The 72,089-nt window shown below is 40.9% G+C and overlaps 2 protein-coding genes across 3 annotated transcripts in view; both read right to left on the bottom strand.

The window, feature by feature from the left end:
• LOC103723934 (kinesin-like protein KIN-12C) overlaps positions 1-4,200 on the bottom strand; it is an 11,162-nt gene extending 6,962 nt beyond the window's left edge. The window contains exons 1-9 of one of the 2 annotated variants that reach the window (XM_039118821.2): positions 3,833-4,200; positions 3,224-3,355; positions 3,036-3,119; positions 2,795-2,920; positions 2,583-2,642; positions 2,440-2,493; positions 2,237-2,329; positions 648-743; positions 263-411 (exon numbers count right to left, since the gene is read on the bottom strand). In XM_039118821.2, the coding sequence (XP_038974749.1) occupies positions 263-411; positions 648-743; positions 2,237-2,329; positions 2,440-2,493; positions 2,583-2,642; positions 2,795-2,920; positions 3,036-3,119; positions 3,224-3,355; positions 3,833-4,033 (995 nt within the window). In that variant the 5' untranslated portion in view covers positions 4,034-4,200. Of the gene's footprint in view, positions 1-262; positions 412-647; positions 744-2,236; positions 2,330-2,439; positions 2,494-2,582; positions 2,643-2,794; positions 2,921-3,035; positions 3,120-3,223; positions 3,356-3,757 lie in introns of both variants that reach the window. The other variant, XM_008815029.6, reaches the window with a different exon arrangement.
• Positions 4,201-51,445: 47,245 nt separating this feature from the next.
• On the bottom strand, positions 51,446-57,162 carry TRN1 (tornado 1). Its single transcript, XM_008780585.5, has 3 exons — positions 55,495-57,162; positions 54,015-55,258; positions 51,446-53,049 (listed from the first exon to the last, which is right to left on the bottom strand). The coding sequence occupies exons 1-3, from the start codon at positions 57,113-57,115 to the stop codon at positions 51,655-51,657; spliced, it is 4,260 nt and encodes a 1,419-aa protein (XP_008778807.4). The 5' UTR covers positions 57,116-57,162; the 3' UTR covers positions 51,446-51,654.
• Positions 57,163-72,089: the final 14,927 nt, after the last annotated feature.

Below are 72,089 nucleotides of genomic sequence, written 5' to 3'. Positions count from 1 at the left end.
TGTCAACTGTATCTCTAAGAGCTATGGTCCCTAGGTCTTATCTAGAACTTAAGTCTCTAAAACGCATTCATTCAAAATAAATTGTTTCCAATTGGCATACTTATCAATCTGTGAAGATTATTTCATCAGCTGGAAATTGATAAAAATTCAGTGTGCAATACTATTAATAAGCATGAAGCAAAAGAAGAAAGCTAAGTAATTGTTTTCTTCTCCAGCATTCTTAGTTACCAGCTTAACCGTTATGACAGCAAGAGAATCTTACCCTAGCCTTGAAAGAGACCGTTTAACATGTCTTCCTTCACCTATACGATGTTTGCCAACACCTTCAAGTTCATCCCTATCCAATCCTGCAAGATCAACAAGGCTGATCCTGCTAGTCCTTGAACTACTAAAGCAATTTGATGATGATCCCTGAAACACAAGTACAATGCTCTATAATATTTACAACCAAGCAGAGGTGACATGTATTCCAGATAATCTCTTCTAGAGAGATCAAATGAAAGAAAAACATACCCAAATTCAAAGAAAAATACATTTTAGGAAAATTGATATCATCTTCAGTGTCATCATAACCAGAAATTACTTTGATGGTCATTCTTAGGCATAAAAAAAATCAATTCAACTCCAATAATTTAAAAAAAAAATACCTTATACCAGGACTCAATAATGCAAGTAAATATTATATGAGAACGCGAACTCTTAGAGTTTATAGCTGTCGCACCAAGTTTTCTGTTTGAGAGCCCCTGTAGCATAAAGAAAATTTTAGAAAAGGGAGATAATTCCAATAACAGAGCATGCAAACTGCAAAAAAAAAATGAAATTCCAAGCTACAAAATAGTACATAATACAAATCAATGTTTTTCTTTTTTCATTGATATCTAGATGGCACTAGGGGGAAAACTGGTATATAAGACAAGCTAAAGAAATGAGATATATGTTCATAATATGACAGGATAAACTCAAGCTACAGCAGAAATAATTCAGATAAGGGACAGATATAAAATTTTGATTTTTTTTACAGAACTGCATGAACAACACATATTGACAAAGTAATCTTCCAATGTTTGCATAATAGATGATGTATTATCATGAGTTTATTGATGATAAACAATGCTACTTTTGGCTTTGAAGTTCAAAGAATCAGGTTAATCAATTATGGCTCACATACCAATGATGACAAAAAATTATATTTCTGATGTCATATCATGCAAGAATACTGGAAATGAAAACATGCCAACTATTCTACGATTACTGGCACTGTCATGAGTTTTAGGCATGGCAAAGTTCCAAAAGAAAGATCCATCGATAAAAAGGCTCATGTGGTACATTAATAATATGCATGCAGAGACACTGGCATATTTACAAATATGTACACTACATTAAAAATTAAGAATTTAAAAGCTCCACCTTTCAATTTTTGATTTCCAAAAAATACTGGGCTTTGAAAACTTTATTGTACATATTGGATATTATAGTGGCATGTAATGGGAATATATGAAGATGAATAGATTTTCTTTTGTTCCCATCTTTTTATGCCTCTCTTGACCATGTTCTCTCTCAAACCACCAATCCCATCCATCTCTTCACCTCTCTCAGGCATATACACACACTCAACAAAAAACACCATCTACCTGCCTTTATCTCTCATGTCTCTGGATTCTCTCTGATCTTTACCCTAGATAGAAATTTCCTGCTACTGAGTTTAAAGCCAAAAACAACATGTAATGCACATGCCCGAATATAAAATGCATGTATGTATGTAACGTTTACTTACATATGTACGTACTACCTTTGTATGCATATGAATATATGCATGTAGTACTATTATGGTAAAGAAATTAATGAGATGTATTGAAGTCCAAAGAAACTCATCGTGCCTCCGAGGAAAGTAAAATAAATAAATAAATATTAAAGCATATGAATTAATTGCTTGCAAGGTAGGGTTTAGGGTTTAGGGTTTTGGGTTCAGGGTTCAGGAGTTAAGGTTTAGGGTTTAGGGTTTAGGGTTTAGGGTTTTAGGGTTTAGGTTTAGGGTTTAGGGTTTAGGGTTTAGGGAGAAATATTTCATATTTCTTTGTGGGCTCAAAAAACACCTCCTTAACTACCAAGTGTCAGCTTAAAAGGTCAACTTGTAGCATATCAACCATCTTAACGACAGCTAAAAGATTACGTTTCATGTAGTCTTAATCCTATAATAATAGAAAGGACTCACAAGAAAAATATACCAGAAAAATACCTTGACTATAATCTGAGTAACATCCTCAACTGTGGTCACATAGTCATCAGTAAGATTCTCCACATGGAAACCATTTTTAGCATCATCTCTTTTCTGCCATCGATGAAGTTCATCCATATTGATATAATGATCACCCACTATATAAAATGACTTACAAGTAGCAAATACTAAAACACCAACATGAAGCATTAAAACCCATCTACCTGAAGGTTTCTCAGTGTTGGATCGAGTAAGTCATTTATCTGATCATTATATACCTATAAAACAGAACCTCAAAAATAATGGGATTAACAACTCATATACATGAAGCAGAGTAGCTCACTTTGTTCAAAAGCAAATAACTCACCTCGAGAAATGAACACCGACATTGATAATTTATTTGTTTTCCTTCTGAATTCTCTTGATTCTGTATGATAATATACGAAAATATAATGATCAGTCATCACAGAAATGAAAATTTATATTTAAATCAAGCTGAATTGTCACATGCAACGAAGGTGAAGTGACAGTGAGCTCTACCAAATTATAGAATAGTCTATAGAAAACATGGAGACCCACCCTTTCAATCTCTGAGAACAGCATATGGAAGATACGAGGCGCTATGCCCAAGGAGCTATTGGTGGAATGGCCATCAACCATGGCACTCGGTGGACCCCACATTGTGTAGGTTTTTCCACTTCCAGTCTGTCGAGATTTCACATTTAATAAGATATAAAAATTTCTGAGCTCTAGATCACATAGAATTGTTGCGAAAGACAAAGAGACACAATCCTAAACCTGCTTGCTATAAATATACTACCTGTCCATAAGATACTATTGAAGTGTTGAAACCAGTCAAAGAATTGTTTACCAAAGGAACACCAACCAACTTGAATACATCTTCCTGAGCAAAAGTGATTTAATATATCAACAACAGATCAACTCAGGTTCTTCGGAATCTAGATTTATATTATACTCCACCTTCCCGGAGATGGAAGGTGTTCATACCTGCGTGGAATGTGGACCAAGAACAGAATCGAACGTAAACATACGGTCTCCAACTGATAAGGAATCGGAGGAGATGTTCCGCACCACCTGACTGTCCTCTTGTTCATTTTCCGGCCTCACTCTCACAACAACCTACAAAAGAATGAAAAGATATATCAAAATCCAATTTAAAGAGCAAGTGTAAATCGTAACATCAAAATTGCCGGACTCAAACTTAGTATAACAAAATTTCTCCACCTAGAAACTGCTGGTATTAGCCCAATAAGTCAAATCTCTCAAGGGGGGAAACGGAGATCTAATGGAAATTTGACCAATTTCTATTTGCACGATCCAAGCTTCGATGAAATTTTGATCAAATTCAAAATTGAAACTAAAGATCAATTTGGAAAGTACCTTAAATTCCCGGAGCCAAAACCATTTTTAATTAGGGTTCTTAAAAAAGACACTTATATTCCTTTATTTACAAGAGAAATTCCACAAATATCACTACTAATTCACACATAAACAAGAAACTAGGGTATCAGCAGAGGGGACCTTGACCGAAGGATCAAAAGATCCGACAGCTGAAGCGTCCGATCTACGGCTCTCTTTTGAGAGGGAGCGATCCACCTGGGAAAGAGACTTATTGGGAACCGACGGCGAGGTCGGACGGTCGATCTGGACGTTGGGATGCACCGGTGGGTTGTTCTCCCGGCCGGATCTGGCAGCATGACGACCGAAATTCGCCTTCCGTCCGGCGGAGGATGGCGATGTGGGCAGAAGGGAAGTGATCGCTCTCGATGAGGGCTTCAGAATTCGTAGGGCTTCCATTTGGTCGTTCGAGGAAGCGAGTGAGGAGGAGAGAAATGGGAGCGGAAAGTTGGATGAGATGAAGGGGGCAGGGAGAGGCTCGAATTCAAATAAGCGGAAAAGTGGGAAGCGCCTGCTCCGGTGCTCCGCCAGAATCGTTTCTGAGTTCTTAGAAGCGCGTAATCGGCCCCTCAGGCTGAATGTAACGGCTGGCACATAGATGTATTTCATTAGTGTTACGTTGTTCGCTGGTGCAACCAGTTCCGCTCCGACAAATAGCCGTTGCGGGGTTTGAATTATCTGGGCTTGTCCAAATAAAAGTCTTTAATTAGAAGCGTGCCGCGTGCGCGACGCACATGCAATCGGTTGCAGTTCGCCACTCCATGTAGATTGGGCGAAAAGGCGATTCTTTTTCAACACAAGAAAAATCATTTAATTAGATGCGGTGACTTCAATAAAAAAAATGTAGCTATAACAACAATAAAATAATTACTAGTAAAATAAAAAAATGTTACTAGTAAAATACCCCCATGATGTAGGAAGAAATAAAGTAAATTAATATTGAAGTATTGCAATATAAAATAATTATTACATAAAAGTAAAATGTAGCTATAACAACAATGAAGTACTAATCGTTTTAGTAGTTAGAAATAAATTGAAAAATAAAAGAAGGCTTTGCATAAATAAGTGATATTTATTTTTTAAAAAAAATAATATTATGATATCAGTTTTTGGCTTAGTTATCGGCAAACTACAAGTTTTGAACTTTTATATAAGATGCAAATCATGTAGTGTTGGGAATTCGCCCATGCCGCAGAAAATTAAAAAAATTCAGATGGCAGCGGAAGTGGCATGCACGGGATCGACGTTCATCTCATAAATATTTTTCAAAAACCGTTCGTAGATAGATTAGGATTAAAAAACTTTTAAACCATTAGGAAGATTAGATCTTTACCTTGTGCGGATAGATGATCACCGCAAACTAAAGTTCGTGGTTTAGGATGAAGGTTCGCTTGAAGCCGCACACGCGTCCGGCCTCTGCGGGTATCCACACGAAGTAGAAAAAGGATGAAACTTGAAGAAGAATCAAAGCACCTTGCAGCCCTTTTCTTTTCCCTGCGTTGGATGAAGGAAGAGGTAGGAGGCTGCCAAGACCTTCTTTGCTTTCTCCTTGCTTGCGGCTGAAACCAAGAGGAGGAAGGGGCCACGACACAAGGGAGAGGAGAGGAAGAATTGCCCTAGGTACTGCCCCTTTGATCCTTTTAAATAGCATGTGGAGCTCCTACTTTTTAGGAGCTCCAAACAATTTTCCAAGAGGGGCGCCGGCCCCTCTTGTCTTGCCGCACCAAGGAAGAAAAGGCGGAGGGGGCGTACGCCCCTCCTCTTGGTTAGCCCTAGTCCTCCTCTAAGGAGGATTAGGGGGGCTCCTTGTGGCTAAGTCCTAATCTAATTAAGCTTAGTCTAAGGATGAACCAATTTTGGGTTTAATCCATGTAAGTCCTAATCCAATTAGAACTCAAATGAATTATGACTCAATTGAACTCTTCAATCCTAATCCAATTAGGAGTCATCTTAATTCATTAGATTAATAATTAATTAGGACTTAAGAAATCCTAATCCAATTAGAACTTATTTAATTTTAGTCCTAATCCAATTAGGACACTTATTTGAATTCGAAGTTCTAATCTAATTAGGACTTCTAGGAATTCTACTCTAAGTAGGAATCCAAGTTGAATTCAAAAATCCTAATTCAATTAGGATTGTAGGAATCTATTCCAAGTAGGACTCCCAGTCCTAATCTAAGTAGGATTTCCAGTCCTAATCCAATTAGGACTCCAGAAATCCTACTCCAAGTAGGATTCGTGTTTAAGTCCAATTAATCAATTCCTAGTGTTCCTTCTTCAACTGATTATCAATCGAATTGATTACTCATGATTCATAATCACATTTCCACCATCAGATCGGTCAATACTTCTAGTGTTTGTGACCCCATAGGTTCCATTCTGTCTGGTAGTGAGATATATTGCAATCTCTATCACAATATCATTGAAAACTTCTTTCAATGGGTTGGAACAGTTCCAACTCAACTCATCAGGATTTATCGATCATCAAATATTCCCTGTGAGTCTCACCATCCACTAGTGACACCTAGCAGCATGTAGTGGCTACCCAGCAGAATGGAATGATGAACCTCTAGTTACAGTTATCGTATGATACAGTCCTTCTATCGTGGATCCCTATAGGACGGAGGTCATGGACAACTCGTCAAACCCCATCGTCTGTCATATGTCAAGATTTATTCGACTTAAGTTCAAGAGTAGAAAACCTTTTCTCCACTGTGTATACTGCCCCATCCGAGGTCTTACGAACTCAGTCTTATAAATCACATAGGATCTCCTTATCTATTAAGGTCGATAGATTCCATATAGGTGCATACCCTACTCCTATAGTGAACCTACTGCAGCAAATCTACACTGCATGGATCCATATGTCTAGAGACTATGTATATGTGCAGTCAAATTACAATAATCTCACTGTGAGTAACCGAAGCACTGCAGGTTAAAGGACCAGTCACACTACTGTAACATCAAGCAAGTCACTGACTAGTAGATAGACATCCAAGTGACTTCTTGCCTTGGTCACGCTCAGTTTCCTTACTCTCTAACAAGCACCTGCACTATTACTTCAGTGTCGCCACACCGTGGACTCGAGTTTCGTCCATCCACAAGGAAAGCAATGTGTGCACTGATCTCATCGGATCGATCACCATCCTCGTGATGATCCATCGATCAGGAGCATTTAGAAATTAATCACCAATGATACAGGGCTCAAATTCTCAACTCTTGAGAATATGCATCATCATCTTATTAACTCCTTGGATGATTCATAGACACATAAACAATATGAATGAAAAAGATGCCTTTTATTTATTTGATAATAATAAAGTCCAGTACAAAATTATGTTCCAGAATTAATGATGTGTCAATCATATTGGCTTTTAGGGCATACATCTAACAATCTCCCACTTGCACTAAAGCCAATCAGTCATATAACTTAGTCCCATCTTTTCAAGGTGGGATTCAGTCTTTTGCTGACTCAGCTGCTTAGTGAACGGGTCCGCCATGTTGTCCACGGAGTCTACTCTCTGCACCTCGACATATTTCTTCTCAACATAGTCGCGTATGAGGTGAAAGCGCTGCTCTATATGCTTTGACTTCTGATAAGACCTTGGCTTCTTAGCAAGAGCTATGGCGCCATTATTATCGTAGTAGAGTGTTATGGCATCTGATAACATTGCATCCAATTCCGCAATGAATTTCTTGAACCAGAAGCCTTCCGTAGCAGTTTCAGAGGCAGCGATATATTCAGCTTCCATAGTAGAATCAGCAATGATCGGTTGTTTAGAACTTTTCCAATTCACCGTACCACCATTGCACAAGAACACATATCCATATGTAGACTTGTTATCATCGATATCAGTCATGAAGTCTGAATCTGTGTACCATTCTATCTTTAACTCTGATGCTCCTCCAAAGATCAAGAATAAATCTTTAATTCTTCTTAAGTACTTAAGAATATTCTTTACAGCTGTCCAGTGCTCTTCACCTGGATTCGACTGATATCTGCTAGTGACACTCACAGCAAGGGCTATATCAGGTCGTGTACATGATAAGTGTTAAATAAGGCGTAAATTAATCTATTTTTCATAGCACTTATCATTATTTTAATTCATTTATTTTGTAAATTTAACCATAAAAGATGTGTTACTCTTTATCATTGCATTTTAATAAATTATTAGAAATAATTCGAGTTTGCTTGATTTTATTGGTCGAGTCTAACGTGTGCAGGTCACGTCGAACTAATTAAGATGATGTCTGAACTAATGTGTGCAGATCGCGTTTGCAGCTGAACCCATGTCCACGTCACCCTTTAAATGCTTAGAGATCAAGCTTCCACGTCACTTTCCGGTTTCCGGGTCCCACGAACAAAACCAAGCCTATCATCCCGTTCAAGTCCCAAATTTCATGCGTCCGCCCCGCGTATATCCCAACACCTCTCCCCTGTTCCGCGTCACCAGATCATGTTTCATCATCCACTTCTTCCGAACATGCGATCGTTCCCAGTGAATCTCCAACGCCACGGATTAGCTTCCCAGCATCTTCCTTCAACCGTGAATATCATCTCCAACTAAAATCCTTTCTCCCAAACCAATCCAGCATCTTTACGGCTTGATCCCATGGAATCCTCTGCTCCGCGTCCGTATAGTCCGTGATCCATCTTCATCCAAATTTCCTCCCAGCATTCCACCTTTCACTTAATCCCTTCCACGTTCAAAGGCCCAGCTCATGAATTCATTCCCTCTTCTTCCGGACTGATCCCAGCCGGATTCCCAAATCTCTCAACATTCCAAAGCTTCCACGAACCATGCGCACCCAGCCAAATCCAAACTTCCCGTATTCTCTTTCCTCCCTCGTCACTCCATTTCTTCCGCACATCCCACACGGCCGTCCACGCCCAAGGAACAGAGCCGGATTCCCAGCTTACGTCGTCCCCCTAGCTTAATCCATCTTCCTAACCTCCCAACTCCACAACACTCCCAGTTCATTTCCTCTTACAAATCCAACCAAACTCCCAGCCGAGATCTTCTCAGCTCCCCTTCACGCCTGTGCCCATAAGCCACGTCTTCTTCCAGATTGATCTCACATTCGAGCTTATCCTCCCTCCCGTTTGCGGATCAAGCCAGCCTTCATCCCGTTCGTAAGATCCAGCTCCTCCCAACGTCTCTTCCAGGATATTCTCATCATCCATGCCATCCCTTGCATCCAAATAAATTCAATCTTCATTCCAACTGCATTGTTCTCTGTTCCCAAACCGATTCCCCTGTTTCGGGATTAATTTCAGCCGAATCCATCTGCCCATCCGCGGATTTGAAGACGTTTGGATCACCTCTCAGCCGTCCAGCCAGCCGCCTCCAAGCATCCGCAACAAATCTTCACACGATCATCTTCCATTCCCACGGATCAGACATCAACCGTATCCATCATTCCCAAGCCTCCCCTGCATCTCAGAACAAAGCTTATCTTCTCCGAAAATCAAGCATTTCATTCCGCGTTCATCTTCATCCATCCCAAGCATCCTTCCGATCCCAGCATCCATTTGTTCTTAGTCAAATCCTCTGCTCCGCATCCAAGATCTCCTCCCATGCATTGAAGAAGCTCGGTTCCTTCTCTCATTCTCGGGATTCATGTCAACAGATAAGCTCCAACTCCGAGAATCACTCAAGCTTCAACCACATCCCGCTTCCTTTCATCCTTATCCTCCATGGATAAGATCATATCCCCTGCGTGATAACAAGAGTGCGAAGGCTATAAAAAGGGAAAGTTCCACCGGGAAGGGGAAAAGATCTCTTCTCAGGTGAGTTCCCACAAGAATAAAAGGAGAGAGAGTAGTTTTGGGTATTTTGGGAATGATTTTCCAAAGGAAAAGATGATGATGTGCTGAGAGGGAGCCGATGGGAGGAAGGAGGAAGGAGCCAATTATCATGAAGTTCCCCTGCAGTGCAGTTGTTCAACTCTTCATGGAAGGCTGATCTTCTCTAGAGGTGGATGCAGCCCTAACAAAGGGACACGGGTTTTATGTATTTAATTTTATATTCTTGGAGTTGTATAAATCTTATTTTGTTCTTAATGAATATTTTATTTCATGTTTAATTTATGTGATTTTAAATGTGAAGTTTATACAACTGTTCTTCATGATCACTAAGTAAATATAAGATAGTCTATGCTTAGGGAAGATGCGATGTGCTGCCACCTTAGATTAGGGTAGACATTTCATGCCAACTGAAGATGGATTATGCCTAAATTACTTTTGTGAATTTCTATTCGAATGCTTATTAGGCTTGTAGCCAATTTGCATGTTAATCTAAGAATGAATTAAAATACAAATAACCCTTGTTCCGATGTTAGTGGTGAATTCCTTGTCCTAGGTTTCCTCCAACTGATATCCTTTTAGTTGCATTTTCTTTTATTAAATTTTTTAGTTTAATTTTTTTCACAAACTTTTTCTTTTAAATATTTTTATTTTTAAAGAAAACAACTGTACCTCAATCCCTGTGGATCGATATCCGTAATCACTATCCTACTAGATACGTGCTATTGCGTGGTCTTTAAAATTGACTATCAATTTTTGGCGCTGTTGCCGGGGATTGTTAGCATAGTCGTTTTTCTTTTAAAAAAAATTCAAAAAAAAATAATAAAAATAAAAAATAAAATAATAATATATATATCTAAAATAAAATAAAATATTTTCTATTTTTTGTTACTTTCCTTATCTCTTTTTTCTTTTACTAATTTTTGATTTTTCTCTAGATATTATTTGATCAGAAATCGAAGAGGAACTCTGGGACGATCAAAAAGGGAACTGCTGGAAAAGGAATGTTGTAGAGGTTTGCCTTAAAAAAAAAAATGCTGGAAAAATTTCCTTTGGTAACCTCTAAACCTTTCTTATTTAAATTAATTCCCTTTTGTGGTGATTATTTGATTTTAAATTCAGCAAAAAGTGTGAATGCATGCCTGATACACATACACCAATTAATCCGCACATAGTAAGGGCAATCATCCCAACAACATAAGAACTGGATTTCATCACCAGATTCTTGCGCAAATTAGGTGAATCAATTCTCACATAGCTATCACTTTAATTAAAATCAATTAGATGTTGGCCCCTAGGGACATTCGAGCTCAATAGGACGAAGATCACCGAAAGTTGTACCAATTTCGCTCTGTGGCTTAGTTGATGTCTAGGCAAGCTTTGTCCCAAGGGAGACAGTTCATCTATTTGAGGCAAGTGATTTTTAAGTGGGACCTTTGCAATGCATCGTGACCCCCCCACTTACCTGGGAGCTTACCTGGTCAACTCAGTTCATTAGACCGGATTGGAGGCTTAGGTGCCCTCTTCAAACCAGTTAGGAGCTGTCTAGTGATTTTAGGGCAAACATACGGATTTGAAGTATTTTTCTTTTAATGCATGCTTGACCGCACTTGATTGATTAGAAAAGTATTAGTGTATGCTAGGGTGTCGTTCTAGATTCCCTGAATTAGTACCTTTTGATTCTGAAATAGAGCGTTCTATTAGGGCCCTTCGAGCCGAAATCCGTACTTATAGAACCATAGGATCTGCCCCACCTGTCGAGATGGCTGAAGAACAACCCAAACTGTTAAAGGAGTACTTTACTCCTTCCATTTATACCTCCCCATCTTGTATTCGACTACCTGATACCTCTACGGCCGTACAATTTGAAATTAAGTCTAGTGTCATCCAAATGCTTCCCTCTTTTTATGGACTCAACAATGAAGACCCATACAAACATTTAGATGAGTTCCTTGAGATCTGCACCACTGTCAAAATTCAGAACTTCACTGATGATGCTCTGAAACTTAGGCTATTCCCTTTTTCCCTTAAGAATAGAGCTAAGCAATGGCTCCATTCATTAGAAGCCAATTCCATTATCTCTTGGGCTCAAATGCAACATGAATTTCTGAAAAAATATTTTTCCATAGGAAGAACGAACCAATTTAGGCGTGCGATCACGAGCTTCTCCCAATCTGACGGGGAAGAATTTCATGAAACCTGGAAAAAATTTAGAGACTTACTCTGAAAATGCCCGCATCATCAAATACCCAAATGGCAGCTAGTGCAATGTTTCTATGACGGATTGACTGAACGAAACCGTCAGATGATCGATGCCGCATGCGGGGGAACTTTCATGCTTAAAAGTGACCATGAAGCATGGCAATTGTTTGAGAACCTTAATGAAAATTTCCTCCACCATGCCTCCTCTGCTCGTTAAGCACCCCCCGAGTTCTCAAAGAAAAGGAACCATATATGAAGTTAGCCAGTCCATAGGTCTATCTGACAAAGTAGATGCACTATCCCGCAAGTTAGACCAGCTAATGTCTAGAGAACAGCTTCCAAACTTTCCCCAAGCACAAGTTTGTGCTCTTTGTTCTAGCCCGTCTCACCCTATTCATGATGCCCTTCGGCAGCTCAATTTTCTGAATTTGTGCAAGAACAAGTAAATGCCGCCCAAACACATTCCCGACCCGGTAATGATCCATATTCTACCACTTACAACCCGGGATGGCGCAACCATCCGAATTTCTCTTGGAAACAGCAGACTCCCAATACTTCCCAACCTTATTTCCAAAACTTTCAACCATTCCAGAATGTTCATCCGAACCGTCCTCCTACTCACGATTCACAATTTCAACATGTCCCTCCTCCAGCACCCCAAAGAGATATGGCTTTTGAGCAAAAAGTTTTGATTGCCCTTCAAGAACTCGAAGCCAATACACAATTGTTGCACTCCCATACCCAGTCTATTGCCAAATTAGAAACCCAGCTAGGGCAGCTAGCGAGTGCACTAAATAAAAGAGAGGAAGGCAAGCTTCCAAGCCAACCAGTGAGTAACCCAAGAGGGCAGTACATGGCTCAAGAGACTCACCCGAATGATGTTCACCATGAACAAGCTAATGCCATGACTACCTTAAGAAGCGGACGCGTAGTGGACAATAAGGTTGGAGAAAAAGAACACAAGGAAAATGAAGATAGGAGTATGACTATGCCTAAAGAGATCCCAAACTCCTCTAGGTCGTCATCGAACCCAGTATCGACCACACCTTTTACACCGAAGGCCCCTTTTCCTCAATGTCTGAAAGCACCTTCTCCCTTTGGCATGAAAGGAACTTCATTGGAAGAAATAATGGAGGTATTCAAACAAGTCAAAATCAACCTCCCTCTCCTTGATGCCATCAAACAAGTTCCATCGTATGCCAAATTTCTTAAAGACCTTTGTACCCAGAAACGAAAATCTAGGACACATGTGCCTAAAAAGGTCTTCCTAACTGAACAAGTGAGCTCCATCCTCCAGCACAAAATTCCTCCTAAGTTCAAGGATCCTGGTGCACCTACCATCTCTTGTGTGGTAGGAGACAATTCGATTGATTGTGCACTATTAGATTTAGGGGCAAGTGTTAATCTTCTTCCTTATTCAGTCTATGAGAAGTTCGGATTAGGTGAATTAAAGCCTACTTCGGTGTCCCTGCAATTGGCTGATCGATCTGTCAAAATACCACGAGGAACAATTGAAGATGTCCTAGTCAAGGTAGATAAATTTTATTTTCCAGTTGATTTCATCGTCCTTGATATGGAACCTGTGCCGAACCTTAAGAAACAGATCCCTATGATTCTCGATCGTCCCTTCCTAGCTACAGCCAATGCATGTATTAACTGTAGAACTGGGGTGATGGATATATCTTTTGGAAATATGAAAGTTAAACTAAATGTATTCCATGCCTCTGATCAACCTGCAAGGGAAGATGAGTGCTTCCTAGTTGACAAAATGGACGATCTTGTAGAAGAAGCCCTTCCCTATATTCTGGCAGATGACCCTTTCGAAGCATGTTTAGCCCATTTTGGCATTGATAATTTTGATTTAAACAAGGCCATAGAAGAAGTCAATGTCCTACTTGACAATCCGTCTTCCACAAATTCTCATCCTTGGCGTATCCGATATGAACCTCTTCCTACCCTTTCTAGTACGCCACAGTGCCCTTCCATCGAGTCCCCTCCCAAACTTGAGCTAAAGCCACTTTCGATAACCCTTAAGTATGCTTTTCTAGGATCCGAAGATACCCTACCTGTAATCATCGCGGCTGACCTATCTGACAAACAGGAGAGTCAACTTTTGAGTGTACTCGGAGAACACAAACATGCAATTGGATGGTCCGTAACTGATCTGAAGGGGATTGACCCATCCATTTGCATGCATCGCATTCACCTAGAAAAAGATGCAAAACCAACCCGTGAAATGCAAAGGAGACTCAACCCAAACATGAAAGAGGTAGTCAAGAAAGAAGTAGTAAAGTTGCTCGATGCCGGAATCATTTACCCTATCTCTAATAGCAACTGGGTGAGTCCGACTCAAGTAGTACCAAAGAAGTCGGGCATTACTGTGGTTGAAAATGCAGAAGGAGAGTTGATGCCCACACGCATGACCACTAGCTGGCGTATTTGCATTGACTACAGGAAGTTAAACTCCATGACTAGGAATGACCATTTTTCTTTGCCATTTATTGACCAAATATTGGAAAGGTTAGCCAGTCAGGGTTTCTACTGTTTCCTAGATGGTTATTCTAGATATAACCAAGTGGCCGTGTATCCCGATGATCAAGAGAAAACCACTTTTACATGTCCATTTGGGACATTTGCTTATAGGAGAATGCCATTTGGATTATGCAATGCACCCACGATATTTCAACGATGCATGATGGCAATTTTTTCTGACATGGTAGAAAAATTTCTAGAAGTATTCATGGATGATTTTTCAGTTTTTGGCCCCTCATTTGATGATTGTCTCAGTAATTTAGCTCTGGTTCTGAAAAGATGTAAGGAGACCAATCTAGTACTGAGTTGGGAAAAGAGCCATTTCATGGTTCAAGAGGGTATAGTTTTGGGACACATTGTGTCCAAAAGGGGGATTGAGGTAGATAAAGCTAAAGTTGATCTTATTTCTAATCTTCCTCCACCCAAATATGTGAAACAAATTCGTTCTTTTCTTGGCCATGTTGGATTTTACCGTCACTTCATTAAAGACTTCAGCAAAATCTCGAGGCCCTTGTGCAATCTCCTTGCCAAGGATACACCCTTTGTCTTTGATGAAGCATGTAAAGAGGCCTTTGAAAAACTCCGATCTAAGTTGTCTACAGCACCTGTCATACAACCTCCCAATTGGACCCTTCCATTTGAACTCATGTGTGATGCTTCTGACTATGCCATTGGAGCGATTTTAGGGCAACGGCTAGAGAAGTTACCTCATGTCATCTACTACACTAGTAAGACACTCTCAGATGCGCAATTGAATTATACCACTACTGAGAAAGAATTACTAGCTGTAGTATTTGCTCTGGACAAGTTTCGATCCTATCTCTTAGGATCCAAGGTTATTGTATTCACTGATCATTCTGCTCTCCGGTACCTCCTTTCAAAGAAGGACACCAAGCCTCGCCTAATTCGATGGATCCTGTTGTTACAGGAATTTAATTTAGAAATTCGTGATAAGAAAGGTACCACAAATGTTGTAGCAGACCATTTGTCTAGAGTCCTTCTCGAGCCTCCTCATAACATTTCACCACTTCATGACTCCTTTCCAGATGAACAATTGTTTGAGGTACAACAAGTGAAAATACCATGGTTTGCCAACATAGTGAACTATCTTGCCATAGGACAAATTTCCGATCATTGGTCCAAGCAAGACAAGGATTGGTTCTTTTCGCAAGTCAGGTTCTACTTTTGGGATGACCCCGATCTGTTTAAATACTGCTCTGATCAAGTAATCCGTCGATGTGTGCCTAAATGTGAATTTCAGAGTATTCTTAATTTTTGTCATACCCAAGCCTGCGGAGGACATTTTGGGGGTAGAAAAACTGCAGCTAAGGTCTTACAAAGTGGATTTTACTGGCCCTCATTGTTCAAAGATGCTCACAAATTTTGCCAGAGTTGTGAGCGATGTCAACAAATGGGTACAATCACCCGTAGAGATATGATGCCACTTAACCCCATTTTAATTGTAGAAATTTTCGATGTCTGGGGTATTGACTTCATGGGCCCTTTTCCGCATTCTTTTGGTTTTGAGTACATTCTTGTCGGGGTAGATTATGTTTCGAAGTGGGTAGAAGCTATTGCCACTAGGACTAATGATCATAAGGTTGTGATTAAGTTTTTACAAACAAATATATTTAGTCGCTTTGGCACACCCCGAGCTATCATTAGTGATGGGGGATCACATTTTTGCAACCGGTCTTTTGAGGCTTTGGTTCGCAAGTATTCAATCACCCATAAAGTTGCCACCCCGTACCATCTCCAAACAAGCGGGCAAGTTGAAGTTTCCAATAGGGAGATAAAACACATCTTAGAGAAAACAATACGCCCTGATAGAAAAGATTGGTCTCAAAGATTAAACGATTCTCTCTGGGCTTATCGTACTGCCTATAAGACTCCTATTGGCATGTCTCCTTATCGACTGATTTTTGGAAAAGCTTGCCGCTTACCCGTAGAACTCGAACATAGAGCTTTTTGGGCCATTAAAAAGTTTAACTTTGATATGGCAGCAGCTGGTTCTAACCGAAAACTTCAACTCAACGAGCTTGAAAAGTTATGCAATAAGGCATATAAAAATGCCAAAATTTACAAGGCAAGGACTAAGGCTTTTCATGACAAATCCATTAACCGTAAGTCTTTCAAGCCTAATCAAAAGGTATGGCTATTCAATTCTAAATTACGTCTCTTTCCTAGTAAACTTCGCTCTAGGTGGGATGGTCCCTTTTTAGTTAGAAAGATTTTTCCTCATGGTGCAGTAGAAATTCAAGACATCAATGATGGTCGTATCCTGAACGTCAATGGTCAAAGATTGAAACCTTACATAGAGTGTGTCGCAGATGGACAGTTGATTGAATCTTTTGATTTGATGGATCCTATTTATCGGAATAATTAAGGATATACTGCATCTGGCTGAAGACATTAAACTTAGCGCTTGTTGGGAGGCAACCCAATTTTCATAGATTATTTTTGCACATTTTCTTGTCGTATTTTTTCAGGAGTCTTCATATTACTGATGCAACTAAGGTACAATGCTTCTATCCTCCATATGCATCATATTTTCGTCCAAAATAAAATAGAATAAAATAATAATCTTTTTATCTCAAAAAAAAAATATTGAGGACAATGTCTGATCTAGGTTGGGGGGGTATAGGATTCGAATTTTTGAAAATTTTTTTACATTTTCGTATTTTTAAATAAGTTTATCTCAAAAAAAAACCTAATTTCTATGCTTTAGTGCTGAAATAAACACACAAAGTATATAAAATCTAACAAGCCCAATGATTAGTCAGAAGTAAGACAATTTGAGTTCTTTTTATTAAAAATTCTTTTAGTGAGTTATAAGATAATTTTTACTTTGGAATTTCACAACACACATGGCCTGCACTTCTAAGAGTTAGGTTCAACATTATGTTGTTAAGTCTGGTAGCAACCTTGAGTCCTGATGAATCATTCCTATCTAATTCACTATTATCCCATAATTCAAAAAAAAAGTGAATTTAGTCAGGCACATCGAAAAGGGCTACCTATTGTCAAAGGTCAGCGGGCTTGTATGAGGAACCCGAGCATAGGTCCGTAGGGGAGTCTATTAGATGTATGCCCTAGAAGCCAATTTTGGCTGACACATTATTAATTCTAGGACATAATTTGTACTTAACTTTATTATTATTGAATAAATGAAAGGCATCTTTTTCATTCATATTATTATTGTGTCTATGAATCGTCCAAGGAATTAATAAGATGATGATGCATATTCTCAAGAGTTGAGAATTTGAGCCATGTATCATTAGTGATTAATTTCTGAACGCTCCTGATCTATGGATCATCACGAGGACGGTGATCGATCCGATGAGATCAGTGCACAGATTACTTTCCTTATGAATGGACGAGACTCGAGTCCACAGTGTGGCGACACTGAAGTAATAGTGCAGGTGCTTGTTAAGAACAAGGGTACTAAGCGTGACCAATACAAGAAGTTACTTGGATGTCTATCCACTCGTCAGTGACTTGCTTGATGTTGCAGTAGTGTGACTGGTCCTTTGACCTGCGGTGCTTCGTCTACTCACAGTAAGGTTATTGTAGTTTTACTGGACACATACATGGTCTCTAGCCATATGGGTCCATGCAGTGTAGATTGGCTGCAGTAAGTTCACTGTAGGAGTAGGGTATGCACCTATAAGGAATATATCGACCTTGATAGATAAGGAGAGATCTTATGTGATTTATAAGACTGAGTTCGTAAGACCTCGGCCGGGGCAGTATGCACAGTGGAGAAAGAGTTTTCCACTCTCGAACTTAAGTCGAATAAATCTTCACATATGACAGACGATGGGGTTTGACGAGTTGTCCATGACCTCTGTCCTGTAGGGATCCACGATAGTAGGACTGTATCACATGATAACTGCACCTAGAGGTTCATCATTCTATTCTACTGGGTAGCCACTACATGCTGCTAGGTGTCACTGGTGGATGGTGGAACTCACAGGGATTATCTCGATGATCGATAAACCCTAAAGAGTAGAGTTGGAATCGTTCCAATCCATTGAAAGGAGTTTTCAATGATATTGTGATAGAGATCATAATATATCTCACTACCAGTCAGAGTAGAACCTATGGGGTCACACACACTAGAAGTATTGACCGATCCGATGGTTGAATCGTGATTAGGAATCACTAGTAATCAATTCGATTGATATTCAGTTGAAGAAGGAACAAAGGGAATTGATTAATTGGACTTAAACACAAATCCTACTTTGAGTAGGATTCCTAGAGTGCTAATTGGATTAGGACTGGAAATCCTAGTTGGAGTAGGACTGGGATTCCTACTTGAAATAGGATTCCTATAATCCTAATTAGATTAGGAGTTTTGAATTAAGTTTGGATTCCTACTTGGAGTAGGATTCCTAGAATCCTAATCGGATTAGGACTCCGAATTCAAATTAAAGTCCTAATTGGATTAGGACTAGAATTAAACAAATCCTAATTGGATTAGGATTCCTTAAGTCCTAATTAATTATTAATCTAATGAATCAACATGACTCCTAATTGGATTAGGATTGAAGAGTTTAATTGAGTCATGGTTCATTCAAGTTCTAATTGGATTAGGACTAGCATAGATTGAACCCGATTGATTCATGATTTGGTTAATCCTAATTAGATTAGGACTAAACCATGAGAAGGGCACCCAATCCTCATTGGAAGAGGATTAGGTTAACCAAGTGAGAGGGGCATGAGCCCCTCTCCTCTTGATTGGTGCGGGATGAAGAGAGAAGGGGGCCGGCGCCCCCTCTTAAGGAATCTAGTCTAGGGCTCCTAAATTGTAGGAGCCCTAGATGGCTATAAAAAGGGAGGGATCATGGGCTGATGCCCTAAGGTGCTTCCTCTCCTCTCTTTAGCCGTCATCACCCCCTCTCCTCCCTTGGTTCGGCTGCAAGCAAAGGAAGAACAACTCCAAGTGTTGGCGGCCTCCTCCCCTTCCCTTCCTTCATCCAACGCAAGGAAGAAAAGTAGGCTGCGTGGGGATTCTTCTTCTTCCTCTTCTTCATCCTTCTTCTTCCTCCTCTTAAGTACATTCAAGAGTTGAAAGAAAGAGAGGAGATCAGCCATCAAAAGAAGTCTTTACAAGGGAGCTAGCACCCCGGGAAGACGAGAGAGCTTTGATCGGATCTCTGCTTCGTGTGGATACCTGTAGAGGCCGGACACTTGAACGGCTTCAAGCGAACCCTCTTTCTAAAACCACGAACTCAGATTTGCGGTGATCATCTACCCGCACAAGGTGAAGATCTGATCTTCTTAAAGTTATTAAAAGTTTTTAATCCTTACCTATCTACGAACGGTTATCAAACGACGTTCATGCGATGAACGTCGATCCCGCGCATGCCCCTTCCGCTGCCATCTGATTTTTGTTTTGAAATATCAGCGGCATGGGCGGGTTTCTAACAGTGGTATCAGAGCTTAGGCTTCGTAGATTAAGGTAAGAATTAATTATCTAAAGGCTTATTAGATCTGAAAATTGAATGATCATGCATGCTGAAAATTTTCTGCATGCAGATTTTTTCTATGGTGCTGATTTTTGCATGCTGATTTTTATGTGATAAAAAGATGATTCTAATTGCATTGTTAATGGGATTACAAAGTTTAGAATCATGATTAGCATGATCAGCAACCTATGTCATGAGATAATCAGTTAGTTTTCAGATCTGAAATTATAATTGCTGCATGTGGTGATGATCATAGGATTCAAACCCTTTTGGTATTAAATGTAAAGACCTGCGATGTGATCTGCAATGTCATGTAATTTTTCAGATGCTTGCATGCATCTTATTTAATATTTTGAGAGGCCTGCGTGCCTCCTAAAAGGGAGATGTAATTTATTTGATTTTTATTTTATATCTGATTGTATTTCTGTGATGTGATGTACGTCAACGATCAAGTCGAAGATGATGCATGAGATGAGCAGGGATCTAAGCGGTTGATGGCGATTGGATCAAGAGTTGGTCAAGGATCGAATCAAGGAGGCTTGGAACCAATTCAAGAGTTGAAGACCAGTTGATCGATTGACGTGCATGTGCTTGTAATACGACCTAACTAGAATCTATGATCATCACCTATTTAAAGTTTAGCTTTAATTATTGCTGCGATTATAACTGCCTGCAATGTGCCATTTGCATGTGATGTGAATGAGAGTCGGATAGATAGGTTTACATGTGATGTAACAAACCCAATTGAGACCTAAATTAAAACCTCCTCAATCAAGTCGAGAGTGAACCGACATGAGCAAGTCATATTAGATTAATTGATCTAATTGGTATCTAGGAAAGCATGAAAGGTGGTTACTTAATTAGGATCTTACTCTCTGAGTAAGGGGAGCCTCCCATCTGCTTACCTGGCCAATTGTTCGATTACCTCTTATGAAGAGCTCAAGTTGCAAACACTAAGATCTGATTAACCAATATTAAGTCAATAGGTCTTCCACTGTAGTAGAGCTGCTAAGGCCTTTCTGATGTTGATTTGTCTCGGCTGGACATAGTAGTCAAGTTGCATCGGGGGGCTGGACCTCTCTATAGACATGAGATGTTGTAGGGTAAAGGTGGGGTTGGGCACCAATAACTGTTAGGTGAGGACCCAATGACGACTTTATTCCTACGGTTATACGGTGGGTCTGACTTAATTAAGAAATGGGACCAATAACTGTTAGGTGAGGTTTTCATGGCTTAGAGACCAAGTTGTACTGCAACATGCTTGAGAAGCATTGTACAAGAGTTGTACATTCATCAATCTATGTGTCACCAATAACTGTTAGGTGAGGTGGCATGTAAATCGGTGGGACCGCAGTACTCACTAGAAATCCTAGTCGTGTGGAATTTCTATTTCCCTACCAGGGGAGTGTGAGGGATTCGAGAAAATAGTGGGAGTTATATTTGTTCTAAAAGACCTTAGAACAGATTAATGATCAAATACAAAAGTCTAACTAGAATCTTTACTCTCTGCAGATACAATGTCAGCTTCAAACCCTTTGACCCGTATTCTTGAGACCAACCGACTGACCGGAACCAATTACAAGGACTGGCTTAGAAACCTCAAAATTATTTTGGACTGTGAGAAAATAGGCTACATACTCGATTCAGATATTCCCACACTACCAATACGTCCTACTGATGTTCAGCGACAGATGCATCAAAAGTGGATGGATGATGACATTAGAGTTAAATGCTATATGATGGCATCCATGCCAAATGAACTCCAATGCCAGCATGAAAATATGAAGACTGCTAGGGACATACTGGCACACCTGCAAGAGTTGTATGGTGAGCAGAGTCGCACAGCTCATTTTGAAGTGTCCAAGAGGCTCTTCAAGACAAAGATGCGCGAAGGGCAGTCTGTCCATGATCACGGTCTGACTATGATCAAGGACCTAGAGGAGCTTGAGAAGCTCGGAATGAACATGCACAAGGAATTGCTAGTGGATTTGATCCTACAATCACTTCCTGATTCATTTGGTCAGTTTATAGTAAACTACCACATGAATAAGATTGAATGCACTAAGACTGAACTGATCAACATGTTGGTAACTGCTGAGGGAGCCTTGAAAGGGTCAAGGGGCAATGTTCTTGCTGCTGAGTTGACTTCTGGTTCCAAGAGAAAGTCTACTTGGAAGAAAAAGAAGCCTGCTAAGAAGCAGAAGAAAGACAAGAAGCCAAAGAAGGAAGTTCAAAAGAAAAAGGCTAACGACAAAGGAAAATGTTTCCACTGCAATGTCGACGGCCACTGGAAGAGAAACTGTCCTTCATACCTCGAGAGCCTGAAGAACAAGAAAGGTGACACACCTTCAGAAGGTATAGACTTGCTCATAATTGAAACTAATCTAACGGTTTCTTCTACTTCTAGTTGGGTTATAGATTCTGGTTCTAGTGCTCATTTGTGCACTACCATGCAGGGTCTAAAGAAAAGTAGAAGGCTGGCGGAAGGTGCGGTAACCCTTCGGGTTGGCAACGGGGCAAAAGTTGCTGCTGTGGCTGTGGGCACCTACCATCTGCGACTACCGTCTGGTTTTAGTTTATTGCTTAGAGACTGCTATTATGTACCTGCTGCTAGCAGAAATTTGATTTCTGTTTCATGTCTAGCACAGGAAGGTCATGTTTTTACTTTTGACAAAGACTGCTGTTCTATTTATTTCAGAAATAAAATAGTTGCACGTGGTTTTATGATTGACAGTCTCTATCATTTACATATGGAAGTATCTGTGAATGTTACCGAGCAAGAAGTGAGTGCCAAAGGATCCAAGAGATCGGATAAACCAAAAATATTTGTGGCACCTCAGACTTGGCCATATTGGAGAGGATAGGATGAACAAAATGGATAAAGATGGGCTTCTCGGCTCATTGACTTCCGAGTAATATCCAGTTTGCGAGTCCTGTCTTCAAGAAAAAATGGCTAGATTGCCCTTTGTAGGACATGGGGAGAGGACCACTGAAATACTTACCCTAGTACATACAGATGTATGTGGCCTATTCGATGTGCTAGTCAGGGGACGTTATTCGTACTTCATTACCTTTACCGATGATTATTCACGGTATGGGTATGTGTATCTTATGAGACACAAGTCTGAATCTTTTGAAAAGTTCAAAGAGTTCAAGAATGAAGTAGAAAAACAAACTGGAAAACCTCTTAAGGCTCTTCGATCAGATCGAGGAGAAGAATACCTTAGTGGAGAATTCCCGGACTATCTCAAGAAAAACGGCATAGTCTCACAGTGGACACCTCCGGGTACACCTCAACTCAATGGGGTGTCAGAGAGGAGGAATCAGACCCTATTAGATATGGTCAGGTCCATGATGAGCTTCACTGATTTACCTATGTTTCTTTGGGGAGATGCCTTACTTACCGCAGTATATCTACTGAATAGAGTTCCCTCTAAATCCATTCCTGCCACACCGTATGAGATATGGCATGGTAAGAAACCAAGTCTTGGTCATCTCAAGATTTGGAGATGTCCAGCCCACGTCAAGAGACTACAGGCAGATAAGTTAGAGGTTAGGACCATAAATGCTCGTTTTATAGGATATCCTAAAGAGTCATTAGGATACAATTTTTACGTCTCAGAGGATCACAATGTGTTTGTGAGCCGTCACGCCATCTTCTTGGAAAACCAGTTTATCCTTGATAGAGGCAGTGGGAGAAAAATTGAGCTTGAAGAGAAAGTCTCTGAAAACCAACGAGTCATGGATCCTATCGAACCCATTCATACAGAGCCAGTACACGATGTCCCTCGACCACCTCGTAGATCTAGTAGGGTCTCCCATCTTCCCGATAGATACTTAGGTATACTAGAAGAGGATACCGAGAAAATGTTCCTAGTGGGAGATAGGGATCATACACAAGATCCCAAAACCTACGACGAGGCGATATCTGATATCGATTCCGAGAAATGGCTGAAAGCCATGAAGTCAGAATTAGACTCCATGCATTCCAACCAAGTCTGGACCTTAGTAGACCCACCAGAAGGTATTGTACCTATTGGATGCAAATGGATCTACAAAAGGAAGATAGGTTCGGATGGAGAGGTAGAGACCTATAAGGCAAGGCTTGTGGCGAAAGGGTATAGTCAACGCGAAGGCATTGACTATCAGGAGACCTTTTCACCTGTAGCCATGCTGAAATCCATCCGAACGTTGCTTGCCATTGCAGCATTTCATGATTATGAAATCTGGCAGATGGATGTGAAAACTGCTTTCCTGAATGGATATCTTGATGAAGATATCTATATGAAACAGCCTTTGGGTTTCACTTCCAGTGATGGAGATCACAAAGTCTGCAAGCTGCAAAGGTCCATCTATGGACTAAAGCAAGCATCTCGGAGTTGGAATACTCGTTTCGATGACGCAATCAAAACATTTGATTTCATCAAAAATGAAGAGGAACCGTGTGTTTACAAAAAGGTTAGTGGGAGCGCTGTCGTATTTCTCGTACTGTACGTGGACGACATCCTCCTGATAGGGAATGATATTCCCATGCTAACCTCGGTCAAAGTCTGGTTGTCAAAAGAGTTCTCCCTGAAAGACCTTGGGGAAGCATCCTATATTTTGGGAATAAAGGTCTATAGAGATAGATCTAAAAGGATGCTTGGCCTATCACAGAAAATGTATATAGAGGAAGTGCTGAAAAGGTTCAGCATGAAAAACTCCAAAAGAGGTCTCTTACCCCTTAGGCATGGAATTCATCTCTCCAAGAAGATGTGCCCCAACACATCTGAAGAAATTCAACGCATGAGCAAGATTCCCTATGCATCAGCAACAGGGAGCCTCATGTATGCCATGCTATGTACACGACCTGATATAGCTCTTGCTGTGAGTGTCACAAGCAGATATCAGTCAAATCCAGGTGAAGAACACTGGACAGCTGTGAAGAATATTCTTAAGTACTTGAGAAGAACTAAAGATTTATTCTTGGTTTTTGGAGGATCATCAGAGTTGAAGGTAGAAGGATACACAGATTCAGACTTCATGACTGATGTCGATGATAGGAAGTCAACATCTGGATATGTGTTCTTGTGCAATGGTGGTACGGTGAATTGGAAGAGTTCTAAACAACCGATCATTACTGATTCTACTATGGAAGCTGAATACATCGCCGCCTCTGAAGCTGCTAAGGAAGGCTTCTGGTTCAAAAAATTCATTGCGGAATTGGATGTAATGTCATCAGATGCCATAACACTCTACTGCGATAATAATGGCGCCATAGCTCTTGCTAAGGAGCCAAGGTCTCATCAGAAGTCCAAGCATATAGAGCGGTGCTTCCATCTCATACGCGACTATGTTGAGAAGAAGTATGTCGAAGTGCAGAGAGTAGACTCCACGGACAACGTGGCAGACCCGTTCACTAAACAGCTAAGTCAGCAAAAGACTAAAGTCCACCTTGAGAAGATGGGACTAAGATATATGACTGATTGGCTTTAGTGCAAGTGGGAGATTGTTAGATGTATGCCCTAGAAGCTAATTTTGGCTGACACATTATTAATTCTAGGACATAATTTGTACTTGACTTTATTATTATTTAATAAATGAAAGGCATCTTTTTCATTCATATTATTATTGTGTCTATGAATCGTCCAAGGAATTAATAAGATGATGATGCATATTCTCAAGAGTTGAGAATTTGAGCCATGTATCATTAGTGATTAATTTCTGAATGCTCCTGATCGATGGATCATCACGAGGACGGTGATCGATCCGATGAGATCAGTGCACAGATTACTTTCCTTATGAATGGACGAGACTTGAGTCCACAGTGTGGTGACACTGAAGTAATAGTGCAGGTGCTTGTTAAGAACAAGGGTACTGAGCGTGACCAATACAAGAAGTCACTTGGATGTCTATCCACTCGTTAGTGACTTGCTTGATGTTGCAGTAGTGTGACTGGTCCTTTGACCTGCGATGTTTCGGCTACTCACAGTGAGGTTATTGTAGTTTGACTGCACACATACATGGTCTCTAGCCATATGGGTCCATGCAGTGTAGATTGGCTGCAGTAAGTTCATTGTAGGAGTAGGGTATGCACCTATAAGGAATCTATCGACCTTGATAGATAAGGAGAGATCCTATGTGATTTATAAGACTGAGTTCGTAAGACCTCGGCCCGGGCAGTATGCATAGTGGAGAAAGAGTTTTCCACTCTCGAACTTAAGTCGAATAAATCTTCACATATGACAGACGATGGGGTTTGACGAGTTGTCCATGACCTCCGTCCTGTAGGGATCCACGATAGTAGGACTGTATCACATGATAACTGCACCTAGAGGTTCATCATTCTATTCTACTGGGTAGCCACTACATGCTGCTAGGTGTCACTGGTGGATGGTGGGACTTACAGGGATTATCTCGATGATCGATAAACCCTAAAGAGTAGAGTTGGAATCGTTCCAATTCATTGAAAGGAGTTTTCAATGATATTGTGATAGAGATCATAATATATCTCACTACCAGTCAGAGTAGAACCTATGGGGTCACACACACTAGAAGTATTGACCAATTCGATTGTTGAATCGTGATTAGGAATCACTAGTAATCAATTCGATTGATATTCAGTTGAAGAAGGAACAAAGGGAATTGATTAATTGGACTTAAACACAAATCCTACTTTGAGTAGGATTCCTAGAGTCCTAATTGGATTAGGACTGAAAATCCTAGTTGGAGTAGGACTGGGATTCCTACTTGAAATAGGATTCCTATAATCCTAATTAGATTAGAAGTTTTGAATTAAGTTTGGATTCCTATTTGGAGTAGGATTCCTAGAGTCCTAATCGGATTAGGACTCCGAATTCAAATTAAAGTCCTAATTGGATTAGGACTAGAATTAAACAAATCCTAATTGGATTAGGATTCCTTAAGTCCTAATTAATTATTAATCTAATGAATCAACATGACTCCTAATTGGATTAGGATTGAAGAGTTCAATTGAGTCATGGTTCATTCAAGTTCTAATTGGATTAGGACTAGCATAGATTGAACCCGATTGATTCATGATTTGGTTAATCCTAATTAGATTAGGACTAAACCATGAGAAGGGCACCCAATCCTCATTGGAAGAGGATTAGGTTAACCAAGTGAGAGGGGCATGAGCCCCTCTCCTCTTGATTGGTGCGGGATGAAGAGAGAAGGGGGCCGGCGCCCCCTCTTAAGGAATCTAGTCTAGGGCTCCTAAATTGTAGGAGCCCTAGATGGCTATAAAAAGGGAGGGATCATGGGCTGATGCCCTAAGGTGCTTCCTCTCCTCTCTTTAGCCGTCATCACCCCCTCTCCTCCCTTGGTTCGGCTGCAAGCAAAGGAAGAACAACTCCAAGTGTTGGCGGCCTCCTCCCCTTCCCTTCCTTCATCCAACGCAAGGAAGAAAAGAAGGCTGTGTGGGGATTCTTCTTCTTCCTCTTCTTCATCCTTCTTCTTCCTCCTCTTAAGTACATTCAAGAGTTGAAAGAAAGAGAGGAGATCAGCCATCAAAAGAAGTCTTTGCAAGGGAGCTAGCACCCCGGGAAGACGAGAGAGCTTTGATCGGATCTCTGCTTCGTGTGGATACCTGTAGAGGCTGGACACTTGAACGGCTTCAAGCGAACCCTCTTCCTAAAACCACGAACTCAGATTTGCGGTGATCATCTACCCGCACAAGGTGAAGATCTGATCTTCTTAAAGTTATTAAAAGTTTTTAATCCTTACCTATCTACGAACGGTTATCAAACGACGTTCATGCGATGACCGTCGATCCCGCGCATGCCCCTTCCGCTGCCATCTGATTTTTGTTTTGAAATATCAGCGGCATGGGCGGGTTTCTAATAGAGTCTTGATGCCCAACACCTTATGCCATCTGGTATGGGAGTGTTGACTGAATGCTCGCTACACGGAGGAATCATTACAAGAGTAAAAGTGCGTAATTTATAAATACAAAATTAAAAAAACAGAGAAAGAGAAAACAATATTGACCTTGAAAAAGACGATAGTGTGAAAGCCGTCATTGTAAAAAAATTTGAGTAAACTGGAATATTACAGATAAAGCCCATGAGGTATTAAAGTAAACATCCATAACTCTCGAAATCCTGCAAGATAGGATGATTTTGAATCAGTGATTAGGTCTTATCTGACCAATTCTTGAAAACTACTAGCTTTAGCAGTATTTTGGAGAATCTAAAGCCTTAGCTTGTGTATGGTCCAGATATCACCGAGCACCTAAGTATAAATTAGCCTTACAACTCCCTAACAGAAACTTAATGACTTCAACTTAAGTTGCATACTGATCTAGGATTTGGGCTGACTTTGTGTGCTTTTGAAATTCTTGGCACTTATGCATTTGAAATTAGATTTTATAAAACAATAAACTCTTTGGGTAGAGACAGCATTTTGTGGGTATCTGAGCCAGAAATCCTCACGAGACAAAACTCGTCCACTATGGCCACCTAGGGGTTTAAAGCCTTATTGCATATGGTAAATGCAATCGCGATTCCTGCGAAAGTGAGTTAGTTTTTATTTTGCTCGAGGACTAGCAAAATATAGGTTTCGGGGTGTGATAAGTGTTAAATAAGGCGTAAATTAATCTATTTTTCATAGCACTTATCATTATTTTAATTCATATATTTTGTAAATTTAACCATAAAAGATGTGTTACTCTTTATCATTGCATTTTAATAAATTATTAGAAATAATTCGAGTTTGCTTGATTTTATTGGTCGAGTCTAATGTGTGCAGGTCACGTCGAACTAATTAAGATGATGTCTGAACTAATGTGTGCAGGTCACGTTTGCAGCTGAACCCATGTCCACGTCACCCTTTAAATGCTTAGAGATCAAGCTTCCACGTCACTTTCCAGTTCCCAGGTCCCACGAACAAAACCAAGCCTATCATCCCGTTCAAGTCCCAAATTTCATGCATCCGCCCCGCGTATATCCCAACACCTCTCCCCTGTTCCGCGTCACCAGATCATGTTTCTATTAGATGTATGCCCTAGAAGCCAATTTGGCTGACACATTGTTGATTCTAGGGACATAATTTTGTACTTGACTATTTATTATTGAATAAATAAAAGGCATCTTTTCATTCATATTGTTTATGTGTCTATGAATCGTCCAAGAAATTAATAAGATGATGATACATATTCTCAAGAGTTGAGAATTTAAGCCATGTATCATTGGTGATTAATTTCTAAATGCTCCTGATCAATGGATCATCACGAGGACGGTGATCGATCCGATCAGTGCACAGATCACTTTCCTTCTGGATGGACGAGACTTGAGTCCACAGTGTAGGGACACTGAAGTGATAGTGCAGGTGCTTGTTAGAGAACAAGGGTACTGAGCGTGACCAAGACAAGAAGTCACTTGGATGTCTATCCACTCGTCAGTGACTTGCTTGATGTTGCAGTAGTGTGACTGGTCCTTTGACCTGCGGTGCTTCGGCTACTCACAGTGAGGTTGTTGTAGTTTGACTGCACACATACATGGTCTCTAGCCATATGGGTCCATGCAGTGTAGATTGGCTGCAGTAAGTTCACTGTAGGAGTAGGGTATGCACCTATAAGGAATCTATCGACCTTGATAGAAGAGGAGTGATCCTATGTGATTTGTTAGACTGAGTTCTAAGACCTTGGCCAGGGCAGTAATATAAAGTGGAAAAAGAGTTTTCCATTAGCGAACTCAAGTCGAATAAATCTTGACATATGACAGACGATGGGGTTTGACGAGTTGTCCATGACCTCCGTCCTGTAGGGATCCACGATAGTAGGACTGTATCACACGTTAACTGCACCTAGAGGTTCATCTTTCTATTCTACTGGGTAGCCACTACATGCTGCTAGGTGTCACTGGTGGATGGTGGGACTCATAGGGATTATCTTGATGATCGATAAACCCTAATGAGTTGAGTTGGAATCGTTCCAACCCATTGAAAGGAGTTTTCAATGATATTGAGATAGAGATCACAATATATCTCACTACCAGTCAGAGTAGAACCTATGGGGTCACACACACTAGAAGTATTGACCGATCCGATGGTTAAAATCGTAATTAGGAATCACAAGTAATCAATTTGATTGATAAGAAGTTGAAGAAGAAAAGGGAATTAATTAATTGGACTTGAAACAAGAATCCTACTTTGGGTAGGATTCCTAGAGTCCTAATTGGATTAGGACTGGAAATTCTAGTTGGAGTAGGACTGGGATTCCTACTTGGAATAGGATTCCTACAATCCTAATGAGATTAGAAACTTTGAATTAAAATTGGATTCCTACTTGGAGTAGGATTCCTAGAAATCCTAATTGGATTAGGACTTCGAATTCAAATAAAGTCCTAATTGGATTAGGACTAAAATTAAACAAATTCTAATTGGATTAGGATTCCTTAAGTCTAAATTAATTATTAATCTAATGAATCAACATGACTCCTAATTGGATTAGGATTGAAGAGTTCAATTAAGTCATGATTCATTCAAGTCCTAATTGGATTAGGACTAGCGTAGATTGAACCCAAATTTGGCTAATCCTAATTAGATTAGGATTAAACCATGAGAGAGGCACCTAATCCTTTTTGGAAGAGGATTGGGTTAACCAAGTAAGAGGGGCATCAGCCCCTCTTCACTTAGTTGGTGCGACATGAAGAGAGAAGGGGGGCCGGCGCCCCCTCTTGGAAAGTAGTCAAGGGCTCCTAACTTGTAGGAGCCCTTCATCCTTATTAAAGGAGGACTAGGGCCGGCGCCCTAGATGGACCTTTCTCCTCTTCATCACGTGGCCACCCCCTCTCCATCTCTCCTTGGTTCAGCCGCCATCAGCAAAGGGAAAAGAAGAGGAGGCGTCTCCCTCCTCTTGGTCTTCTTCCTTGGCTCCAACGCATGGAAAAAGAAGAAGGCTGCAGGGGCTTTTGTTCTTCTTCCCATCTTCATCCTTCTTCTTCCTCCTCTCAAGCACAATCAAGGGTTGATTGAAAGAGAGGAGATCAGCCATCAAAAGCTATCTCTGCAAGGGAGCTAGCACCCCGGTGAGATAGAGAGCTTGGATCGGATCCTGCTTCGTGTGGATACCCGTAGAGGCCGGACGTTTGAACGGCTTCAAGCGAACCCTCTTCCAAAACCACGAATTCAGATTTGCGGTGATCATCTACCCGCGCAAGGTGAAGATTTGATCTTCCTAATAGTTTTAAAAGTTTTAATTCTTACCTAATTACGAAAGGTCTAGAAACAACGTTCATGCGATGAACGTCGAACCCGTGCATGCCGATTCCGCTGCCATCTGATTTTTGTTTTGAAATATCAGCGGCATGGGCGGGTTCCCAACAGTGGTATCAGAGCCAGGCTTCGTAGATTAAGGTAAGAATTCAATATCTAAAGGCTTATTAGATCTGAAAATTGAATGATCATGCATGCTGAAAAATTCTGCATGCAGATTTTTCAGGGGTGCTGATTTTTTGCTTGCTGATTTTTATGTGATAAAAAGATGATTCTAAATGCATTGTTAATGGGATTACAAAGTTTAGAATCATGATTAGCATGATCAGCGACCTATGTCATGATACAATCAGTTAGTTTTCAGATCTGAAAATTATAATTGTTGCATACGGTGATGATCATAGGATTCAACCCCTTTTGGTATCAAATGTAATGACCTGCGATGTGATTTGCGATGTCATGTAATTTTTCAGATGCTTGCATGCATCTTATTTGATGTTTTGAGAGGCCTGCGTGCCTCCTAAAAGGAGATGTAATTTATTTTTATTTTATTTTACATCTGGTTGTATTTCTGTGATGTGATGTACATCAACGATCAAGTTGAAGCAAAGGCATGAGATGAAAGGTGATCCAAGCGGTTGATGGCGATGGGATCAAGGGTTGATCAAGGATCGAATCAAGGAGGCTTGGAACCAATTCAAGAGTTGAAGACCACTTGATCGATTGATGTGCATGTGCTTGTAATACGACCTAATTAGAATCCATGATCATCACCTAGTTAAAGTTTAGCTTTAATTTGATGCTGCGATTATAACTGCCTGTGATGTGCCGTTTGCATGTGATGTAAATGCGAGTCGGGTAGATAGGTTTACATGTGATGTAGCAAACCCAATTGAGACCTAAATCAAAACCTCCTCAATCAAGTCGAGCGTGAACCGACATGAGCAAGTCATATTAGATTAATTGATCTAATTGGTGTCTAGGAAAGCATGAAAGGTGGTTACTTAATTAGGACCTTACTCTCTGAGTAAGGGGAGCCTCCCACCTGCTTACCTGGCCAATTGTTCGATTACCTCTTATGAAGGGCTCAAGTTGCAAACACTAAGACCTGATTAACCAATATTAAGTCAATAGGTCTTCCACTGTAGTAGAGCTGCTAAGGCCTTTCTGATGTTGATTTGTCTCGGCTGGACACAGTGGTCAAGTTGCATCGGGGGGCTGGACCTCTCTATAGACATGAGATGTTGTAGGGTAAAGGTGGGGTTGGGCACCAATAACTGTTAGGTGAGGACCCAATGACGACTTTATTCCTACGGTTATACGGTGGGTCTGACTTAACTAAGAAATGGGACCAATAACTGTTAGGTGAGGTCTTCATGGCTTAGAGACCAAGTTACACTGCAACATGCTTGAGAAGCATTGTACAAGAGTTGTACACTCATCCATCTATGTGTCACCAATAACTGTTAGGTGAGGTGGCATGTAAATCGGTGGGACCGCAGTACCCACTAGAAACCCTAGTCGTGTGGGGTTTCCGTTTTCCTACTAGGGGAGTGTGAGGAATTCGAGAAAATAGTGGGAGTTACATTTGTTCTAAAAGACCTTAGAACAGATTAGGATCAAGTACAAAAGTCTAACTAGAATCTTTACTCTCTGCAGATACAATGTCAGCTTCAAACCCTTTGACCCGTATTCTTGAGACCAACCGACTGACCGGAACCAATTACAAAGACTGGCTTAGAAATCTCAAAATAGTTTTGGACTGTGAGAAAATAGGCTACATACTCGATGCAGATATCCCCACACTACCAACACGTCCTACTGATGTTCAGCGTGAGATGCATAAAAAGTGGTTGGATGATGACATTAGAGTAAAATGCTATATGATGGCATCCATGTCTAATGAACTCCAATGCCAGCATGAAAATATAAAGACTGCTAGGGACATATTGGCACACCTGCAAGAGTTGTATGGTGAGCAGAGTCGCACGACTCGTTTTGAAGTGTCCAAGAGGCTTTTCAAAGCGAAGATGCGCGAAGGGCAGTCTGTCCATGATCACGGTCTGACCATGATCAAGGACCTAGAGGAGCTTGAGAAGCTCGGTATGGACATGCACAAGGAATTACAAGTGGATTTGATCCTACAGTCACTTCCTGATTCATTTGGTCAGTTTATAGTAAACTACCACATGAATAAGATTGAATGCACTAAGACTGAACTAATCAACATGTTGGTAACTGCTGAGGGAGCCTCGAAAGGTTCAAGGGGCAATGTCCTTGCTGCTGAGTTGACTTCTGGTTCCAAGAGAAAGTCTACTTGGAAGAAAAAGAAGCCTGCTAAGAAGCAGAAGAAAGACAAGAAGCAAAAGAAGGAAGTTCAAAAGAAAAAGGCTAACGACAAAGGAAAATGTTTCCACTGCAATGTCGAAGGCCACTGGAAGAGAAACTGTCCTTCATACCTCGAGAGCCTGAAGAACAAGAAAGGTGACACACCTTCAGAAGGTATAGACTTGCTCATAATTGAAACTAATCTAACGGTTTCTTCTACTTCTAGTTGGGTTATAGATTCTGGTTCTAGTGCTCATTTGTGCACTACCATTCAGGGTCTAAAGGAAAGTAGAAGGCTGGCGGAAGGTGCGGTAACCCTTCGGGTTGGCAACGGGGCAAAAGTTGCTGCTGTGGCTGTGGGCACCTACCATCTGCGACTACCGTCTGGATTTAGTTTAATACTTAGAGACTGCTATTATGTACCTGTTGCTAGCAGAAATTTGATTTCTGTTTCATGTCTAGCACAGGAAGGTCATGTTTTTACATTTGACAAAGACTGCTGTTCTATTTATTTGAGAAATAAAATAGTCGCACGTGGTTTCATGATTGACAGTCTCTATCATTTACATATGGATGTATCTGTGAATGTTACCGAGCAAGATGTGAGTGCCAAAGGATCCAAAAGATCCAGAGATGAGATAAACCAAAGATATTTGTGGCACCTCAGACTTGGCCATATTGGAGAGGACAGAATGAACAAAATGGATAAAGATGGGCTTTTAGGCTCATTGACTTCCGAGTCATATCCAGTTTGCGAGTCCTGTCTTCAAGAAAAAATGGCTAGACTGCCCTTTGTAGGACATGGGGAGAGGACCACTGAAATACTTACCCTAGTACATACAGATGTATGTGGCCCATTCGATGTGCTAGCCAGGGGACGTTATTCTTACTTCATTACCTTTACCGATGATTATTCACGGTATGGGTATGTGTATCTTATGAGACACAAGTCTGAATCCTTTGAAAAGTTCAAAGAGTTCAAGAATGAAGTAGAAAAACAAACTGGAAAACCTCTTAAGGCTCTTCGATCAGATCGAGGAGGAGAATACCTTAGTAGAGAATTCCGGGACTATCTCAAAGAAAATGGCATAGTCTCACAATGGACACCTCCGGGTACACCACAACTCAACGGGGTGTCAGAGAGGAGGAATCGGACCCTATTGGATATGGTCAGGTCCATGATGAGCTTCACTGATTTACCTATATTCCTTTGGGGAGATGCCTTACTCACAGCGATTTATTTGTTGAATAGAGTTCCCTCTAAATCTGTTCCTACCACACCGTATGAGATATGGCATGGTAAGAAACCAAGTCTGGGTCATCTCAAGATTTGGGGATGTCCGGCCCATGTCAAGAGACTACAGGCGGACAAGTTAGAGGCTAGGACCATAAGTGCTCGTTTTATAGGATATCCTAAAGAGTCATTAGGATACAATTTTTACGTCTCAGAGGATCACAATGTGTTTGTGAGCCGTCATGCCATCTTCTTGGAAAATCAGTTTATCCTTGATAGAGGCAGTGGGAGGAAAATTGAGCTTGAAGAGAAAGTCTCTGAAAAGCAACGAGTCATGGATCCTATTGAACCCATTCATACAGAGCCAGTACACGATGTCCCTCGACCACCTCGTAGATCTAGTAGGGTCTCCCATCCTCCCGATAGATACTTAGGTATACTAGAAGAGGATACCGAGGAAATGTTCCTGGTGGGAGATAGGGATCACATACAGGATTCCAAAATCTACAATGAGGCGATATCTGATGTCGATTCCGAGAAATGGCTGGAAGCTATGAAGTCAGAGTTAGACTCCATGCGTTCCAACCAAGTCTGGACCTTAGTAGATCCACCAGAAGGTATTGTACCTATTGGATGCAAATGGATATACAAAAGGAAGATAGGTTCGGATGGAGAGGTAGAGACCTATAAGGCAAGGCTTGTGGCGGAAGGGTATAGTCAGCGCGAAGGCATTGACTATCAGGAGACCTTTTCACCTGTAGCCATGCTAAAATCCATCCGAACATTGCTTGCCATTGCAGCATTTCATGATTATGAAATCTGGCAGATGGATGTGAAAACTGCTTTCCTGAATGGACATCTTGATGAAGATATCTATATGGAACAGCCTTTGGGTTTCACTTCCAGTGATGGAGATCACAAGGTCTGCAAGCTGCAAAGGTCCATCTATGGACTAAAGTAAGCATCTCGGAGTTGGAACACTCGTTTCGATGACGCAATCAAAACGTTTGATTTCATCAAAAACGAAGAGGAACCGTGTGTTTACAAAAAGGTTAGTGGGAGTGCTGTCGTTTTTCTCGTACTGTACGTAGATGACATTCTCCTGATTGGGAATGATATTCCCATGCTAACCTCGGTTAAGGTCTGGTTGTCAAAAAGAATTCTCCATGAAAGACCTTGGGGAAGCATCCTATATTTTGGAAATAAAGGTCTATAGAGATAGATCTAAAGGAATGCTTGGCCTTTCACAGAAGATGTACATAGAGGAGGTGCTGAAGAGATTCAACACATGAGCAAGATTCCCTATGCATCGGCAATGGGAAGCCTCATGTATGCCATGCTGTGTACACAACCTGATATAGCTCTTGCTGTGAGTGTCACAAGCAGATATCAGTCGGATCCAGGCAAAAAGCACTGGATAGCTGTGAAAGAACAGTCTTAAGTACTTGAGAAGAACTAAGGACATGTTCTTGGTCTTTGGAAGAAGATTAGAGTTGAAGGTAGAAGGATGCACACATATTGATGATAGAAAGTCTACATCAGAATATGTGCAATTGTGGTTCAGTAAATTGGAAGAGTTCCAAACAACCGATCATTATAGATTCTACCTTAGAAGCTGAATGTTAAGCCATATCTAAGGGTGCAGTGGAAACCTTCTGATTAAAAGTTAATTGCAGAGATAGGTGTAATGTCATTAGATGCCATAACACTTTACTGCGATAACATTGGCACCATAGCACAAGCTATGGAGCCATGGTCTCATCAGAAGTCCAAGCACATAGAGCGGCGCTTCCATTTCATACGCGACTATGATGTAGAGGTGCAGAGAGTAGACTCCGCGGATAACGTGGCAGACCCGTTCACTAAGCAGCTGAGTCAGCAAAAGACTGAAGCCCACCTTGAGAAGATGGGCCTAAGATATATGACCAATTGGCTTTAGTGCAAGTGGGAGATTGTTAGATGTATGCCCTAGAAGCCAATTTGGCTGACACATTGTTGATTCTAGGGACATAATTTTGTACTTGACTATTTATTATTGAATAAATAAAAGGCATCTTTTCATTCATATTGTTTATGTGTCTATGAATCGTCCAAGAAATTAATAAGATGATGATACATATTCTCAAGAGTTGAGAATTTAAGCCATGTATCATTGGTGATTAATTTCTAAATGCTCCTGATCAATGGATCATCACGAGGACGGTGATCGATCCGATCAGTGCACAGATCACTTTCCTTCTGGATGGACGAGACTTGAGTCCACAGTGTAGGGACACTGAAGTGATAGTGCAGGTGCTTGTTAGAGAACAAGGGTACTGAGCGTGACCAAGACAAGAAGTCACTTGGATGTCTATCCACTCGTCAGTGACTTGCTTGATGTTGCAGTAGTGTGACTGGTCCTTTGACCTGCGGTGCTTCGGCTACTCACAGTGAGGTTGTTGTAGTTTGACTGCACACATACATGGTCTCTAGCCATATGGGTCCATGCAGTGTAGATTGGCTGCAGTAAGTTCACTGTAGGAGTAGGGTATGCACCTATAAGGAATCTATCGACCTTGATAGAAGAGGAGTGATCCTATGTGATTTGTTAGACTGAGTTCTAAGACCTTGGCCAGGGCAGTAATATAAAGTGGAAAAAGAGTTTTCCATTAGCGAACTCAAGTCGAATAAATCTTGACATATGACAGACGATGGGGTTTGACGAGTTGTCCATGACCTCCGTCCTGTAGGGATCCACGATAGTAGGACTGTATCACACGTTAACTGCACCTAGAGGTTCATCTTTCTATTCTACTGGGTAGCCACTACATGCTGCTAGGTGTCACTGGTGGATGGTGGGACTCATAGGGATTATCTTGATGATCGATAAACCCTAATGAGTTGAGTTGGAATCGTTCCAACCCATTGAAAGGAGTTTTCAATGATATTGAGATAGAGATCACAATATATCTCACTACCAGTCAGAGTAGAACCTATGGGGTCACACACACTAGAAGTATTGACCGATCCGATGGTTGAAATCGTAATTAGGAATCACAAGTAATCAATTTGATTGATAAGAAGTTGAAGAAGAAAAGGGAATTAATTAATTGGACTTGAAACAAGAATCCTACTTTGGGTAGGATTCCTAGAGTCCTAATTGGATTAGGACTGGAAATTCTAGTTGGAGTAGGACTGGGATTCCTACTTGGAATAGGATTCCTACAATCCTAATGAGATTAGAAACTTTGAATTAAAATTGGATTCCTACTTGGAGTAGGATTCCTAGAAATCCTAATTGGATTAGGACTTCGAATTCAAATAAAGTCCTAATTGGATTAGGACTAAAATTAAACAAATTCTAATTGGATTAGGATTCCTTAAGTCTAAATTAATTATTAATCTAATGAATCAACATGACTCCTAATTGGATTAGGATTGAAGAGTTCAATTAAGTCATGATTCATTCAAGTCCTAATTGGATTAGGACTAGCGTAGATTGAACCCAAATTTGGCTAATCCTAATTAGATTAGGATTAAACCATGAGAGAGGCACCTAATCCTTTTTGGAAGAGGATTGGGTTAACCAAGTAAGAGGGGCATCAGCCCCTCTTCACTTAGTTGGTGCGACATGAAGAGAGAAGGGGGGCCGGCGCCCCCTCTTGGAAAGTAGTCAAGGGCTCCTAACTTGTAGGAGCCCTTCATCCTTATTAAAGGAGGACTAGGGCCGGCGCCCTAGATGGACCTTTCTCCTCTTCATCACGTGGCCACCCCCTCTCCATCTCTCCTTGGTTCAGCCGCCATCAGCAAAGGGAAAAGAAGAGGAGGCGTCTCCCTCCTCTTGGTCTTCTTCCTTGGCTCCAACGCATGGAAAAAGAAGAAGGCTGCAGGGGCTTTTGTTCTTCTTCCCATCTTCATCCTTCTTCTTCCTCCTCTCAAGCACAATCAAGGGTTGATTGAAAGAGAGGAGATCAGCCATCAAAAGCTATCTCTGCAAGGGAGCTAGCACCCCGGTGAGATAGAGAGCTTGGATCGGATCCTGCTTCGTGTGGATACCCGTAGAGGCCGGACGTTTGAACGGCTTCAAGCGAACCCTCTTCCAAAACCACGAATTCAGATTTGCGGTGATCATCTACCCGCGCAAGGTGAAGATTTGATCTTCCTAATAGTTTTAAAAGTTTTAATTCTTACCTAATTACGAAAGGTCTAGAAACAACGTTCATGCGATGAACGTCGAACCCGTGCATGCCGATTCCGCTGCCATCTGATTTTTGTTTTGAAATATCAGCGGCATGGGCGGGTTCCCAACAGTTTCATCATCCACTTCTTCCGAAGTGCGATCGTTCCCAGTGAATCTCCAACGCCACGGATTAGCTTCCCAGCATCTTCCTTCAACCGTGAATATCATCTCCAACTAAAATCCTTTCTCCCAAACCAATCCAGCATCTTTACGGCTTGATCCCATGGAATCCTCTGCTCCACGTCCGTATAGTCCGTGATCCATCTTCATCCAAATTTCCTCCCAGCATTCCACCTTTCACTTAATCCCTTCCACGTTCAAAGGCCCAGCTCATGAATTCATTCCCTCTTCTTCCGGACTGATCCCAGCCGGATTCCCAAATCTCCCAACATTCCAAAGCTTCCACGAACCATGCGCTCCCAGCCAAATCCAGACTTCCCGTATTCTCTTTCCTCCCTCGTCACTCCGTTTCTTCCGCACATCCCACACGGCCGTCCACGCCCAAGGAACAGAGCCGGATTCCCAGCTTACGTCGTCCCCCTGGCTTAATCCATCTTCCTAGTCTCCCAACTCCATAACACTCCCAGTTCATTTCCTCTTACAAATCCAACCAAACTCCCAGCCGAGATCTTCTCAGCTCCCCTTCGCGTCTGTGCCCATAAGCCACGTCTTCTTCCAGATCGATCTCACATTCGAGCTTATCCTCCCTCCCGTTTGCGGATCAAGCCAGCCTTCATCCCGTTCGTAAGATCCAGCTCCTCCCAACGTCTCTCCCAGGATATTCTCATCATCCACGCCATCCCCTGCATCCAAATAAATTCAATCTTCATTCCAACTGCATTGTTCTCTGTTCCCAAACCGATTCCCCTGTTTCGGAATTAATTTCAGCCGAATCCATCTGCCCATCTGCGGATTCGAAGACGTTCGGATCACCTCTCAGCCGTCCAGCCAGCCGCCTCCAAGCATCCGCAACAAATCTTCACACGATCATCTTCCATTCCCACGGATCAGACATCAACCGTATCCATCATTCCCAAGCCTCCCCTGCATCTCAGAACAGAGCTTATCTTCTCCGAAAATCAAGCATTTCATTCCGCGTTCATCTTCATCCATCCCAAGCATCCTTCCGATCCCAGCATCCATTTGTTCTTAGTCAAATCCTCTGCTCCGCATCCAAGATCTCCTCCCATGCATTGAAGAAGCTCGGTTCCTTCTCTCATTCCCGAGATTCATGTCAACAGATAAGCTCCAACTCCGAGAATCACTCAAGCTTCAACCACATCCCGCTTCCTTTCATCCTTATCCTCCATGGATAAGATCATATCCCCTGCGTGATAACAAGGGTGCGAAGGCTATAAAAAGGGAAAGTTCCACTGGGAAGGGGAAAAGATATCTTCTCAGGTGAGTTCCCACAAGAATAAAAGGAGAGAGAGTAGTTTTGGGTATTTTGGGAATGATTTTCCAAAGGAAAAGATGATGATGTGCTGAGAGGGAGCCGACGGGAGGAAGGAGGAAGGAGCCAATTATCATGAAGTTCCCCTGCAGTGCAGTTGTTCAACTCTTCATGGAAGGTTGATCTTCTCTAGGGCTGGATGCAGCCCTAACAAAGGGATACGGATTTTATATATTTAATTTTATATTCTTGGAGTTGTATAAATCTTATTTTGTTCTTAATGAATATTTTATTTCATGTTTAATTTCTATGATTTTAAATGTGAAGTTTATACAACTGTTCTTCATGATTACTAAGTAAATATAAGATAGTCCATGCTTAGAAAAGATGCGATGTGCTGCCACCTTAGATTAGGGTAGACATTTCATGCCAACTGAAGATGGATTATGCTTAAATTACTTTTGTGAATTTTTATTCGAATGCTTATTAGGCTTGTAGCCAATTTGCATGTTAATCCAAGAAAGAATTAAAATACAAATAACCCTTGTTCCGATGTTAGTGGTGAATTCCTTACCCTAGGTTTCCTCCAACTGATATCCTTTTAATTGCATTTTCTTTTATTAAATTTCTTAATTTAATTTTCTTCACAAACTTTTCCTTTTAAATATTTTTATTTTTAAAGAAAACAACTGTACCTCAATCCCTGTGGATCGATACCCGTAATCACTATCCTACTAGATATGTGCTATTGCGTGGTCTTTAAAATTGACTATCAGTACACAGCATGGCATACATGAGGCTCCCTATTGCTAATGCGTAAGGGATCTTGCTCATGCGTTGAATCTCTTCAGATGTGTTGGGGCACATATTCTTGGAGAGATGAATTCCATGCCTAAGGGGTAAGAGACCCTTTTGGAGTTTTCCATGATGAACCTTTTCAGTATTTCCTCTATGTACGTCTTCTGTGATAGGCCAAGCATCCTTTTAGATCTATCTCTATAGACCTTTATCCCCAAAATATTGGATGCTTCCCCACGGTCTTTCATGGAGAATTCTTTTAACAACCAGACCTTGACCGAAGTTAGCATGGAAATATCATTCCCTATCAGGAGAATGTCGTCTACGTACAATACGAGAAACATGACAGCACTCCCACTAACCTTGTTGTAAACACACGGTTCCTCTTCGTTCTTGATGAAATCAAACGTTTTGATTGCATCATTGAAACGAGTGTTCCAACTCCGAGATGCTTGCTTTAATCCATAAATGGACCTTTGCAGTTTGCAGACCTTGTGATCTCCATTACTGAAAGTGAAATCCAAAGGCTATTTCATATAGATATCTTCATCAAGATATCCATTTAGGAAAACAGTTTTCACATCCATTTGCCAAATTTCATAATCATGAAATGCTGCAATGGCAAGAAATGTTCGGATGGATTTCAGCATGGCTATAGGTGAAAAGGTCTCCTAATAGTCAATGCCTTCGCATTGACTATACCCTTTCGCTACTAGCCTTGCCTTATAGGTCTCTACCTTTTCATCTAAACCTATCTTCCTTTCGTAGATCATTTGCATCCAATAGTTACAATACCTTCTGGTGGATCTACTAAGGTCCAGACTTGGTTGGAATGCATGGAGTCAAACTCCAACTTCATAGCTTCCAACCATTTCTCGGAATCGATATCTGATATCGCCTCGTTGTAGGTTTTGGGATCCTCTATGTGTTCCCTATATCCCATGAGGAACATTTCCTTAGTGTCCTCTTCAAGCATACTTAAGTATCTATCAGGAGGATGGGAGACCCTACTAGATCTGCGAGGTGGAGGAGGGACAATGTGTACTGGCTCTGTATGAATGGGTTCTATAGGATCCATGACTCGTTGTTTTCAGAGACTTTCTCTTCAAGCTCAATTTTCCTCCCACTGCCTCTATCAAGGATAAACTGTTTTTCCAAGAAGATGGCATGTAGGCTCACAAACACATTGTGATCCTCTGAGACGTAAAAATTATATCCCAATGACTCTTTAGGATATCCGATAAAACGAGCACTTATGGTCCTAGCCTCTAGTTTGTCCGCCTGTAGTCACTTGACATGGGCCGGACATCCCCAAATCTTGAGATGACCAAGACTTGGTTTCTTAACATGCCATATCTCATACGGTGTGGTAGGAACGGATTTAGAGGGAACTCTATTCAGTAGATAAATTACGGTAAGTAAGGCATCTCCCCAAAGAAACATAGGTAAATCAGTGAAGCTCATCATGGACCGGACCATATTCAATAGAGTCTGATTTCTCCTCTTTGACACCTCGTTGAGTTGAGGTGTACCCGGAGAAGTCCATTGTGAGACTATGCCATTCTCCTTGAGATAGTCCCGGAATTCTCCACTAAGGTATTCTCCTCCTCGATCTGATCGAAGAGCCTTAAGGGGTTTTCCAGTTTGTTTTTCTACTTCATTTCTGAACTCTTTGAACTTTTTAAAAGATTCAGATTTGTGTCTCATAAGATACACATCCCCATACCGTGAATAATGATCGATAAAGATAATGAAGTACGAATAACGACCTCTATCTTGCACATCGAATGGGCCACACACATCTGTATGTACCAGGGTAAGTATTTCAGTGGTCCTCTCCCCATATCCTACCAAGGGCAATCTAGCTATTTTTTCTTGAAGACAGGACTCGCAAACTGGATATGACTCAGAAATTAGTGAGCCGAGAAGTCCATCTTTATCTATTTTGTTCATTCTGTCCTCTCCAATATGGCCAAGCCTGAGGTGCCACAAATATTTTTGGTTTATCTCATCCCTGGATCTCTTGGATCCTTTGGCACTCACTTCTTGCTCAGACATATTTACAGATACATCCATATACAAATGATAGAGACTGTCAATTATAAAACTACGTACGACTATTTTATTTCTGAAATAAATAGAACAACAGTCTTTGTCAAATGTAAAAACATGACCTTCCTGTGCTAGACATGAAATTTCTGCTAGCAGCAGGTACATAATAACAGTCGCTAAGTAATAAACTAAAACCAAATGGTAGTCGCAGAGGGTAGGTACCCACAGCCACAGCAGCAACTTTTGCCTCGTTGCCAACCCGAAGGGTTATCGCACCTTCAGCCAGCCTTCTACTTTCCTTTAGATCCTGCATAGTAGTGCACAAGTGAGCACTAGAACCAGAATCTATAACCCAACTCGAAGTAGAGAAAACCGTAAGGTTAGTTTCAATCACGAGCAAGTCTAACATACCTTCTGAAGATGTGTCTACCTTCTTATTCTTCAGGCTCTCGAGGTATAAAGGATAGTTCCTCTTCCAGTGGCCATCGACATTGCAGTGGAAATATTTTCCTTTGTCATTAGCCTTTTTCTTTTGAACTTTCTTCTTTGGCTTCTTGTTTTTCTTCTGCTTCCTCGCAGGTTTTTTTTCTTCCAAGTAGACTTTCTTTTGGAACCAGAAGTCAACTCAGCAGCAAGAATATTGTCCCTTGAACCTTTCAAGGCTCCCTCAGCAGTTACCAACATAGCAGTTCAGTCTTAGTGCATTTAATCTTATTCATGTGGTAGTTTACTATAAACTGTCCAAATAAATCAGGAAGGGATTGCAGGATCCGATCTACTTGCAATTTCTTGTGCATGTTCATACCGAGCTTCTCAAGCTCCTCTAGGTCCTTGATCATAGTCAGATCGTGATCATGGACAGAATGCCCCTCGCGCATTTTTGCTTTGAAGAGCCTCTTGGATACTTCAAAACGAGCTGTGCGACTCTGCTCACCATACAACTCTTGCAGGTGTGCCAGTATGTCCCTAGCAGTCTTCATATTCTCATGCTGGCATTGGAGTTCATTAGACATGGAGGCCATGATGTAGCACTTGACCCTAATGTCATCGTCTGTCCACTTTTCATGCGTCGCATGCTGATCAGTGGTCGGACGTGCTGGTAATGTGGGGATATCATTGTCGAGCACATAGCCTATTTTCTCGCAACTCAAAACAATTTTGAGGTTTCTAAGCCAGTCTTTGTAATTTGTACCGGTCAGTCAGTTGGTCTCAAGAATACGAGTCAAAAGGTTTGAGGCTGATATTATGATTTACAGAGAGTAAAGATTTTAGTTAGATTTTTATACTTGATCCTAATTTGTTCTAGGGTCTTTTTAGAATAAATATACCTTCCACTATTTTCTCGAATTTCTCACACTCCCCTGGTAGGAAAACGGAAATCCTACACGACTAGAATTTCTAGTGGGTTCTGCGGTCCCACCGATTTACATGCCACCTCACCTAACAGTTATTGGTGATACATAAATGGATGAGTGTACAACTCTTGTACAATGCTTCTCAAGCATGTTGCAGTGCTACTTGATCTCTAAGTCATGAAGACCTCACCTAACAGTTATTGGTCCTATTCCTTAGTTAAGTTAGACCTACCGTATAACCGTAGAAATAAAGTCGTCATTGGGTCCTCACCTAACAGTTATTGGTGTCCAACCTCACCTTTACCCCTACAACATCTCATGTCTATAGAGAGGTCCAGCCCCTCGATGCAACTTGCCCACTGTGTCCAGCCGAGACAAGTCAACATCAGAAAGTCCTTAGCAGCTCTACTATGGTGGAAGACCTATGGACTTAATATTGGTTAATCATGTCTTAGTTTTTGCAACCTTGAGCTCTTCATAAGAGGTAATCGAATAATTGACCAGGTAAGCAGGTGGGAGGCTCCCCTTACTCAGAGATTAAGGTTCTAATTAAGTAACCACCTTTCATGCTTTTCTAAACACTAATTAGATCAATTAATCTAATATGACTCGCTCATATTGGTTCACTCTCGACTGATTGAGGAGGTTTTAGTTTAGGTCTCATTGGGATTACTCTACTAGTTTGCATCATATGTAAATCTATCTACCCCGCTCACATTCGCATCACATGCAAACGGCACAACGCAGGCAGTTATAATCGCAGCAATAAATAAAAACTGAATTTTAAATAGGTGATGATCATGGATTCTAATTAGGTCATATTACAAGCACATGTATGTTAATCGATCAGCTGGTTTTCAACTCTTGAATTAGTCCCGAGCCTCCTTGATTCGATCTCTGATCAACTCTTGATCCAATCGCCATCAACCGCTCAGATTGTCGTTCATCTCATGTACTATCTTTGACTGATCGTTGACGTACATTACATCATAGAAATACAACCAGATATAGAATAATTAAATTCCCTTTTAGGAGGCACGCAGGCCCCTCAAAACATCAAATAAGATGCATGCAAGCATCTGAAAAATTACATGATATTACAGATCACATCGCAGGTCTTTACATTTGATCCTAAAACGGTTTGAATCCTATGATCATCACCATATGCATCAATTATAATTTTCAGATCTGAAATCTAATTGATTACGTCATCACATGAGTTGCTAATCATGCAAGACATGATTCTAAACTTTTATAATCTCATTAACAATGTAATAGAATCATCAATCAAAACATTCAAAAAATTTCAGCATGTAGAAAAATCTGCAACTTGAAATTTTGCATGCATAAAAATCAGCAAGCATAATCCTTTAAATTTTAGATCTAATATGCTTTTTAATAATTAATCCCAACCTTAATCTACGAAGCCTAAGCTCTGATACCACTGTTGGAAATCCGCCCATGCCGCAGAAAATTAAAAAAATTTAGATGGCAGCGGAAGTGGCATGCGCGGGATCGACGTTCATCTCATGAACATTTTTCAAAAACCGTTCGTAGATAGGTTAGGATTAAAAAACTTTTAAATCATTAGGAAAATTAGATCTTCACCTTGTGCGGGTAGATGATCACTGCAAACTAAAGTTCGTGGTTTAGGATGAAGATTCGCTTGAAGCCGCACACGCGTCCGGCTTCTACGGGTATCCACACGAAATAGAAAAATCGATCCAAATGCTTCAATCTCCCGGGGGTGCTAGCTCCCTTGCAGAGATTTATTTTGATGGCTGATCACCTCCTTTTCAATCAACCCTTGATTGTGCTTGGGAGGAGGAAGAAGAAGGATGAAACTTGAAGAAGAATCAAAGCACCTTGCAGCCCTTTTCTTTCCCCTGCGTTGGATGAAGGAAGGGAAGAGGTAGGAGGATGCCAAGACCTTCTTTGCTTTCTCCTTGCTTGCGGTTGAAACCAAGAGGAGGAAGGGGCCACGGCACAAGGGAGAGGAGAGGAAGAATTGCCCTAGGTGCTGCCCCTTTGATCCTTTTAAATAGCATGTGGAGCTCCTACATTTTAGGAGCTCCAAACAATTTTCCAAGAGGGGCGCCGGCCCCTCTTGTCTTGCCGCACCAAGGAAGAAAAGGAGAAGGGGGCATCCGCCCCTCCTCTTGGTTAGTCCTAGTCCTCCTCTAAGGAGGATTAGGGGGCCTCCTTGTGGCTAAGTCCTAATCTAATTAGGCTTAGTCTAAGGGTGAACCAATTTTGGGTTTAATCCATGTAAGTCCTAATCCAATTAAAATAAATGAATTATGACTCAGTTGAACTCTTCAATCCTAATCCAATTAGCAGTCATCTTAATTTATTAGATTAATAATTAATTAGGACTTAAGAAATTCTAATCCAATTAGGACTTATTTAATTTTAGTCTTAATCCAATTAGGACTCTTATTTGAATCCGAAGTCCTAATCTAATTAGGACTTCTAAGAATCCTAGTCTAAGTAGGAATCCAAGTTGAATTCAAAAATCCTAATTCAATTAGGATTGTAGGAATCCTATTCTAAGTAGGACTCCTAGTCCTAATCCAAGTAGGATTTTCAGTCCTAATCCAATTAGGACTCAAGGAATCCTACTCCAAGTAGGATTCGTGTTTAAGTCCAATTAATCAATTTCCAGTGTTCCTTCTTTAACTGATTATCAATCGAATTGATTACTTGTGATTCATAATCATATTTCCACCATCGGATCGGTCAATACCTCTAGTGTGTGTGACCCCATAGATTCTATTCTGTCAGGTAGTGAGATATATTGCGATCTCTATCATAATATCATTGAAAACTCTTTTCAATGGGTTGGAACAGTTCCAACTCAACTCATCAGGGTTTATCGATCATCAAGATATTTTCTGTGAGTCTCACCATCCACTAGTGACACTTAGCAGCATGTAGTGGCTACCTAGCAGAATGGAATGATGAACCTCTAGATGCAGTTATCGTATGATACAGTCCTTCTATCATGGATCCCTACAGGACGGAGGTCATGGACAACTCGTCAAACTCCATCGTCTGTCATATGTCAAGATTTATTCGACTTAAGTTCGAAAGTGAAAAATCCTTTCCCCACCGTGTATACTGTCCCGGCCGAGGTCTTACGAACTCAGTCTTATAAATCACATAGGATATTTTCTTATCTATCAAGATCGATAGATTCCATATAGGTGCATACCCTACTCCTACAGTGAACCTACTGCAGCCAATCTACACTGCATGGACCCATATGTCTAGAGACCATGTATACGTGCAGTCAAACTACAATAACCTCACCGTGAGTAGCCGAAGCACCGCAGGTCAAAGGACCAATCACACTACTGCAACATCAAGCAAGTCATTGACGAGTGGATAGACATCCAAGTGACTTCTTGTCTTGATCACGCTCAATACCCTTGTTCTCTAACAAGCACCTGCACTATTACTTCAGTGTTGCCACACCATGGACTCGAGTCTCGTCCATCCACAAGGAAAGCAATGTGTGCAAGGATCTCATCGGATCGATCACCGTCCTCGTGATGATCCATCGATCAGGAGCATTTAGAAATTAATCACCAATGATATATGGTCAAATTCTCAACTCTTGAGAATATGCATCATCATCTTATTAACTCCTTGGACGATTCATAGACACATAAATAATATGAATGAAAAAGATGCCTTTTATTTATTCGATAATAATAAAGTTCAGTACAAAATTAGTCCCAGATTAATGATGTGTCAGGCATATTGGCTTCTAGGGCATACATCTAACATGTAGACCATCCATTTTGTGATTGAAATGGAGATGTAGAGAATAAATCATGTAGATATCAATTGGCCCATTCTGAACTTGGGTTAATTTGGTATCAAAGGGCTCAATCGAAATCCCATTTAGTTTATAGAAGTGCATGGACATATATGCACATATCCAATAAAATTAACTGCCAAAACATTAGTCCTGCTATATATAAATAGCTTGTAAAAAAATATATGTAAAAGATAGTTGACAATGAGAAATAGCTTTTGATAGACACTTTACACATGCAAATTCTCCCAAATGAAGCCTAAAGCCTTATAAATGGATATATTATATTATAATATGAATCCAAATAAAATTCAACTTAATGAACTTTGATTTTTAAAAATTAATTGTTATATTATTCATTAAAATTGTAGAATCTCGCAATATTTTGCTCACAGGAAATGGTAGGTTTCTTGGAAAAGGTCTTAGAAAACTAAAAAAATTTGGAAAAATTGAGTTTTCTAACTATTTAGATTGTGGAAAATCTAAAATAAAATAAAACAGATTTTCCATTTTTTATTAGATTTTTCTTTTCTTGGAATATATTTTTTCTTTTCCTTTACCTCTTCCAAAGTTTTCTAAACAAAATGAAACATACCTTTTATACTTTAGCTACTAGAAAATGTTACGTGGTAGATTACACCTATAATATAAATTAGATGAACATCAAATGAACATATATAAACCTTTCTCTTATTCATTTCATTATGTATGAAGAAAAGTAAATATAAGCTGTCCGAAGATAGCCTATGTAATATAGTGTAAAGTTACAGATAACAATATGGATATTATAATCTTAGTAAGATATGGTAGTATAAAAAAAGAATATATGTATTTATAAATATGTAGTTCGGTTACAGGTTGTCTTTATTTTAGATTGTAAAGCTTGATGGTGATATCACCAAACAAAAGATTCTGGTGGGGTCTGTTATTGCCTCTCTTCATCTGGAGATGGGCATAGAGGGCAATATCACTACAGAAAAAACAGTTATTTCCGACACTCAATTGCCGATACTAGGAAGAAGTGTCAGCAATTTGGCTGGTGTGCCAAAATTTGCCGATGCTTCCAAATAGCGTCAGTATCAAGATTGACTTTGACGATGTTAAAAAACATCGTCGGAAACCAAAATGAAGACGATGCTTTAAAAAGCGTCGTTAGAGCTCGATTACCCCAATGAAGACAATGCTTTACAAAGCATCGCCGAAGGCCGATTCTCCCAATGACCTTTATGTAAAGCATTGTCAGAGGCTGATTGCTCCTTGGAAACCAAAATAGAAACGACGCTTTACAAAGCGTCGCCGGAGGCTGATTCTCTCAATGACGCTTTCTAAAGCGTCGTCAGAAGGCGATTGCCCAAGGACACTGGATCCCCGCCCCCAACAATGTTTTAGAAAGTATTGTTGGACCCATTCTACCCCTCTCCCAATCCCCAACCCCTCTAGACACCCCCCCTTTCTTATAAATCCCTAACCCCCTGCCCTTCTCTCTCTATCGCTTGCCTCCCGATCCCCATCTCCTCTATTTATTTTATTTGTTGCCTTTCGGTCCTTTCAATTTGAGATTTAAAAAATAAAGCTGTGGAGTTGGGGAACATCCCCATCTTGCCGACCTCTTCCCTCTTGCCCTAAATCTAGGTCTCAGTCCTTTTCTGGATCCGATCGCAGGACGGACCTAGCATGGTGGGCGGAGATCCGGCAGTGCTCGTGGATGGTCGGTCTTGGTCTGGATGCTAGATGCTTCTCATCAGATCTGCCTCTTCTTGGATCTCTCAGCTTCTCACTTGCATGGGGTAATTAGCATCATCTCATCTTCTCTCTGATTGGATCTCTTTGAGGTTCTTCCCTTCTTTTTCTTGTATAGGGTTTTGGCCTCTGGGAGCACCAAATAAGGACCTTTCTTCCCCGCTCACCTGCACCTCCGCCATCGTCGCCTATGGTAAAAGAAGAGGCTAGGGTTTTGGAACCATTTCTCTTTCTAACCCAAAACTCTAACCCTAGCCTCAACCCTCAAGCTTGGCCTCCGGGGGCTCTTCCATCCATGACAACGATGCAGGTGCTCTCCCAGAAGAAGCTGACATCCAGATGATGCTTGCCGTCGCTGTCCATCTTGGCACCAAGACCTGCAACTTCCAGATGGAGTGCTACGTCTTCAAGAGAAGATCCGATAGTATCCAATTTCTAGCTCTTGGAATCTTTCTACAGATTCCCATTTCACGCTAGATGTGTAGATTTGTGGCGTTATTTCTGCCGATGAGAGAAGGCAGTAGGATGGACTATTTATAAAGATCTTATTTTTTTTATTAGTTATTTGGAGTTTTATTGAGGTTTAGTGGATTAGGTCAATAAAGGAGTCAACAAAAGTTCTAATTTTGGTAATGGTATCTCATCCCATAATCTATGGTTAACTGGAGATCTGAGTTTCTTAGGCATCTTAAGTTGAGTTCTAATTTCTTTTTACCTTTTTGGTGCTTGTTTGATATGATTCTGCTACGTAAATAGAAATTTGAAAGTCGTTGTGCCAAGTGCTAGAAAAATTTTCACCATGCCTCTGTTAGGAGTATGTCCTATAAGCCAATTTGGCAGATGCATTGTAATTATTCTGAAGGCATAAAATTTGTATTTGATCTTTTATTAATTAATAAAATCAGGTATTTTCTTCATTCATGTTATTATGTGTCCATGAATTGTCCTAGAAATTAATAAAATAATAACACATATTCTTAAGAGTTGAGAATTTAAAGCATGTGTAATTAATAGTTAATTTCTGAATTGCTCCTGATCGATGGATCATCACGAAGGACGATGATCAATCCAAAAAGATTAGTGCAGAGATTACTTTCTTTGATGGACTAGTCTTAAGTCAATAGTATGGGGACACGGGGGGATTGTGCAAGTGCTTGTTAGAGAACAAGGGTACTGAGCGTGACCAAAGTAAGGAGTGGCTTGGATGTCTATCCACTCATCAATGACTTACTTGATGCTGTAGTTGTATGACTAGTACTTAGACCTGCGATGCCTCAGCTAATCACGGTGAGGTTGCTGTAGTTTGACGAGCACATAAACATGAGTCCTAAGGGTTCTTGTGGTGTAGATTGGCTATAGTAGTTTTACTGTCGGATTAGGATTGCATGTAGATGGGATCTATCGACCTTGATAGACTAGGAGTGATCCTATGTGATTTATGAGTCTAAGTTCGAAAAACCTTGGCCAGGGCAATTCTGGAAAAAGAGTTTTCCAATCTCCAACTTGAGTCAAATAAATCTGACATAAGACAGACGATGGGGTTTGACAAGTTATCCTATAAATTTTTGTATTATTGCATTAGTCATGTACCTCTTGTTATGCGAAAATATATGTTCCTCAAGTGCCAACCCAACACAACATATTTATATTAGTACTTTTATTTCTTGCTTGTGTTCTGCCTGTACATTCCTCCGATTCGTGACCATCATATAGATCAATACTGAAATTCTAAAACCAGTGGGAAGCTTTTGTGTCTTGCAGGTACCGAGCCACATATTTTAGAATTAAACATTTCCATGTGTTGGTCTTCACATACATGGAAAACATATGCAATCTTCAGTTGTTAATCTTTCAGATCGGTACCTCAACGACTTCATTTCCTCTCATCACAATGTGTCTTCTACATATCCATGCGATGTACCCGTTATCCCTATACCTCACCCTCCATAAACCAAATCTCCCTGCTATATCTTTTCCAGATGTAATTCTTTGACCTTTCAGGAAATCTACTAGCCATTGCCGAGCAGTTTGCATATCTTGTGTGACATTTGGCGAACTTTCTGCGCTCTTGTTTCTGGTTCTGCTTCCTCCAACTTGTCTAAGTGCTGCAGCCCCTACAGCACCTGCAGTCATGGCTGCTGCCCCATAAATTAGAGAAGAATCAACCATGTGAGCAACTTCCCTAGTCAGATCAGGTATCATTTCCCCCATGCCTGCAGCAAAATGCGCTCCTATCTTAAGAGCGAAAGTCAGCAGTTTCATGAACTTATTCATGTAAGGAAGCAGACATCTGACAGCTTGGTTGTCTACGTGGACCAGTTCGCATCCAATTTGGTCATCCACAACATGCATTTCTCCCCGGAATTCACACAGCATGTGCAGCCGAAGTGCTCTCATACCAGAAAATAATCTTGTAACCAGCACTTTAGAATAATTTTGTACCTGGACGAAGTAGAACATATGGGGTATTTTTCGTTCTTCTAACTGAATGTTGTAGTTCACCAAGTAGTCCACTTTCCTGTGAAGCTCTATCAGAAGGCGATGTTCGTAATACCTCAGCCCTTGTATCTCCTGCTTCAGGTCCTTAATTTCCTGCTCTATGATCTTAAGCCTCTGCAGAACTTGTTCAACGCCCTTTGCAATGCCTGAGAGTGAGGGTTCGACCGTATGTTCCGGGTCATTTATAACCACTGGTGGAGGTTCATCTGCCTTCTCGAATGGCACTGCCAATTCGATGGCAAGATGGTGAAGATCATAATACCTCCGATGCAGTACTTCTCGGAAATCCTCATCTGAAAGTAGATTTCTAGCATAATCAAACCCTGACTGTAAAATGAGTCTGTTATTATCTACTGCTGAACTCCATGTGTGCTGGTAGTCGTACATGCTGTCCGCAGGCATAGAAAGAAGTGCCTGTTTCAACTGTTGCAAAGGAACAGACTGAGACTTTCGAAATCTGGGTGGGATTAGACATTTGACGCAGTCTGGCCTGATAACACTTTCTATGAAGGTGATGGCAGGACATAGATTCTGGATTGTTGGGATTATGAGCTGGCGGAAGAGTCTCAAGATTTCAGAAACATTCTTTGTTGAGCATGCAAGGATATCAATGTAGTAGCTAAGTTGCCCTCCAAGCTCCACCCTGACATGGATGCCATTGATGATTATGGAGATGAGGTTTTTCTCTAGGCTGTAAGTGGCACCTAATTGGTTCTTTGATCTGAGAATCTTGTTGTGGAGTTGCACCTGCATTTCCATTAGAAGTTATTAGCAAGCCTCCAAAAGTGATTCACAATATCTGCTCTTTCTGGTGACAGCAAGAAAACTTCAGTGATTAAAGCATTTATCTTTCTACCCAAAAACCATGAAAAAAAGGTCTTTGCTGCTTCCATAATTTCTAACTGGTTTCCTTCTGCAATGATGTTTCAACTCAAAAATGGTGTGTGCAAATCCATGCCTGCATGTGGTTCTATTGAATCTTATCAATCGATTCACTTTAAAGTGTGTAAATTATGATCGGAGAAATGTTTCTCAATTTAAATACCCTATTATGTATTTTAGCATACTAGCACAACAGATGCAATTTATATTGTTGGACCCAGTAGATGCATAGGAAAAATCTCCAAAACATATTATTTTTTATCTCTAGGCTTTTTTTGAGTTATAGGTCAAAATCAATGATATGGATCTTTGATTTCAATGGACCGTCATTGATTTTGAAATCTTATGCATGACAAACTACACATCATAATCTGTTTATGAATGAAGATATCAGAGTTTACATTGGCAAGCTATTTTTCAAATGTAACTATGAATGATGAGGAAACAGGAAATCTTACAAAAATTCATTGCTTAGTGTGGAGTACCAGAACAATTAAGTCATTTGTTAAAGTCTGGAATTGGGAAGTTTTTTATTGGATATCGGTAATGGGGAAGTTAATATCTGAAACATAGGATAAACAGCCAGGTTATTTCTAAGAAACCTACATATACATGGACTGGGACTACATATACATGAATAGTTTGATAATGCTTGTGCTGACAGACAAATGGCTTGCTAGAAATTAATGGTTTATAATGATAGGTGTTTTTAGGAATATTCTATCCTACTTCTGTACGTCGATACATGCACAATTGTATACCATACAAACAAACATACCTGTATACATGGTTATAAAATTGATTTTTTTTTTTGTTGAAAAAAACAATACCTGCAGCCTTGGAAAGAATCCTGCTGTCAGAAACATGTGCCTTGAATCATCACATTCCAGACGTCTCCCAATGAAAGCACATTCAAGAGTACTTGCTTGCCACTTCTGTGATCTTCCTCTGCCTTCTTCAAGAATTGATGGTATCAGAAGAAGAGTGTTCTGATCTCTGGGATCTTGTTCATAGCACAGTTCTAGTTTCAACATCATATTTATGAGATCATTAGCCTCCAAATTATCAAATATTTTTGAACCTATAAGAGGAATCTGACTCTGCAACCTCGTCCGTAGAATTTTCTCCAATTCCTTCCTACTGATAAAACCACTATTTTCTGTTCTCTCCATCTTCCCTGCATCCAAATTTATTAGTTGACCAAGCACCTCTCTGCAAAACCAGTCGCAGTCCAAGATCAGAAACCCAAGATCTTTGAAGAAAATCACCTCACCGACATGATGCAGTGAATTCGCTACTGCTCGTCTATGCATATCCACCTTGTCAATGTTATCATGCCTTGATCGGATTCTTAAGGATGGAATTTTAAGCTGGCACAACTCACAGAACTCATTCCATTTCATCAATGGCTTGTTGAGATTTTCTGACCTCCATTCTGATAGGAGTTTTATCAAATCATTGCACAGTTGGTAGACTTGGGGAACTCTTTGAAGGATTGTTTTACTGGTCTTTCGCAGGTGGTGTGTGAGTTTGCTTACTGATGCTGATGATCTTGCATCTACTGTAAAAACAGTTGGGTAGAATTCCACAAACCCCTGGAATCTCTCCCTGAGCCTTTGAATGGAATTTGCAACTGCGTGCAAGTCTTCTAATGGTTGGGACACTTTGTCATGGTGGGTGAGAACTATGGTGATGTGTGGTAGCATGGATTGTGACATTGCTCTTCTTGAGTTTGAAACTATGAACCTGAGCCAGTACAGGAGGTCTTCTTCAATCTCTTCTTGGCTTTTTGGTTCTCTATTAGCAGGCTTTCGGAAGAAGCTGGAAATTATTAGGAAAAATGAAGGACTTCCATGGCCTGGAAACATGAGATCATGCAATGTGCAATTTTCATTTTGCCGAGCAAGATTCCAGATTGAGATCTTTGAGTCGCCATCCTGGATAATCTTTATCTTGATATCCGCTGTCCGAGCAATTTGCTCAACTGGATTCACTAGAGTTCGGATCTGATCCATGTAAGGTAGCTTTGTAGCATTCATGTTATGAAATATGGAGTTACAGAGGGTAGTTTTTCCTGCATGTACATGAGTTTTCATGTATCAGGACAACTGCATGCCTTAAATTATTTTAATGCACTTTTTTGCGACACAGAACTTTGAAAATGAAATATGGATTCAGTTTGAGCATTCCAACGGTTAATGATTAACAAACTGATTAGTCCTTCATTGTCTGAACATATATATTTTGTGGAAATTGAGAGATTGTTGAGTTGCCGAGAAAGAAAAGATGGTGTGGTGGTTTATGTCGTACCTGCGTATTCTTGGCCACAGAAGAATACTCTACAGCATGTGGCCATGGTCAATGGCAAATCATTTAGCAAGTCTTTCTCCAGAACCACACTCGCGTTCTGTCCTAGTTTCTCATAAATCTTATCCGTCTTCCCCACAATCTGCAAAGGTGTTCCAGTGAGATCAATTTCTTCAATCCACGGATTAACCTGCAATGTTTCCATTATGGCCTGTGACACTAATTCCCCTTCAACCCCTCTACAGCCTCTCAATGACAGGCATCGCAAAGTAGCATTCCTTTCCAGGCTCCTAAATATTTTGACAATATCATCTGATTTCAAGCTTGTATCATCATAGATACCCAGTTGAACTACTGTCTGGTTTGTCTCCAGCATCCGCAAGATTGCTACTACACCACCTCTTCCTATCTTTGTTTTCCCTCCACCAAAAACAAGTGATTTCAGGGTGGTATTTGCTTGAATTTGCATTGCAGAGAACCTGCTCAAGGGGCAGAGTAGATGCTCTAACCCAACTCCTCCAAACCAGTTCCCATCCAACTGCAAGTTTTCTAAGAATTGGTTCTTGAAAAGCCCAGCAGCTATGTACACAACTGCCTTGTCTTTGAGGCAAGTTCTTGACAATTTGACATCTTTGAGGGTCCTGTTTTTTTCCAGAACTCCTCTAAAATCCCTCGCCCAATTCGATTTCAGCTGGATGCCTGTCATGTCTAGGGTCCTTACTGTTGTATTCCACCCCAAAGCACATGCAACTCTCACAGAACCAGAAGAGTTCAGTTGGTAAATTCTCAGCGTGCTGGTCTCAGGCATGAATTCGACCACTTTGGAGCGCTTGACACCATGATCTCTACCCCATATGTGAACTTCCATGGTCCGACTCCTTCCTAGTACAGCAGAGATGAGGGGGGTTGCAGTGATGGAATCCTTGTCAAATACTATCAACAGCTTCAGTGTAGAGTTCACCTCAATCATTCTTGAAAGCTCTTCTGCTCCTTTTGAATTGATCGAGTCCTCCCATATCTGTAACTCTTCCAGTGTGTCATTTTTTGTTAATGCAGAAGCAAGGAGCCTCGCCCCCATGGATCCAATTTGGCACTCGGAGAATATAAGTACTGTGATCCCATTATTTGTTTCAAGCATATCGGACAGCTTGGACAAACCTTCCACGCCGAACATGTTTCTTTGGAACTCAACTTGTTTAATTCTCGAGTTGTTATTCAGTAATCTATGGAGACTTTGCAGTTGGCTCTGCTCCCATTCAACACCGTGAAATGCCAAATTCGTTAGACTTCTGCAGCTTTCAGTCCGCGCTGCAAGCTCGGCCAAAAGCTGAGAGAAGTCTTGACTGCTGTCACTGTTTGTAGAGATGTTGATGCTTATTGAATTCTCTGTTTCTTGATAAGAGCTTGAGGTGGACTGAGACTGGTAGAATGAAATGTTTTGCAGGTTCATGTTTGCTGACCTGATTGTCTGCAGAGCCCAATGGAGATCTCTGACGTTCTGGTCGGTTGACATCTGATTTCTCGGCGTTGGGCGAAAACTATTGCTTGTGGAAGGGATCTTTGTTTTGGAGAGCAAGATATGATTTGCTATCAACGCAAATTTTCTTGTCAGATATTGTTTCATTTGTGAGGGTACAAAAGTCGCTTGGTTGCGGTTTGATTGTTCAAATTTTCTGTAAATTGTTTTTTGGGTTGGCAAATTCCTGTAACATCATGAAAGGTTCTGGAAAACTCTCTTTTAGTTTTACATAGTTAAAAATTCGTTATATTTATCAATAATTTTTATTTTTATTTATTTATTATGGACACAAGGAAGAGAACCCACTAAAGGTAAATCATCCTGGTCCAAATACTCGAGGATGAGCCATCGAAGACTTAAAACCTAGAACCTTCCCAATGACAAGAGTATTGTCCAGCTAACCAAAAATTTTATCTTTTGAGATCTGCCTTTTTTTTTCCCATTTAATGACATTTAGTTCTTATCACTCCTTGGATTTCAGAAAAACCCATAAAACTTTAGTTAGAAGCTAAGGTTGTTCTTATCTTCTGAAGTGCAGGCATCAGATTCTGACAGCGAAACATTCAAGAGGGTTGGTTGATCAAAAGTGATAAAGGAGTCTATATCTTTCGACCCGAGAGAGGTTCCTTGCTTTCATCTTTTTATGCTCTTTCCTGATTGGATGAGTAGAGCATCAAGTAAAGTAGAATAGAACGTAGTGAAAGGGGAGTGGAAAAATCTCCTGCTAAGATTTAAGCATATGCTGGCATTATTCACTCGTTTAAATATAGCTGTTAGATTTGCTGCCAGAGGCCAATATACTTGTCTTGGTTCCACTTTGCTGCTGATTCTTTCCTCTTGTGGAGTGATTGATTAAAACCCCATTTGATTTTGATGAGCTCAAAGCATTTGAGTATATCTTTTGATTACTAATGAATTCAATTGAGTGTTTCAGTGAAAATCCTGTCTAAGTGTCCCAAGACTTGGTTCATAATTTTTGGATAAGTTAAGGAGTCTGTTTGAACTAATGTCTGAGACTCGAGTCGACTCCCGAGTATCACGAGTCGACTCCAAGCGTATCAAGTTCACTGGCACGAGCTCGAGTCGACTCCAGATAAGTACGAGTTGACTCCGACTGAGAACAGACAGAAGGACAGAAAGCTTCAACTCAGAACCTGTCAGCGAGTCGACTCCCGAAGTGCGCGAGTCGACTCCGATGTTCACCGAGTCGACTCCAAGGAAGTAAGAGTCGACTCCAAGCAATCACAGGCAGAAAAGTCAGAGAACAGTTTTCGGGTCTGAGATTCGAGTCGACTCCAGTGGAACGCGAGTCGACTCCGATAGGTGGCAAGTCGACTCCAGAGAAAGCAAGAGTCGACTCTCAGCGGTACACAAAGAAAAAGTCAGAGAGCATTTTATGGACTCTGAGATTCGAGTCGACTCCCGCAATACGCGAGTCGACTCCAAGACACCGCGACCCCAAGACAGACAGAAAACCAAGTTACTGCCTCTGAGATTCGAGTCGACTCCCAGACAGCTCGAGTCGACTCCAAGACAGCTTCACGTCAAAAGGCAGAAGACCATCTTTCGGAAACTGAGAGCCGAGTCGACTCCAAGGAAGTTCGAGTCGACTCCAAGACTGGATGAGCCAAAAGACAGAGGATCGGGAGTTCGGGCTCTGAGATTCGAGTCGACTCCCAGGACAGTCGAGTCGACTCAAGTGGACAAAATTCAAAATTGGATCCACGGACTTCAGTGGATGAGCCGACTCCAAAATTGCCAAGTCAGCTCCAGAAGTTGACGAGTCGACTCCAGGTCAAGACGAGTCGACTCCCAGTCGTGAAGGCAACTTTAATTCAAATTTGGAACAGTTGCCGAGTCGACTCCGGAAAAGCTTGAGTCGACTCCCGCTACAGCCGAGTCGACTCCTGATCGCGCGAGTCGACTCCAACCCACCAACGGTCATATTGTCAGGCTGCGCAGAGTGTTCAGAACGGGCAGAAAAAGCACTCTAACGGCTAGTTTCCGTGGGGGTTGGCTTAAATAGCCACAGAGGACTGTAGCAAGGCAGAGAACAACCATTCCACTCCAACTAATCAAGCATTCAAGCTCTGCAACGTGCTCTTCAACGAAAAAGAGGAAGATCTGCATTTACTGCTTCCAACTACATCTTTCCAGCAATTAAAGCCTCCTTCTCCTGCATTCAAGTCGACTACTCTTTCAAGAGGAGACCAGAAGTTTAAGAAGCCATTCCTCATCTCCAATCTAAAAGCGTTTGAGGCTTCTTAACTTCATTTATTGTTCATATTGTTTTCATCTGCTTTTTGAGAAGCTCATTTTCTGTTTTCTTTCTACAACTTGTATTTACTTAGTTCAATCGGGGATTGAATCAAGGGGATTGAGGTTGGTTGGTGAGCCGAGTTAAAACCAACGTGTGTAAGGGTTTGATTGTGATCCCGGGAAAACAATCGGGGCGGTTCTAGTCGGTGAGCCTGGGAAAACCGACCGAGTTCGTTGTGAGCTCGTAAAACAACAAGTTTGGTTGTGAGCTTGGAAAACAACCGGCTGTAATCCAAGGGGGTTATAGTGAATTTCCAAATGAGACTTGGGGAGTGGACGTAGGAGCAAGGGTTAGCTCCGAACCACTATAAAACCTTGTGTTTGTGTTGGATTGTCTCTCTTCTTCTTCCCCTCACATCACTCACAGCACTTAGCATTAATTAAATAACTCGCAATAGTTTTTAATTAGTCAACCACATCGTTTTAATTATTCAAATTATTTTAAAACCCAATTCACCTCCCCTCTTGGGTTGTCTATCTGGGCAACAAGTGGTATCAGAGCCTAAACTCTTCCACCCAAGAGTTAAAAGATCAAAATGACAACCCCATTTGGATCTTCCCACATTGAGGGTCAGTCCACCCGAAGACCCCCTTTCTTTAATGGATTCGACTACTCATACTGGAAGGCTAGGATGAGAATATTCATCCAAGCCCAAGACTATGAGATGTGGACCATTGTAGTAAATGGCCCATACATCCCATCCATATATGTAGAGGGTATCAAGGTACCCAAACTAGAAAAGGATTGGGATGAACATGACATGAGGAAGGCACAACTAAACTCTAAAGCTATGAATGTGTTTTATTATGCCTTGGATAGAAATGAATTCAATAGGGTCTCTACTTGCAACTCTGCAAAAGAGATTTGGGATAGACTTGAAGTGACCCATGAGGGCACGAATCAAGTTAAAGAATCCAAAATTAATATATTGGTTCATAAGTATGAACTATTTAAAATGGATTCTAATGAGACAATCACTAGCATGTTCACTAGGTTTACTGACATTGTCAATGGCCTAAAAAGCCTTGGCAAGAGCTATACTAACAGTGATCTTGTCAGGAAAATACTTCGCTGCCTACCAAGGTCATGGAAAGCCAAGGTGACGGCAATCCAAGAAGCTAAAGACTTGAACAAGCTTCCACTTGAAGAGCTCCTTGGATCCCTAATGACTCACGAGCTAACCATGAAGCAACACAGCGAAGAGGAGTCCTCCCACAAGAAAAAGGTAATAGCTCTTAAGTCTACTTCATCTAACAAGGACTTGTCTTGCAGTAGCAGCAGTGACGAAGAAGAGAATGAGGAAGATGATGGTGAGGCTCTTCTTGTGCGCAAGTTCAAGAAATTCATCAACCACAAGAAGTCCTATCATCAAAGGAGAGGCCCCTCAAATTCCTACCGCAAGGACAAAGGTAAGGAAAGGAAAAATGAGGGGATTGGGTGTTACGAGTGCAAGAAGCCGGGTCACATAAGAGCTGAGTGCCCCTTACTGAAGAAGGGGAGTAAGTACAAGAAGAAGAAGGCTCTTGTCACAACACTATCCGACTCCGACTCATCATCCTCCTCATCAGATGATGAACAAGAAGAGAAGGCCAATTTCTGCTTAATGGCCAATGAAAACGAGGTAACTTCCGATACGCATCCTGATTTTTCTTTTGATGAACTTTATGATGCATTTAATGAATTAATGGTAGAATATAAGGCCATAAATCTTAAGAATAAAGAACTAAAAATAGCTAATCAATCATACCTACATAAATACGATAAATTAGTTAAGGATAAGGATTTAATCATTAAAGAAAATATAGAACTTAAGACAAGCAACCAACTTTTAACTCAAAAGACTAGTACCTTAACTAAAGATAATGAAAAACTAACTAAGGAACTTTCAGAACTTAAAAATCATAAACAAATCTTAAATAAGGATCTCACAAAAGAACTTAATGACCTAAAAGCAGAAAATCAAACTCTAACTAAAGAACTTAACAAATACAAACCCTTAGTTGAAAAATTTACATATAGTTCTGAAAAATTAAACATGATACTTAATAGTCAACGAGCCGTATTTAATAAAGCGGGTTTAGGGTATAAACCAAGAAATAAACAAAAACTTCTTAGTAACTTCTTTGTTAAAGCTGGAGAAACTAAAACTAAAAAAATAACTTGCTTTTGCTGTGGTACTATAGGTCATAAAGCGAATGTGTGTAATTTTAGGAAAAATAAAACAAAAAGAAAAATTAAAAGGGTATGGGTTCCAAAAGGAACCAACTTGACTAACCATGAAGGACCCAAGAAAACTTGGATACCTAAGATGACATGATTTGCTTGTGTAGGAGTGTCTTGCAGCCAAGGTCAACAAAAACTGCTGGTACTTGGATAGTGGCTGCTCAAGGCACATGACGGGTGACAAAGATCAATTTTTCACCCTTGAAGCTAAGAAGGGAGGTGCTGTGACTTTTGGAGACAACAACCAAGGTCACATCATTGGTATTGGTAAAGTTCAAATCACCCCTTCTACTTTTATTGATAATGTTAGATATGTTGATGGTCTTAAGCATAACTTATTAAGCATTAGTCAATTATGTGATAAAGGGTATGATGTTATGTTTAAGCCATCACTATGCATTATAACAAACCCTAATGATAATAGTTTAGTTTTTAAAGGGATTAGACGTGGAAATGTATATGTTGTAGACCTAGAAGATCTTGCAAAACATAACCAATGTTTAGTTGTAAATGAAACTAAAGATAATGATGCTAGTTGGTTATGGCACCGTAAGTTAGGTCATGCAAGCATGGACACAATAACTAAACTAGTTAAAAGAGACTCCGTGATAGGTTTGCCAAAATTAAAATTTGAAAAGAACAAAATATGTGAAGCATGTCAATTTGGCAAACAATCTAGGAACTCTTTTAAATCCATAAAATGTGTCTCTACCTCTAGGCCTCTAGAATTATTACACATGGACCTATTTGGTCCAACTAGAACAACAAGCCTAGGTGGAAATAAATATGGTCTAGTTATAGTAGATGATTACTCTAGGTACACATGGGTCATGTTCCTAGTGCATAAGGATCAAGCATTTTCTATGTTTAAGAAGTTCCATAAGGAAGTAACAAATGCTAGAGAGTCTTCAGTCATAGCCATTAGAAGTGACCATGGTACCGAATTCGAAAATCAGTCATTTAATGAATTTTGTAGTAAGAAGGGGATAACCCATAATTTCTCAGCACCTAGGACACCACAACAAAATGGAGTGGTGGAAAGGAAGAATAGAACACTAGAGGAAATGGCTAGAACTATGTTATGTGAAAGTAACCTCCCTAAGTACTTTTGGGGAGAAGCCATTAATACCTCTTGTCACATACTAAATAGAGTTCTATTGAGACCCATTATAAAGAAAACACCTTATGAACTGTGGAAAAACAGAAAACCAAAGGTTAATTATTTTCATGTGTTTGGATGTAGGTGTTTTGTGCATAATAATGGGAAGATAATCTAGGGAAATTTGACCCTAAATCTGATGAAGGAATATTCTTAGGTTATTCTACAACTAGTAAAGCCTATAGAGTCTTTAATAAAAGAACCTTAGTTATAGAAGAATCTATACATGTTGTTTTTGATGACTCTAGTGACATCTCGTCTAGTAAGAAGGTTAATTTTGATGATGATATGGAAATACTTGAAAAAAAGATAGATGAGATGGGATTACAAGATGATAATCAAAAGTTGATTGAAGGAGAATCATCAAGCCAAGAGGCTATTATGGATCATGGGCTAACTAAAGCTTGGAGGTATGCTCATGGGCATCCTAAGGAACTAATTCTAGATGATCCATCTCAACCCGTTAGGACTAGAGCATCCCTTAGGAATTTGAATAACCATCTAGCTTTTGTTTCACACTTTGAGCCCAAACATATAGAAGAAGCCGAAAATGATGTAAATTGGATAAATGCAATGCAAGAAGAACTAAACCAATTTACTAGAAACAAAGTGTGGAATCTAGTAGAGAGACCTTCTGAATATCCAATTATTGGTACTAAATGGATTTATAAAAATAAACTTGATGAAAATGGAATTGTCATAAGGAATAAGGCTAGACTAGTAGCAAAGGGGTATAATCAAGAAGAAGGTATAGATTTTGATGAAACCTTTGCTCCCGTAGCTAGACTTGAGGCAATTAGACTACTATTAGCATATGCATGCTCTAAGGACTTCAAACTATTTCAAATGGATGTAAAAAGTGCATTTTTAAATGGGTATATTAATGAGGAGGTATATGTAGAACAACCTCCTGGTTTTGAAAATCATCAATACCCCAATCATGTATATAAGCTAAATAAAGCACTTTATGGTTTAAAACAAGCACCTAGAGCATGGTATGAGAGGCTTAGCAAATTCCTATTAGAACATGAATTCTCTAGGGAAAATGTAGATACAACACTATTTCTGAAAAAGCAAAATAAGGATATGTTATTAGTACAGATTTATGTTGATGATATCATTTTCGGTGCTACTAACAATCGCCTCTGTGAGGAATTTGCTGATTTGATGCAGAGTGAGTTTGAGATGAGCATGATGGGAGAGCTGAACTACTTTCTCGGGCTTCAAATCAAACAGTCTGAAGGAGGCATCTTCATCAATCAAGCCAAATATATCAAGGAGATGCTCAAGAAGTTTGACATGGAGGGAAACAAGTCAATCAGCACCCCCATGAGCTCATCATGCAAGTTAGACCAAGATGAATCAGGTAAATCTGTAGATCAAAAACTTTATAGAGGTATGATAGGATCTTTACTGTATCTTACTGCAAGTAGACCTGATATTATGTTTAGTGTGTGCATGTGTGCTAGATATCAGGCTAATCCTAAAGAATCACATCTAGTTGCAGTTAAGAGAATTTTTAAATACTTAATAGGAACTAAGAACATAGGGCTATGGTACTCTAAAGAATCTAGCCTAAACTTAATAGGGTACACAGATTCAGACTTCGCTGGATGTAAGCTTGATAGAAAAAGTACCAGCGGGTCGTGTCAATTTCTAGGAGAAAACCTTATCTCATGGTTTAGCAAGAAACAAAACTCGGTTGCATTATCCACTGCAGAAGCTGAATATGTTGCAGCCGGGAGTTGTTGTGCTCAAATCTTATGGATTAAACAACAATTAGAAGATTATGGCATTAAACAAGATAAAATTCCCATTAATTGTGATAATACAAGTGCCATAAACCTAACTAAAAATCCAATTCAACATTCAAGAACTAAACACATTGAGATAAGACATCACTTCATAAGAGATCATGTATTGAATGGTGATGTGATACTCCAATTTGTTTGTACTGATAATCAATTAGCAGATATTTTTACAAAACCCCTAAGTGAAGAGAGGTTTAGTGTGCTTAGGAGGGGATTAGGAGTGATTGATCCATCCTAGTGGTTCCACTAGATACATTGATTTTGATGATTACAATGTGGTTAAAAATAGAGTTTCTTTCCAATGATCATCAAATCAGATCTTAATTAAGTGATTTTCCGTCATTCGGCACGATTATAGCATGAGTTTTAGGTGCGTGCCAAAGTTAGAGACGACTCGAGTAAGTTTCAGAGCCGGCTCCTAAGGGGGAGTCGACTCGCGCATTGGCGGGAGTCGACTCGCAAAGATGGCAGCAGAGGGGGAGTCGACTCGCATACTGTCGGGAGTCGACTCGAGGTCCACAGGCGCATAAGGAGAGTCGACTCACGCATATTCTGGAGTCGACTCGCGACTCAGTAGAGTCGACTCGCAGTCGGGATCCGACTTTTTAACCTTAGATTTGTCGTTTCGAAAACACTTTTCCTTCAAGCCGCCACTGTTCAAAAAGCCCTAGAGCCGACTCCTAGGTCGTCCCCGATCGTCTCCAAGCCATTTTTCCGTCGATTCTTCGCCGGACATTGAGTTCTCCTCCCTTCCTAGGTCATTCCCGGTCGGTTCCGAGTCTTTTCTGTCGGTCCTTCACCGTCCTCTAGGTTTTTCCTCTCAGTTTAGGTCAAAATGCCGCGTAAGACCGTAGTTAGGAAGAGGTCCCGACCCGAGGCCGGTCCCGAGCGGCGCTCCAAGGCACGGCACGATCCCGCGAGGCAACCACCTCCGGCTCGTTCCCCGCCTAGGGCGGTTCCCGCGAGGCCATTGGCCGGGAAGGTCGTCTCCACCGGGAGGTATGTCGATTTCGACTTCCTCTCCCGGGAAGGGTTCACCATAGGTGATAGACTTAGGGCCCAGGGCCTAGAGTACTTCCTTACACTGGACCTCCCCACATACCCGGGCCTTATTAGAGAGTTCTATGGTACCGTCCATCGGGGAGATGGAGGTATCGAGGGCACAGTAGCCGGTGTCCCTTTGCGTGTCACGGAGGATCTTATTGCCCACATCCTCCACCTTCCATTAGCAGGGGTGGCTCCCGCACACCCTGAGGATAGGGTTGAGGCCCTTACGGCCGTTCTAGGACATCCACCCCAGTCACCTCTAGACGAGGTATCCGCGAGCTCACTACCGATTGAGGTGCGGATCCTCTTGAGTATTTTGTCTAGATCCATCTTCCCTAAGACAGGGAGATTTGATTTTGTAAATGAGAGAGACCTAGCTCTTATGTTCTATATCCTTCAGGACACCCCAATCAACTTCCCTAAGCTCATCTATAGGTATATGTGTGAGCCCCTAGATAGACCTAGGCTCACCCTCCCATACGGCATGATTTTCACCCTTCTTTTTAGGGAGTACGAGGTTCCCATTCCTGAGGGGGAGCCCTTTCGCGCTTTGCGATGGACTGATCGCACGCGTGCGGGGACCCTACACAGGATGGGGTTTCGGAAGAGAGAGGGGGTATGGGTTAGGAAGTCTACCCTCACTGCTCAGACCACCAGACCTTCACCCAGTCCTGAGCCCGATTCAGACTACCCAGACCTTCCAGACCATCCAGACCTTCCATCCACTCCTCCTGCTCCTACCACCTCCGCCGGACCTTCCTCCTCGGCTCCACCATCCATGGAGGTCCGGATTGATCCTGAGCAGCTCCGGGAGCTGCGACAGGAGATAGTCAGAGATGTGAGGGATGAGCTGCTTCGGGAGCTCCGAGGTGCGGTGCCTGCTCCCACTCCTGCACCCGTATCTTCTTAGTTGGTCCCTTCCTTGACAGCCGTGACTGACATGACGGCTCATGTACGGGAAGAGATCTACAATGTCCGGAGTTTGGTCCAGGCCCAGTTCCACAGCATGAGTGAGGTCACGAGCACCACTCGACAGATGCGAGAGGACATAGGTCGTGACATGCACACCACCACCGAGGGGGCCGAGCGCTTGTCGAATGTACTCATCGACAAGCTGGACGCACTTCAGACGTCGGTGACTGGGCTTCAGACGTCGGTGACTGAGCTCTCCACTACACATAGCAGAGCCACTACGTCTATTATCACGCAGCTTGGCCATGTTACAGATGCAGTCACCCTCCTCATGGAGCAGAGCCGATTGAGAGGAGGAGCCACATCCACGAGAGGAGGACCCACATCCTCGAGAGGAGGTGCCTCATCCTCGAGGAGGCCATAGATGTTTTTGTGTTTTGTCTTGTTTTACTTTACTTATTGTATTCTCACATGTATTCACATTCATATCAATACAATGAGTAGACATTTTATCTTCAATTATGTGCCATTTGATGATTGGTTGTGCCATTGATTGTGTGTGATTGCCTCATTTTTGATATGATGACAAAAAGGGGGAGAAATAAAATATGTAAAAAAAAAGGGGAGAAATATGTATAAAGTATGTAAAAGGGGCGAAATATGTAAAAGAAATCAATGGAAATCAATAAAAACATAAAACTCTTAAAAACACACAAATTTGTTCTAAGTGGATTCGGTACCTCGAGGCTCATTATCTCTCTTTTGGGGCTCCTAATGGAGTAATCTCCAGAATCTATTCAAGGGATATTCGGAGATTAGCTGAATCCTACACAAGAACAAATTGACAGATTTTTCCTCTAAATACAAAAAATTCAGTTCAAAAACTTCAAAGCATTAAAAGGAAATTCAGAGAATCAAAACATAGTTGAATGCATATGTTGAGGGGGAGAATCTGAATTTTAATCAAACTAAATCATTAATGACATATAAGCCAAACAATTGATTGCATAATATGAAGGCTTATATAATTCCAAATGAAAGGGGGAGCTTTAACTCCGAAATTTATTGTTTCACTCCTTTCAAGCTTGGATAAATTGAATTACCAGACATTTGAATTCATTTATGAATTTTATTTCATTATTTATTGAGCAATTCATTTTACATATACTCAAAGTTTTGTCATCATCAAAAAGGGGGAGATTGTGGAGTGATTGATTAAAACCCCATTTGATTTTGATGAGCTCAAAGCATTTGAGTATATCTTTTGATTACTAATGAATTCAATTGAGTGTTTCAGTGAAAATCCTGTCTAAGTGTCCCAAGACTTGGTTCATAATTTTTGGATAAGTTAAGGAGTCTGTTTGAACCAATGTCTGAGACTCGAGTCGACTCCCGAGTATCACGAGTCGACTCCAAGCGTATCAAGTTCACTGGCACGAGCTCGAGTCGACTCCAGATAAGTACGAGTCGACTCCGACTGAGAACAGACAAAAGGACAGAAAGCTTCAACTCAGAACCTGTTAGCGAGTCGACTCCCGAAGTGCGCGAGTCGACTCCAAGGAAGTAAGAGTCGACTCCAAGCAGTCACAGGCAGAAAAGTCAGAGAACAGTTTTCGGGTCTGAGATTCGAGTCGACTCCAGTGGAACGCGAGTCGACTCCGATAGGTGGCAAGTCGACTCCAGAGAAAGCAAGAGTCGACTCTCAGCGGTACACAAAGAAAAAGTCAGAGAGCATTTTATGGACTCTGAGATTCGAGTCGACTCCCGCAATACGCGAGTCGACTCCAAGACACCGCGACCCCAAGACAGACAGAAAACCAAGTTACTGCCTCTAAGATTCGAGTCGACTCCCAGACAGCTCGAGTCGACTCCAAGACAGCTTCACGTCAAAAGGCAGAAGACCATCTTTCGGAAACTGAGAGCCGAGTCGACTCCAAGGAAGTTCGAGTCGACTCCAAGACTGGACGAGCCAAAAGACAGAGGATCGGGAGTTCGGGCTCTGAGATTCGAGTCGACTCTCAGGACAGTCGAGTCGACTCGAGTGGACAAAATTCAAAATTGGATCCACGGACTTCAGTGGATGAGCCGACTCCAAAATTGCCAAGTCAGCTCCAGAAGTTGACGAGTCGACTCCAGGTCAAGACGAGTTGACTCCCAGTCGTGAAGGCAACTTTAATTCAAATTTGGAACAGTTGCCGAGTCGACTCCGGAAAAGCTTGAGTCGACTCCCGCTACAGCCGAGTCGACTCCTGATCGCGCGAGTCGACTCCAACCCACCAACGGTCATATTGTCAGGCTGCGCAGAGTGTTCAGAACGGGCAGAAAAAGCACTCTAACGGCTAGTTTCCGTGGGGGTTGGCTTAAATAGCCACAGAGGACTGTAGCAAGGCAGAGAACAACCATTCCACTCCAACTAATCAAGCATTCAAGCTCTGCAACGTGTTCTTCAACGAAAAAGAGGAAGATCTGCATTTACTGCTTCCAACTACATCTTTCCAGCAATTAAAGCCTCCTTCTCCTGCATTCAAGTCGACTACTCTTTCAAGAGGAGACCAGAAGTTTAAGAAGCCATTCCTCATCTCCAATCTAAAAGCGTTTGAGGCTTCTTAACTTCATTTATTGTTCATATTGTTTTCATCTGCTTTTTGAGAAGCTCATTTTCTATTTTCTTTCTACAACTTGTATTTACTTAGTTCAATCGGGGATTGAATCAAGGGGATTGAGGTTGGTTGGTGAGCCGAGTTAAAACTAACGTGTGTAAGGGTTTGATTGTGATCCCGGGAAAACAATCGGGGCGGTTCTAGTCGGTGAGCCTGGGAAAACCGACCGAGTTCGTTGTGAGCTCGTAAAACAACAAGTTTGGTTGTGAGCTTGGAAAACAACCGGCTGTAATCCAAGGGGGTTATAGTGAATTCCCAAGTGAGACTTGGGGAGTGGACGTAGGAGCAAGGGTTAGCTCCGAACCACTATAAAACCTTGTGTTTGTGTTGGATTGTCTCTCTTCTTCTTCCCCTCACATCACTCATAGCACTTAGCATTAATTAAATAACTTGCAATAGTTTTTAATTAGTCAACCACATCGTTTTAATTATTCAAATTATTTTAAAACCCAATTCACCCCCCCCTCTTGGGTTGTCTATCTGGGCAACACCTCTGCTTGTATCAAATCTACTTCCCATCTGAGTTTTTGTCACTCAAAACATAGTATAGACCTCCAATGACCATCACAATCCCAATGGAATAGAAAAGGGACAGATATAATAGAAGGAAAAATGGAGAGATAAACCAGGGTCTGCCCTACTTCATGTATAGTTTCTTTTCTTTATAAAAGACATCAAGTACATGAAAGAAAAGATGTAGAAGTTCCAACTTGGAGTTATTTAGGCATTTCCTCATTTGCCTTTGTGCCATCATGTAGAAATACATCCTACTGGTCCTGAGAGTTGATCCTCGGTTGCATATAAAGATATGCATGTAAAAATACTGAATTATTACTGATTTAAAGAGAACAGCTGAGGTTGAACATAAGCATGTGACATCCATATACTTTTTTTTACATGCCAAGTAGATTAGTTGGTTGATTAAAATCAAGTCTTCAATTTGACTAACTTCATTAGCAAATTCAATTTTAAGTGATGTATGAAAAATGAAATTATAATACATAATTGAACATTGGACTGAGTACTAATAGCAACTGTTTGGTTGTTTGCATGTGGTCTGATTATCTTTCTGGCTATTCTTTTAAACATCCAGAGGGTCACTAAGGGGAGCTCTACCACAGTATAGTGTTAAGAATATGTATGTAGAAACAGAACCTTCTGATTTCTTGGACATCTTGCAATTTTATCACTAATGGCTGAGTTATTATAACCCAAGAATATAAGGATAGATTTTTCATATTCTCATATGTACACACATAAATGCATCATATTCTCATATTCTCATCTTGAGGATTGGAGTTCTAATTTTTTTCAAAGAGACAGAGAACCACCTGCATTATAATTATCTAAGCGCAAGTATTTAGGGATCTGTGAGAACCCGTGCGGGCATGTGTTTAGTCCTACATCGATTATTTGTTAGGTAGATCTTGAGTATTTATACAGGATCAAGAAACCCAAATAATACCTTCCGGCTAGCCATTTTGGGTGAGATCCTTATGGGTATTATGGCTGACCACAAGCCGATCATGATGTTTGTAATTAGATTTGAATGCATTTGAATCTTTAACCTGATGAGGACGTCAGGGCTTGAACGGGAGGAGTATATGAGGATCCGTGCGGGCGTGTATTTAGTCCCACATCGATTATTCGCTAAGTACTTGACTTCTCAAGGGGTCACACATTCTACTACTACTCTCGCCCAAGCATGCTTAACTGTGGAGTTCTGATGGGCTCCGATAAATTAGTGCTAATATGATCACACCCCAATGAATGGGTGGAGGGAGGGCGAGGTCTACGTGGCGGGTCGAGCGGGCATTCCCGCTCCTACGCAACGCGTTCGCATGTTCATGAAAGAAGAAAAAAAGAAAAAAAAAATTCGAACATGGTTTTAGCTACGAAGCAAAAGAGTGTGACCACTAGGATAAGCCTCAATTCTATTGCAAAAACATGATTAGAATGGCAGAATGGTATTATGATCATTTATTTATGGAATTCCATTTGGCAAAAAAAAAAAAAATAATAATGGGAGAAGCTTTCTTCCTATTATACTATTAGGATTTTAAAAAAGTTACAACTATAAAGGACAATAATTAACTTTCACTCAGATCACCTCAAATAAGTTAATAGTTTACACAAATTGGTCATGAGGCATTTAAGTAGATATTCCTTGTCTACTGCTTTTAGCTAGCAGTGGTTTCGTATCGCTTGGTTAACTGATTCTGGATTCTGCTGCATTTCTATTTATGCTTTTCTCTGTTTTGACAGCCCTTCCAGCCTTCCAGTCTGGAGATTTGCCCCATGGAACCTAACAGACGCCTGCAATAACCATTACCCTCCCTGCCAAAGTGAAGGACAAAAAAGAGATCAGACAATATGATGCTTAAAGATACATTGTACACAATTTTCTTCATTCTCCTCGTCATTAAATTGATAACTGAAGCTACAAAATGATACCAGAAAGAAGCCATTGATGTTGAGAGAGAGATCAACTGTAGAGTAGAAAGTGCACAATTCATAGGGTAGGCTGAATCTAGGGCTAGTCCTGAGTCACTAGAAATACCAACCTAATGCTTGGCGCAAGTTATTGGCGTTTTTGATGTTAAAGGCATTTGTGATGCAATGCACACAATATTGAGTTTGGAACAACTACTTTGGGTTAGTCTCAATGCTTATATGTTTGAAAGTGTTTTGCCTAGAATAGGCTAGAGGGCCTTTGCATTCAGCCTTAATGGTCAATAACCAAAAGAAGAAACCACCGTAGGTGATCACATCATGCAGGCAAGCAAAACATCACACCCTACTATCCCACTAGCATGAGCGAACAAATGACAAACGGCCGCATGCCCTGTTCGGTTTGACCCACAGGACATGCAATGCTTATAACAATTTCAGATAGTAGTAGTCTAGGTAAACTAAGATATTTAGAATTTCTTAAAAAAGGATAAAT

Source organism: Phoenix dactylifera, chromosome 9, assembly GCF_051530095.1.
Source record: "Phoenix dactylifera cultivar Ajwa chromosome 9, Ajwa_hap1_PhDact_Kaust_v1.1, whole genome shotgun sequence".
NCBI classification, from domain to species: domain Eukaryota; kingdom Viridiplantae; phylum Streptophyta; class Magnoliopsida; order Arecales; family Arecaceae; genus Phoenix; species Phoenix dactylifera.
The sequence above is the reverse complement of the archived record's forward strand: the minus strand, read 5'-3'. Positions and strand labels throughout refer to the sequence as shown.

Excerpts from the sequence above, each read along its gene's own strand:
- TRN1 (XM_008780585.5), bottom strand. The coding sequence starts at position 57,115 with ATGAAACAATATCTGACAAGAAAATTTGCGTTGATAGCAAATCATATC. Across the intron at positions 55,259-55,494 it reads CTGTGGCCAAGAATACGCAG|GAAAAACTACCCTCTGTAAC; the intron begins GTACGACATAAA and ends ATGTACATGCAG. Across the intron at positions 53,050-54,014 it reads GATTCTTTCCAAGGCTGCAG|GTGCAACTCCACAACAAGAT; the intron begins GTATTGTTTTTT and ends ATGGAAATGCAG.